The sequence below is a fragment of the Pteropus medius genome, unplaced genomic scaffold (genome assembly GCF_902729225.1).
Source record: "Pteropus medius unplaced genomic scaffold, Ma_sr-lr_union100, whole genome shotgun sequence".
In the NCBI taxonomy this organism is placed as follows: domain Eukaryota; kingdom Metazoa; phylum Chordata; class Mammalia; order Chiroptera; family Pteropodidae; genus Pteropus; species Pteropus medius.
In genome coordinates this window covers 1,054,360-1,115,307 of record NW_024344561.1, presented here as the reverse complement: position 1 = coordinate 1,115,307, position 60,948 = coordinate 1,054,360, and the positions used below count along the sequence as shown (strand labels likewise).

The window sequence follows — 60,948 nt, the reverse complement described above, 5'->3', positions numbered from 1 at the left end:
CCTTACTTAAGTAACTCCTATTCGTCCCTTGAGCAGATTCATGAAATCAGAAGAAAAAAAAAAAAGAAATGAACCTGCTTCATAGAGTTGCTATAAGGATCAAATGAGATACATAGTTTAAAACACTTGGCACAATTTTTAGAAAGTGTTAGGATTCAGCTCAAGAGGCACCTCCTCCATGAAGCCCTCCCTGACCACCCTACCCAGGTCAGGTTCCCTTTGTAATCCTTTCTCATGGACTTCTCCATTTCTTTTTTGGTATATACCATAAATATAATTACTTGCAATATCATCTGCTTCATGTTTCTCTTTCCCATTAAGACCATGACTCCAGAAGGGCAAAATGCCTGCCCCACAGGAGGCACCTGACACATGTCTGTCAAATTAATGAATAGATGAATCAAATGGACTCATCTTTGACTCAATTATACTAAAGTGTCAGAGACTACACATCTTATCACTGTTATCGGCATGTCCATTTTCTCCTTTTCCACACCATTTGATAAAGACAAAGGATGCAGTAATGCTCACACCACTGCATAAACAAGCCACATCTGTCCAGGCCCAGATGGCCGCAAATGTTGGTGGGTAGCCAGCACCCCCATGTGATTGCTGGGAATGTTCGTTTTTCTGTTCATGTACAATGATAACATTCAATAATACTTCAGTGAGATGTTCCATTTGTCCTTCCCAATGGACTCTCGCCCTTCTCCCCCACCTCTGTGTCCCAAGAGGCTGACAGTATGACTGGCTCCCTTGCCCTCCTTGCCTTCCGGTGCAGCCAGTGAGAGGCTCTAGTAGGTGATGGGAGGGTAGAAGAAGAGAAGAGGGCAGGGTCTTTATTCTCCTGTTGCTGATCATAGGCTGCATCTAGTGACTCCATTGCAAAGTACAGAAGGTGGCAGCAGGAGTGATGCAATGTGACTTCCAAGGCTAAGTCATAAAAAGATACAACTTCCACATGACTTTCCTTTTCTTGGCTCACTCTAGAGAGGCCAGCTGCCACGTTGGGAGTATACTCAAGCATCTCAAGTAGGGAAGATTGAGGAATTCCACCAACAACCAGCATCCACCTGCCAGCCATGTGAGTGAGCCACCCTGGAGGCAGATCCTCCAGCCCATCAGACCTTCAGATGACTACAGCCAGAGACCCCGACCAGAAAAGCCCAGTGAAGCTTCTCCTGGATTCCTGACCCACAGAAAGTATATGAAATAATAAGTCTAGGGATGATTTGTTACGCAGCAATAGAGAAATATTACAGCTGCTAATAACAGTCCTTTGCTCCCACCTCAGGACCTTTGCACTTGCTGTTCATTCTGCCTGGAACTCTCTTCCTCCACCTCCTTCAGGTCTCCCCTGAGATATTACTTCCCGCTGCCTTCCCTGATTCCTCGTCCCCCGTCCCCCCACCTCAGTTCACGTTTCGCCCTAGTGCTTATTTCCTGTCCAATTATATGTTTGTTTCTTGTCTATCTCCTCCACTAGAATGACACCTTATGAGGACAGGGTCTTTGCTTTGTTCGATGCTCCATCCGCACTGTCTGGCACAGTGCTTGGCACAGAGTAAGTACTCAATATGGTGTCATGAGAATCTAACAGTCTTGATTTTTGTCATAACTGGATTGGTCTCCCACATGTTTTCTGCCCACTTGGTGCCCACCCTGGCCAGGGGAGGACATAGCTGTGACCTCCCCCTCCATTGGGTAAGTAGTAATTGGCAACTATAATGGAAAAGACCCTCCCTGCCTCTCCACTTCCCTCAGGATAAAATCCTAGGTCCTCTGTGCAGCCTACAGACCCCATGCCTGCCTGAAATTCCACCATTCAGCCACAAAGACCATGAACTGTTTACATTTGCTAATAGAGTAGTCTCCAGACCTACAAACAAAGCTTTAGGATTCAAGCAGAAAACATTAGAACACATTTTTTTATCTCCAGTTTTTTGTTTGCTAAAGAATATCTTTATGTAATAAACGCATTATAAAATAATCTACAGAATCTATTTGGTATAACTATATTTGTGTATCATTTATAAATAAATATCCATCCAGGTGTGGAGCTGCAACATTTTTACTGATAGGGGTACACAGTTGGAAAAAAAATTTTAGAGTCACTTATCCTAATGCAATTCTTCCCCCCAGAGGACATCTTGCAATGTCTGGAGACATCTTCAGTTGTCAGGACTGGAGGAGGGGGTGCCACTGGCATCTAGTGGGTGGAGGCCAGGGATGCTGCTAAACATTCTACAACGCACAGAACAAGCCTCACGGCAAAAAAACTCTCCAGCCCAAAAGGTCAGCAATAAGGAGTCTGAGAAGCCCTGACCTAAAGCGCCACGGCCTTTCCTGATTCTGGGGTCTTTACACAAGCCGCTTCTTTTCCCCACTCTATTCTTCACCTAGCTAAAACCTCAAACTTCAAGGACTCTATACGAGCCATCCCCTCCTCCAAGAAGCCATCCCTGAAGCCTCCAAACTGGGCCAGAGCCCCTCCTAAGGGCTCCTCCAGACCCCTGTGCTAGGGAGGTTGGAATCGTCCTGGACCACGGGGTTCTCAGTCTTTGGATTTACAATGCAGATTCACCGGAACCGCGGACATTCAGATTCTGCTGGACTGCTGGGACCAGGAACCTGTTTTTTTAACAAGCACCTCCCCCATCTCCCCACTGCCTGTCCCTTTGGACCTGCACAGAGTAGCTGGCCCAGTGACTAGTTTGCCTACTAGTTTGCATGCCAAGTGCTACTAAGCGTTCTACCCAGGGTCTAGAATCCTGGCGTGCGCGGGCACGCACACACACAGAGATTCAGGATGTAGTCACTATTATCATCCCCATTTTACAGAGGGGTAAACTGAGGTTCAGAGAGGGGACCTGGCTGGGAAAGAGATTCAGAGAGAGAAAGGGGTCCAGGTCCCCCATTAACGCCTGATCCCCGGGTGAGGGGAGAGGGCGAGGAACTGGGGGAGCGCGAGCTGTGGGTCGAGGCCCGCACGAGTGGGTGGGAGATTCGCTGCGGCCTTCCGATGCGCCCCACCCCCACGAGAGACGTGAAGACGCGGACCCCGCGCAGCGTGGGGACATGTGACCGACTGCAGAGGCCGCGCCGCCTCCCCTGCCCGAGGTCTGCGCGTTCAGCCGCAGGGTGCAGACCCCGGGCGCCCTCCTGGGTTGGAGGCGCAAGAGCAGAGGCGGAGCCAGGGCGGAGCCAGCGCGCCCCCCCAACACCGAAAGCGAAAGAGAAGGCCAGGAAGGAAGGGCGGAGCCTGCCCGGAGCCCCGCCCCCTGCCCTGCGCGCTGCTGGACCTCGTGGCGCGCCCAGGTAGGGGGGCGCCGAGCGCGCAGTGCGGACCCTCGCGGGGAACTGCGTGGTCGTCACCATGTCGCAGGAAGGTGTGGAGGTAGGAGATGGCTGCAGCAGGGCTGGGGGCCAGCAAGAGATGCCAGGGAGGGGCCAGGGCCGCGGAGAGGGTTTCGCAGTTTCTGGGTACTCCATCCGAAGCCCACACCTTCCCCCAGGCTGGCTCTCGTCCCCACCTCAGAAAGGAGAGTGACCGCCATCTCCCCCAAGACGAGATGCGGCCTCCTCGACGAAAAGCGGGGGCGGCAGGGTCAAGGGTCAGAGGCCAGGGGTTACCTGGCCGACCTCCTCCCAAGCCTGGAACGCTTTCCCCAGTCCGCACCCTCCCCCAGTAACCGTGGGGACTTTGGCTTTTTCCGGGAAATGCCCTGGAGGGATGGGGTGGGGGTGCGAAGGCCAAAACCAAGGGTCAAGTTCAGGCCAGGAGAAGGATGCCTAGAAATGGGGGAGGGACAATTGTTCTTCCCCCATCGGAGTCCCCCTGTCCCCACCTCAGCTGGAGAAGAGCGTCAGGCGCCTCCGGGAGAAGTTTCATGGGAAGGTCTCCTCCAGGAAGGCGGGGACTCTGATGAGGAAATTCGGCAGCGACCACACCGGAGTGGGCCGCTCCATCGTGTACGGTGAGCGGCGAGGGATCCCCGGCCTGGTGGGGGTTCCGCGCATGGAAGTGCGATCTGTGCAGAGGGTAGGAAGAGGCGTTGAGATCATCTCTTGGGGAGGGTCTGTACTGGGGCTCCGGAGACCTTGAAATTCCCACAAGATCAAGGGCCTTCACTTACACTTAACTCTCCTGACCAGGGGTAAAGCAGAGAGATGGACAGGAACTGAGTAATGACCTGGATGCCCAGGTAAACTGCCCTCCTCCCCTCAAAGGGCGGGGTAACTGGGGAGGGGGATTAGAGGGAACCCAGCCCATCCATGGTGAGCCTCCTCAGTACACTGCCAGTCCACAGCTCATGGTCCACTCACATTTACTTAATCACTTCTTGGTCGTGTATCCTGCCAGGGAGCCTGCAAACAGTAGGTGCTTATTACATGTTGATGGTATTAAATGGGAGAGAGAGACACGAAACGAGGCAGTGACATGAGCCAAGATTAATGTCATCATAGAGGAGCCCTAGAGGTCAGGGAACCTTCCTGGAGGATGTGGTGCCAACTCTTCAAGGCTGGAAAAGAGCAATCCCTGGGAATGGAGGAGTCGGAAAAAGTCTTCCTGGAAGAGAGAATGGCATGAGCAAAGGAACCAACAGACAGGCTAGGATGAGCAGATGAGGGAGAAGAGAGGGGCAGGAGAGTTCATGAATTGAACATATGAATAAATGAATGAAAGAAAGGCTTTGAGGCACAGACACGTCATGGCTCTTTTGCCCTACAGATGGCTTTGGTGACTGATGAAATGTGGATTTAGCCTGCCCGAAGGCTTGGCATAGAGTTGTTAAAGAGTGTAATAAACTTATACCTATAGAGAGTATGATAAAATAATAGCAAAGAGTAGCATTGATTGAGCACTTCGCTTGCAGCAGGACTCCAAGAATTTTACTTGTTGACTCATTTCATTGCCACAGCGACCCTGTGAGACAGGTCCTATTATTTATCACCCCGTTTTATGGATGAGGAAACTGAGACAGAGTGATGAAGTCACTGGCCAGGATTATGCAATAGGAAGGTGGCAACTGAGATATGAACCCCAGCCACCCAGAGTCAGAGCCTGGGCCCTGAGATAGGACCCAGGGGGAGCGGCTTAGCCATGCTCCCACAGCTGGAAGTAATGGAAGGGGAGTGGGGTGGGACCTGCATCTATCGGAACCCAGAGCCATAACACTTAGCTTAAAGCAGCAAGGCCTCAAAGAGGCAACCCGTCCCAATGCCAACAAATGTGTGGCGTTTTCCGGCAGAAAGGGAGCATGGGGTCCAGGCCTGCTCCACCGCACTCAGTCAAGGTGATCTCGGGCAAGCCCTTTGCTGGCTCTGGACCTCAGTTTACCCATCTGAACAATCGGGATAACAGGTGTGCCCACCTCTCAGGACAGCTATAAAGATAACTGAGGTCACACACCTGGCTTTCAGTAAGGGCATTGCTCACTCAGCTCCTTGTTAGTTAGGGACACCCTACTCTTATGTGGATTGGAGAGGATCCCATCCAGGAGTCCCACCCCCAACAAATAAGGTAAAAAGAGGCCTGAGCTGAATCTCCAGCCTCTGCCCCTGGTGTCTCCATGCAGGACCCACCAGAGGACATGAAGCAGGACCGGGACATCCAGGTGAGTCCAGGGTGTGGGAATGGGGACAGTGGAGCAGGGCGAACACCCATGGGAGAGTGAGGTATGTCCTAGGGGCAGAAGGGAGATGCATCTATTGAGACAAGAGGGCTGATGTTGATGTTCGTGGAGGAGGAGTGACCATCCTCTAGTGCCCACACCCTGCCCATCCCATAGGCAGTGGCGACCTCCCTCCTGCCGCTGACGGAAGCCAACCTACGCATGTTCCAACGCGCCCAGGAAGACCTCATCCCTGCCGTGGACCGGCAGTTTGCCTGCTCCTCCTGTGACCATGTCTGGTGGCGCCGTGTGCCCCAGCGGAAGGAGGTGATAACCCAACCCCTGACCTTGACTCTCCTTGACTGTCTTGAACTCCACTCCCAGCCCCCATCCTCAGTGTCTGAACCTCTGCCCTAAGAACATCAAAGAGCTCATCCTTGATCTCAGCCCAGACCCCAACCCTGAGCTGGACTTCAGACCTTCAACTTGAGGAGCTCAATCCTTAACCCAGAGCCTGACCTCTGACTCCAGTTTGACCACTACCACAGAAATCATATCTGACCCCGAAACCACAACCCCAAATCTGGCTTCTGAACCCTCTAATGTTGTGCTTCTGGTAAATGCTTAACAACCAGCTCTTGCGAACAAGTGGCGGGAGACCCCAGATTGGTACTGTTTGCCAATTTCTGTGGTGTAAATATTCCCACTGTGACCAATATCAAGCTGCCAGAGTTCCCTCTGACAGCGAGGCTGCTCCCCACTCCGCACCTGCAGGTGTCCCGGTGCAGGAAATGTAGGAAGCGGTATGACCCGGTGCCCTGTGACAAGATGTGGGGTGTGGCTGAGTTCCACTGCCCGAAGTGCCGACACAACTTCCGGTGAGGACACTGATCCCCCGACCCTCGGCCCTGCCCCACCCCAGCCCTGCCCTCCCTGCCCTGGCCCCACCCTGGCCCAGTCTCACCCTCCAACCCTTATGGCCCTGCCCACCCCCAGGGGCTGGGCACAGATGGGGTCCCAGTCCCCTTGCTACGGGTGCGGCTTTCCCGTGTATCCCACACGGATCCTCCCTCCGCGCTGGGACCGGGACATGGATCACCGCAGCACCCACACCCACTCCTGCTCAGCTGCCGACTGCTACAACCGGCGAGGTGAGGCCCTGGGTCGTCCTTGGTGGCATTCCTCCACTCCGGGCAGTCTACTTAGCCTTAACTCCTGGGACGTCCACCTCTGGGGCCTTGTACAATGGTCTTCCACTTCTTCCACATGCCTCCCAAGGCCTCAGTCACTTCCCGTGACATCAGCCCCTCCTTCCACATCTTCCATGGCTCCCCAGGCTCCATGGCGTCCAACACTAGGTCACCCAGGACCCCTGGCCCTCCTAATACCCACCTCCCATGGCATCAGCCACTTTGCGCAGTCTTGCCGATGAGGGCCTGTAATTTCCCCCAGTGGCCCACACCTCAGTGGCCCATGATCTTATCTCCTGTTTTGTCTGCTGGACTCACAGGTGATGCCCATGTCCCTGGGTCTCCTGTGGCTGATACCTGTGACTTTCACTTCTGAACTTCCTATAGCTCTGAGCCTGTGACCTAAGCCCTTCCCCTCCCCAGGGCCTCCATGGCCTCAGCCCCCTTGTCCCCAGAGTCTCATGTGACCTCATGCCCCTGGACCTTAGAACCCTTCCCTCCTCAGAGCCCCACGTTCCTGGGACGTCCTGCGCACACCCCAAGAGCCGGAAGCAGAACCACCTGCCCAAAGTTATACACCCCAGCAACCCCCACATCAGCAGTGGCTCCACTGTGGCCACCTGCCTGAGCCAGGGGGGCCTCCTAGAAGACCTGGACAACCTCATCCTAGAGGACCTGAAGGAGGAGGAGGAGGAGGAGGAAGAGGGAGGGCACGGGGAGTGACCCCTGCCAGGTGCAGATGAAAACCAGACACGGTCTGTGGTTATTTTGTGTTGTTATAAAATATGAGGTCTAACCAAGATCTAAGTGCCCTTGGAGAGCCGCCTGGGTCGGAGATGTTGGCAGGGGGTTTCCTGAGTCCTGTTTGCAGGGCCCTGGGGAACAGATATACAATGGGAAGGTCTGTGGGACATGGCCTGCACGAAACCATGAAGGAGGTATGGCCAGGACAACTTGGGCTCCTGCTGACATCCTCTGGGACCTGGGGGACAGACGACGACTGGTCACAGCCTCAGGGGCCGGATCAGCATGGCAGCCTTCTTGAGAGAGTAAGCCCCGCCACGAAACTCGGCCCAGTAGACACCGTCCTGGTAGCGGCTGCGGTAGTGGCCACCATGGTGCCACACACCATTGAGGTTGGAGTGGGCACAGGCATGATACCACCAGCCTCCCCGCTGGTACAGGGCACAGTTACCTGTGGAGAGAGAGTCCATGTTCTCTTAACCAGAATAAAAGCCTCTACCAGTACCTTACTAGTGCCAGGCTTTTGCCAGACATCCCCTGGACCCCTACTTTCTTCTTCAGAGTAATGGCCTTAATTCCTTCCCTATCCTCTTACCAAAGCACAAGTCACACTTTCCCCACCCTTTCTGCGAACTAAGAGCTCTACCCTCATTCCTTTACCGGGAGGAAAAAAAAAAAAACCTCTACTTCCTTTCTGGAATAGTCTAAGCTCTGCATAGGCATACCCTACCATATTCCCCACATGCACACCCTGCCTTTTACCAGAACTGCACTCCTAACTTTTTTTTATTGTCTCATCAGAGAGGGAATCTGATTTCCCCATCCCCTCACCAGAACAAAAGTCCTGTCCTCTGTTCTCTTACATACCCTGATCCTTACCAGAGGGAAATCTTACCCCACCCACTTCATTCCCTCACTAGGAGTCCCACTTCCCTCACCTCCCACCACAACCAGAATAACAGCTCCCTACCAGAATAAGAGTCTCGATCCCTATCCACAGTGCTGAAAGGCTTGTCATTGTGCCAGGAAAGAGAGTCTCCAGCATTTCCATGGTACTGGCCAAGTCGTAGGCGGTAGTGGTCACTCTCAGGCTCCAGGGAGAAACCATCATAGTGGGCACGTGCACCACGGCCCCCCCAGTCCTCCAGGAGCACCAGCAGCTCATAGTCCCCACGGCTGGTCAGTTGATGTACAGGTTCAAGGCCCAGCCAGTATTCTCCATCAGGCTCTCCGAAGCCCACCTGGCAAGGCAGGAAAGTCAGGAAGTTAGGAGCAGGTCACCTGCCCGGCCCAGCCCTGCCCCTGCCTACCTGCGCTCACCTTGTAGTGCTGCCAGGTAGTGAAGAAGTTGACAGAGCCATCTTGCCGCCTCTGGATCACAGTCCAGCCTCCACCTTCCAGCTGTTGCTCACACCAGGCCAACACCACATGCCGGCCTGGTCGCAGCTCATACACTCCACTCCGCCTATGGCCTGCTGAGTGGGCCTCCGCACAATCCCGCCACGGGCCTGTGGGCACAGAGGTGTGGGGGAGGCACGTCCTGGATTTACTGAAGAGTCTTAATTCTCACTGGTTCCCTCACCAGAATAGCAGTCCTGCTGCTCCTATTCCTTCACAAGAATAAGAGCCCCAATACTCATTTTCTTTACCTGAATGACTCTTAAGTCACTCTTGGCTCACTATAGCACATGTGGAGCCTGGGGTTCTTAAATCTTGGTTCTATGATCTCACCAGAATAGAAGTCCCAAAAATGGCACTCTGAACCTGCTCAAATTCTCACCTAAGAAGCAGTCTTAAATTTTCTGTCCTCGTCAAAGTAAGAGTACCTCCTGTCCTATTTTCACACCATAGTAAGAATTTTGGTCTTTCATCAGAGTAAGAGCCATACCTCCTTGTCCCATCACCAGATTAAAAGTATTATTTCTTCCAGTCCTCTCACCATGAGAGGAATCTGCCATTAAAATCCTGACTCATTTCCTATTCACACTGCACTGGACACCCTCAACAGCTCTGCCCTCATCTTACCTGCCGGCTTGGTGGGGACAGCAGGGTGCCCTGCAGGCATGGGAGAAGCCATGAGCCCCTGCTGTCTCAAGGTTTGGTCTCCCTGGGGCTCTGGGGCTGGATCTAGCCTCCTGCTGGTGACATTGGTGCCACTCACCAGACTGACTGGAACCACAGGCACCAGGGGTGGTGGAAGGACCTGGAATGACCAAGAGAGTCAAATATGATTGCACTAACCCTCTACCCAGGCCACTCTCAGCTCCCAAATCTCCCAGCACCCAGAAAGGTGCAAGATCAGGCAGGGGTGTGGATTGATCTCCAAAAGTCTAACTCTGGCTGTCAAGAGCAGAGTTGAGTTTAAATTTCCACTCTGGTGTGTACAGTTTAACCAATCTGTTTCCAACTCCTTTTCTATAAAGTAGAGATAATGACCACCTCCAACAATGAGTATTACTGAATGCTCCCAACAACGCTGTAAAAGGTAGGGACTGTCACAGAGCAATAATCTCTTCAAAACCCAGGGCCAGACATGTTCCAGAATTCAGAATAATATGGCAGGAATTAGAAATGATAATACGGAATCTCTATTGTCCATTACATAACATCTCCATAACATGAGTCTTTGGTCTTTATCCACATAATATGTTTGATTATAGGACCCTAAGAATATTTATATGAAGTGGATATGATAGATAAGTAGCCACCAGTTGCGTTTTGACCCAAATGAGTTATGGGAGGAGAGGCAGGAATCCGGTTTTTGGAACTTCGGATTTTGGAAATGCGTATAAGAGATCGTGGGGTTGCAGGAGGCCCATCTTTCAACGATGCACACAGGAAGTGGCTGCGATTCTGGGGCGGGGGCGCGGCGCGGGGTTACCTGCTGCTGCCCATCTGCGCCCCCTGGACAAAGGCGCTCCAGGCGGGCGATAAGGCTACTTTGTTGGCTGACCAGCTGCGCCAGCTCGCGGAACTTGACGTCCAGCTGGTAGAAGCGGGCAGCTGCGCGCTGCGCCTCGGCAGACGCGTTGAGCACGCGTTCGCCAAGTAACGCCAGCGCGGCGGCCGGCTCTGCTCCAGGGCCCGGGCCCGCCTCGTGCTGTAGCTGCGCGCGCAGCTGGCCCAGGCGCGCGCTCAGGCCGCGGCTCTCCTTGCGCAGCGCGCGCACATCGCCGGCCACAGCGCTGTCAGCCGCCGCCAGCAGCTGGAGCTCGCGCAGCAGCTCCTCGTGGCGGCTCACGCGCACGCGCAACGCCGCCACCTCGCTGGCGTTCACCGCCTCTCGCGCCCGGCCGGCGGCCGCCTGCCCACTCCAGCACACAGCGCCAGTGAACTTCTGCTGGGGTAGCACGAAGGTGTAGGCACAGCGCGGAGCACCGGCCCGCGCACACGACGCGCCCAGCAGGAGCAGTAGCTGCAACGTACGCTGCCCAGGCGCCCACATGGCGGACCTGCAGGCAGAAGATGAACAGGAAGAAGGGAGGGACCCAGGAACCCAGACCCGACACCCAAATCTCAGCCTGAGCCAAACCCAGCTGCTCCCACGTAGGAATGCACGTGCCTACACCTCCGTGGCTCTGAGTCCACACACTCCCGCCTCCATTTCCCACCCACCCACCCAAAGCTGTAAACGATCCAATGGGATCCCGCCCTGGCCTCTCCACTGAGTGCTAGACGCCTCAGATGCAGTGCTGGACATCATGCCTCTTGCATTCATTCGGCAAGCATACACTGAGTGCTTACTGTGTGCCGGCCTCAGTTCTGGGAGCTGGGAATACAGACGGGAACAAAAAAAACAAAATCCTTGCTCACCAGGAAGAAAATAAAGTATAAGATTAATAAAGTATTAGACAGCACTAAGTACTAAAAATAGTTAAAGAGTGGAAAGACATGGGTATCTGTGCGGGGGTAATTTGAGAGGAGGGAAGACCTCCTGGAGGAGGTGACATTTGAAGAAAGACCTGAAGGAGGTGAGGAAGGAAGCCATGGTGATGTCTAGGGAAGAAGAGCAGCCCTGGCAGGGGGAACAGCAAGTGCAAAGGCCTTGAGGTTGGACCATACTTGATGTATTAAAAGCAACAGGAGGCAGGGGGGGGGAGGGGGCATGAGCCAAGTCTCACTAACTCAGCCTAGTAGTGGACACCCCATCTCCCACCCCTCAGATCAAAACTCTGGAGTCATGCATGTCTTCTCTTTCTTCACAGCAGATCCAACCCGTCAGGCAAGCCTGCCAGCTCTTCTGTTTAGACCCTGAATTCCTCCACATGCCCCCATCCTCACCCCCACATTATCCCAGCTCAAGACAACAGCTGGATTTCCTTACAGCAGCTGCATCCTAGGTCTCCAGTCTTATGTCCTCAGCTTCTGGTCTGTTTCTCCCCCAGTGGCCAAAAGATGCCTGTGAACACCCAAGTCAGGTTACGTCCCACCTCTGCTCAGGACCTCCACGGCTCCCACCTCCCTCTGGGTAAAAGCCCAAGTCCTCCCCGAAGGCCTCAAGGCCTCGCATGCTGTGCTGTCCCCTCTCTGCCCTCACTTCCTCCCACTTGTCCCTTGCTCTCTCTGCTCCAGGCACCCTGGCCTCAAGGCACCTTGCTGTTTCTCAAACATACCTGGCATCCTCCTGCCTCAGAGTCTTTGCATGTGCTCTTTTCTCAACCTGGAACATCCTTCCCCGAATTTTAACATGGCTCCCCTGCTCTCTTTACTCAGGTCTCGGCTCAGCTGTCCCCTCCTCAGAAGCCCTCCCTGTCTACCCCATTTAGAGTTTCCCCTGCTGGGCACTCCCTATACAGTCCATCTTTTTCATTTTGGCATTATCACTCTCTGAAATTGCCTCGTTTACTTGCCATTGTTTATTATCTGAACTCCTTTACCGAAATATCAACCCGGAGGCTGAGTCTGGGTTGTGTTCAGTGCCTGGTGCCACAGACCCCCAACGCCCACATGCCCCAGGTCTGCTGTGCCCCCCAGGTGTTCCCTAACTCACACAGATGACTTCCTACAAGTGTCCTCGCTCGAAAGTGTGTAGTTATAGCCACCTACCCCTGACCCTGTAGGGTCCATATATGGGCCCCCATTGCCTTCATTCTTGGGGTTCACAGCCTCTCACATGGGGACACATATGCCTCCCACATATACTTGCTGGCACGCAGAACGCATCTCACATGTCCCCACATCACCCCATCTGTACCAAGTTTCACTATGTCCTAACCTACACATCCTGGTGGCCACACAGGCACATGTCCTGTGGTCTTCATCATCACACACATTCCCTCATTCACATATTCAACAAACAATCCTTGAGCACCTATTGTATGCCAAGAGCTATTCCAGGTGATGGGGACACAGCCATGACCAACACAGACAAAATCTCTGCCCCTGCAGAGCTGACATCCTGGTTGGGAAAATGGACAGTGGATAGGTCAGGGCAACAAGTGCTTAAGAGAAAACTCAAGCAGGGAAGAGGGTGGGAGTCCTGGGCTGGGGGAACATTTTAAATAGAGGGGCTGGGCCTCTATTTAAAGAGAAGACCTGAAGGAAGAGAGAGGCAGCAGGAACAGCAAGTGCAAAGGCCCTGAGGTAGGACCTTGCTTAATGTACCCAAGGAATAGCAAAGAGACCTTTGAGGCTGGAACAGAGTGAGTGAGGAGGAAAGTGGGAGGAGGTGAGGGCAGGAAGGTGAGGGGACGAAGTGTGCAGGCTCTGAGGGCCTCAAGGAGGACTTGGGCTTTTCATCTGAGTCATGTGGGAAGTAAGGAGTGGATTATGAGCTGGAAAAAAGGACATACACAACTGAACCCACACATCAAGCAGGAGCTCCTAAGGGCAGAGTGGGGTCCTCTCCTTGACCCCCAAAGACACCAGGACCCCCACAATAGAAATGGACCACGTCCGCTGGAGGTAGAGTGTGTAACACCTCAAGATCTCAGCCTGGGATGAAGAGGAGGCCTGAGAAGCCTCCCAGACAAGCAGATGCCCAGGTCTCCAAACTGACAGAATCAGCCTTCGCCTGCCCTCCCACCCTCCTGCCCTCTCACCTCTCACGACTAAGACTCTGAATCCAGCCGGGCTCGCAGCAGGCACACAAGTCCAAGGAGGAGCCGAGGGTCCAGCAGGGGCCGCTGAACTGGAGAAAGGGAGGGGCCAGTGGGAGAGCAGGAGGAAGGAGGCTTGGTAACCACCCCCTGCCCGGCCCTCCAGAGCCTGGGACTGGAGCCGGGATGCTGAGCCCAGGAGCCCCAACTGTAAATATTTAGGATTTCCCACATGAGAACTGATGCTGAATTGCCAGAACCCCCTGACCAGGCCACTAGAGCCAGATAACACAGGTCAGTGCCCTGGACATTACCCCCACAACAGAGCACAGAGCATGGGAGGCTGCAGGCCCTGGGGGGTGGGGGTGGGGGTATCGGAGCCCTAGACACAGACACACCCACACACCACAGAGGACAATGGCCAAAATCAGCAGCACCTATTGTGTGTCAAGCATGATTTTAAACTCTTTAAACCTTGTATTTCATTTAATCCTTGCAATCTGATCTGGCTTCTGTGTGTAGCCTCATTTTAGAGCAGGGAAAACAGCCTCAGAGAGGGTGAGAGACTTGCCCACAGTCACACAGCCCGAAAGGGTTGACAATAGTATTTCACCCAGGTAGCCTGGCTCCAGAACTCACACACATATACCGTGACACCCGTGTGCACATAACAGTGCAGCACAAAGACACAGAGACACCCAACAAGACATACGAACAGCTGCACAAAGCAGCAAAGATAGATGAAATCTGTGTATGTGTGTGTGTGTCCACGGATTTGCCTGGCAGACACCTACATAGATCCATTTGCCAAAGACAACTGGAAACACAACAGATTCAGGAAGCAGTTGTGTGTTCAAAATATGGTCACACGCACACATCGCAACTTAAACATCCTGTGGGCTGAGTTTGTCTGTGCCTGTGTGTCAGACACACACGCACACTAGCAGGCACAGAGATGCAGACCAGGTACACAGTGAGACCCTGACACCCGCTCGCCCCTACTCCCAGCACACTTTCCATTTGCCTCCCACACACACTGTCACATCTTCACACAAGTCAAGTCATGCAGTGACAGAAACAGGCGGAAGTAGCCATACAGCCAGTTCTCAGGGGGTACAAAGAAACTCACACAGAACCCCCAAGGGCACAGGCCTGGGGTCTCCAACCTGTGCGAAGGCTTTGCTGACCAGCAGTCTCCTTCCCCAGTTCCGACTGTTCTGAACTGGTAACCCGAGTGGACTCCCGGGCTGAGAGAGGAAATGGTCGTCCCAGATCTGAGAGAGGCTGCCAGGCTGGGCTCCAGGCCTGGATTGAGCCCCCCACACTGGGCCCCTCGGCCCCCCACCCAGAGCCCCCTCCAGCTTCTCCCATTGGCAGCGGAGAGAGAAAAAAGCTCCTCAGTCACAGAGAAGGGCTGATAGAAGGGAGAGAGTCCGAGAGACAGAAGAAGGGGGAGAGACATGGGGAGTCTGGAGAGAGAGGATAAGAAAAATGGGGATAGGGTTGGAGAGAGAGGAGAAAGATGGAAACAGGGAAAAAAAAAACCAGACAACTGATGGAAGAAACAAAGTTGAAGAAGAAGGAGACAGACATAGGGAGAAGACAGAGATAGGGAGGGGGAGACAGATGGAGAAGGGAGGCAGACAGAGGAAGGGAAGCAAATGGGACAGGGAGAGAGGTGTTAGGGGCGTTCATCCCCCCACCCCCAAGGTTCTGGGGAAGAAGCCGGAGGCCTGAGGCCAAGATTGGGGCTTTGAGCTGAAACCGGGAGAGGATGAATTTGTCATCAAGAGCCCATATTGCCCTAAGTTTCCAGAAGGTGATGTGGAGTTTCCATCCTCAGCCCGGCCGCAGACGGCGCCCCCAGGGAGGACATTTGGCCTTTAGAAGCTGGGGGCCCGAATGACTAAAGGCCTCCCAGCTCTACTCCCTTCTCTGGTTGCTCCCCAAGTGCCTGATGCCATTGTGCCAAACATTGTATGTACATTCTCTCTCTTAAGTAGCGGGTTAGAAGGTAAATGTTTATCATGCTCACTTTAGGATCCTTTAAGAGCCTCGGGGTGGGGAAAGTGGCTCTCAAAAATTACACCCCTGGCGGAAGTGGCCGAGGCGGGATTCGAACCCTCAATTCATTTCTTCGCGCCTCGCGGGCTCCTTGAGCCGCGCGGCTCCGCCCCGGTTCCCGTAGAAACAGGCGCTGGGTGTCTCCACAGCAATACCTCCAATAATTCCCCCCGCCCCCGCCGCAATCTGGTGCATAAACCCGCCTGGTGACGTCACCGCGCAGTGGCGCCTCACGTGATCACGTCACCGGTGCCGGAAGTGAGCGGCACGGCGCCGGAAGCGGTCGGCAGAAGGTCCCTCGTGGAAGAGCGGCGGCATGCGTCCGTCGGGGCGGGTGAGATACGGCGGCTGGGGAGGCGGGCGGGGTCCCCGCGGAAGCCGCAGCGCTCACCGCTCGCCTGTCGCCCCCGCAGTCCCGGCACCAGAAGCGCGCGCGCGCCCAGGCGCAGCTCCGCAACCTCGAAGTCTATGCTGCGCAGCCGCACTCGTTCGTGTTCGCTCGGGGCCGCGCGGGTCGCAGCGTCCGGCAGCTCAGCCTGGACCTACGGCGGGTCATGGAGCCGCTCACCGCCACCCGTCTGCAGGTCTGCACCCCGCAGCCCGTCTCCATCTGCCCTGACTCCAGCCCCGCTGCGTTTCAGTCTCTTCGGCTGGATAAAGACCCTTATGGGTACCATCGTCCATGCCTCTCAGGGCTTTGCGGGGCAGCAGCGGTGGCACGTAGATGAACGCACTCAGCTTGGGGTTTGGCAGGATGTCTGAGATTGGTGGTTAAGAGGGAACTCTGGAATCAGCAGAACTGGATTGGAAACTTTGAAAGTCCTGGAACAAATTAATTAATCTCGCCGTACTTTAGTTAGCTCATTTGCAGAATGGGGCGATGCATAGTAAGCAAAGGACAGAGGAGGTACTCGAATTTAAGTCTGATTGGCTCTAGAGGCCAAGAGCATTCCACTCCCCCCACCCCACACACATTTCTGGGAAGGGTTAGATGCAAGAAAGGGCATAACAATTTAAGCTTATAGTCTGCTCGGAAAGGGGATGTCTGTGATCGTCCTTTTTTCTAATTTTTAGGTACGAAAGAAAAATTCTCTCAAGGATTGCGTAGCAGTGGCCGGGCCCCTTGGAGTCACACATTTCCTGATCTTGAGCAAAACGGAGACCAATATCTACTTTGTGAGTGGACACCCACATTCCTCATTTCCCCCACACCCTTATTCACCCCAAGTCTCATGATGAACCCATGTGCCTCTGAGCTGCCATGATTTTGGCTTCAAAGTAAACGCTCTGAAGAGATGGGGCGGAAGTTCTCACTCCCCCTGGTCCCTAGCTAGACACCTCAATCTCATCAATATTTTTCTCTGTAGAAGCTGATGCGCCTCCCAGGAGGCCCCACCTTAACCTTCCGGATCAACAAGGTAAAGATTGGAGTTGGTATGCGGGCCATATAGGGTAGGAGCTGGGTTTGGGGTTGGCACAAGCCACGTGTGATATAGATGGTCACCCACCCCTCACCCCTTGCCCTGCAGTACACATTGGTGCGTGACGTGGTCTCCTCACTGCGTCGGCACCGCATGCACGAGCAGCAGTTCACCCACCCACCCCTCCTGGTGCTCAACAGCTTTGGCCCCCACGGCATGCACATGAAGCTCATGGCCACTATGTTCCAGAACCTGTTCCCCTCCATCAACGTGCACAAGGTAGGCTGGATCTGACGTAGCAAATATGGGCGGGCGAGGCAAGTAGCAGGTACCACACAGGCCCTGGGGTTGAGAGCTCAGGCTCCCGAGGTCAAATTTCACTTAGATTTCTTGATCCTGGGCAAGAGGCTCCTTGTGAGCTGCCTTCTATTCTAGCAGGTGAAAAACACAGATAGTGCTTTATCAAGTACTGGTTTAAGCAGTGTAGTGTATGTTGTCCTGGCCTCATCTTACAGGGAAACTGAGGCTGACAGGTAGAGTTACTAATCTGAGGTTAGGTATGAGGCACTAGGGGGAGAACTGGATTTTTAAATCTGGCTCCAGAGTCTTAGCTCCTAATCCCTGGCACCAGTGAGTGGGTCTCAGATTTCGCTCGTTAGATGTGATCATCAGGGAGTCTGGTGCAAGTGGCCTCGATGGGCTCTAGAAATCTGAAGATTTCTAGCCAGCAGTCCATTGATACCAGTTGCAGCCCCCACAGGGCCTAGCGGGGGCTCCAGCATGCAATGAGTCATGAGAGCAGCTGACATGGTGCCATGCCCTCCTTTCCCTTCCAGGTGAACCTAAACACCATCAAGCGCTGCCTTCTCATCAACTACAACCCCGACTCCCAGGAGCTGGATTTCCGCCACTAGTAAGTATGGGGGTCACGAGGGCTGCTCTGCATGCAGCTGATTGCTCAGTCTCAGGAAATGCCCTGACACACCATGGAAAAGGGAGGGATTCGGGCTGGTCTCCGACTCTGTGAGCCCTAACCCCTGTCCTCACTCACTCCTGCCTCTATAGTAGCATCAAAGTTGTTCCTGTGGGTGCAAGTCGAGGGATGAAGAAGCTTCTCCAGGAGAAGTTCCCCAACATGAGCCGCCTGCAGGATATCAGCGAACTGCTGGCCACGTGAGGAGGGGCTAGGGTAGGAGGCTGCCACAGTCCAAGGGATCCCAGAGCTGTCCCAGGAGCCTGAGATCCCCTGGTGAGCCGTGTGTCCCTCACATAGGGGTGCAGGGCTGTCAGAGAGTGAGGCAGAGCCCGATGGTGAGCACAATATTACAGAGCTGCCCCAGGCCATCGCGGGGCGTGGCAACATGCGGGCCCAGCAGAGCGCCATTCGTCTTACTGAGGTAAGGCCCAGTGGCAGAGGTGGTTTTCTCTGGCACCCCCAAGGGAGGAATGACTCTTCCCTTTTGTTTCTCCAGATTGGGCCTCGGATGACACTGCAGCTTATCAAGATCCAGGAAGGTGTTGGGGAGGGAAACATGCTGTTCCACAGTTTTGGTGAGGACAGGGCTGGCAAGGATACGGCCTAGGGTTTGAGGCCCCCCAATGTGGGTTACAGGGTGCAGTGGGCACACCTGGGTCTTGGTGAACCATCTCTTCCTTAGTGCACAAGACGGAGGAGGAGCTGCAGGCCATCTTGGCAGCTAAGGAGGAGAAGCTGCGGCTCAAGGCTCAGAGGCAGGACCAGCAGGCACAGAATGTCCAACGCAAGCAGGAGCAGCGAGAGGCCCACAGGTGTGTGGCTGGTGGGTGGTGAAGTGCATCCCGAGTGCCAGCTGCCACACTGACCAACACCCCTCTCCAGAAAGAAGAGCCTGGCGGGCATGAAGCGGGCACGAGCAGAGGCCGATGGGGACAGCGATGCCGAGGACCCTGGGGCACCCCCAGAGGCGGAAGGGCCTGGCCAGGAGGAGGAGGATGAAGCCGAGTATTTCCGCCAGGCAGTGGGCGAGGAGCCCGATGAAGGTATGTGGCAGGGGCCAGAGCCAGGCACCACGAGCCTATCCTTGTGCCTTGGTGGCCCTGACACAGTCTCCTTGCAGATATGTTCCCGAACGCGCGGCGCAGACGGCCCATTGGGCTTTCAGGCAAGAAGCAGCGGGTAAAGGAACAGAAGCAGCCCAATGGAGGCGGTGACCGGAGGCCTCCAAAGGCCAAGGACAGGCCCTGGGGAGCCCAGGCGAAGCTGAGGCCTCGAGGGACTACTTGGGACAATGGGCGAGGCCGAGGCCGAACAAGGCTACCTAAGAGAGTGGCCTGAGGCCAGGCCTGAACAGCAGATGGAATGCCCCAGATTGGGGCCCGAGAGATGCTGCCCTGGGCTCCCACCTGGGCAGCCAGGTGCAGCCCTCAGTTTCCTTTTATAAAGGAGCTGGTTCCCCAACCTCTCACTTGAATAAACACTGATTTCCCATGAGTCAGAGTCTTCATTTGGAAAAGGGGAACCTGGGTCACAGGGCCTGGAGAGGCCAGCAGCCCCTGGGAATTGGGCCCAGTTTCTGCCCTCCCTCCCCAACTTGGGCAGTGGAAGTGTGAGACCTTGTTTTACTGGTGAAGGCGGCGAGCAGATTTGACTCGTCTTTGATGCCTCTGGGTCTTGGGCCCCTTCCCATCCTCTCTCAGACTGAGGCCAAATCCGAAGTGTGATGAGGCAGGAAATCAGGGGCAGAAGGGAGGCTGGCGTCTGAGCTGTTCCGCTCAGCCCACTAAAGGTGGAGCTGCTGGGAAGGGAGGGGCTAGTGTGCTGCTGGTTACTGGAGGATGAAAAGAGAACAGCATGAGCAGCAGACTCGGGGGCAAGACGCAGGCCATGGCCGTGATCAGCTCAGGTGAGGAGGGAGCACATTGAGGGCCCTGGTCCCTACAGCCCAGGACCAGGGATTGGAGGGGGCAGGGATTTGGTGTAAGAATCATATCTGGACAGTGGTTTCTTCCCAAGTTCTGAAACCAAGAACCAGGCTGGGAAGACAGGAGAGTGTGCATCTCACACGGTGGCCAGCCTGCTGGACCCACCTGGAACAGGCTATTTCTCAGAGAGCAGACTGAGGAGTGCGTGAGAGGGAGTCAACTTTACAGCTCTACTACCCTCACGCTGCAGTGTCCCAGGTGCTGGAGAGCCAGAAGCCAGCCCTCCTGCTTTCGTCAGGAGAGACACTCCTGGGAATTTTCTTTACAGTGATTGGATGGAGATACAGGCCATAGAGAAAAAAATAAGGGAAGCCCAGGGTTGCAGTGGCAATGTTAGAGGGGTCAAAATGTGCCGCTGAGGACCAGAGACCAGAGGTGAGGGAGATGGCCTTAAGGATGTCTGTTGCCTGTGACTCCGGGAAAGAACAGCTAGTGCAAAGGCCCAGGAGCAGGATGTGCCTAAGAGCAGCCAGGAAGCCAGCGTAGGAAGGACTGTAGGAGTCACGTGGAGCAAAAGACAAGCAAGTGGGTGGGAGCGAGAGCTCGTGCAGGGCCTTAGGTGAGATGAGCACTGGCTCTTCCTCCCAAGAGGAAGGAAGCTCTGGGTGACTGAACAGAGCCCTGATTGACGGGTGCTCGGAGGTGACCTCTGGAGGCTGTGGGGAGAACACGGTGAGGACGGGAGCTGGGAGACCAGGGCCTAGGCAACTGTTTGTCCAGATGGAAGACGACAGGACCTGGACTCCCGTGGCCTTAAAGGGGTGACAGATTCTGAAGTTGGGACTTGGTGAGTGATTGGACTTCGGGGATTGCAGTGCGGCCTGCAATCCCGGTCGTCACTGCCAGGTCCTGTGCATCCTGAGGGCAGCAGTCCCCTGGTTCTTGCCCCAGCTGATTCTTGAGGGTGCGGGATCCGGAGGTCCTAGTCAGCAAAATGACAAGAGTCTGGGCTTCTGGCTTTCTGGGCCTAATTCCCTCCATAAAAAGGCGCTGAGGCTGCACCCCTCCTGTGGGTGGACAGGACTCAGCGAGTCTACACAGAGGGGTCATGCAGGCCTGGTGCACAGCAGGTAGAGCTTGTGGAAACCGCATCAGGCACAGGGCTCATTTGTAACACTGTCTACCCACAGGAGCCCCGCCCTGCCCAGCCAACATCTCTGTGGCTGCCGACCACATCCTCAATAGGTTCCAGGAAGTCTTCCTGTGGCCCATACTGGTGGCTGAGTTTCTGGTGGCTGTGGCAGCCAACAGCCTGGCCCTCTACCGCTTCACCACACAGGAGCAGCGCCCATGGAACCCAGCCGTGGTCTTCTCTGCCCAGTTGGCTGTCAGTGACCTACTCTATGCCCTGACGCTGCCCCCGCTGGCTGCCTACTTGTACCCACCCAAACACTGGCGCTATGGGGAAGCCATGTGCCGCCTGGAGCACTTCCTCTTTGTCTGCAACATGCTGGGCAGTGTCATCTTTATCACCTGCATCAGCCTCAACCGTTACCTGGGTGTTGTCCACCCCTTCTTCACCCGCAGCTACCTGCAACCCAAGCATGCCTGGGCCATCAGTGCTGCTGGCTGGGCGCTGGCAGGCCTGATGGCTGCACCCACACTCAGCTTCTCCCGCCTGACGACACCACATCAGGAAGGCAACTGTACTAAGGCCAGAACTGAGGCGTGCATCAAATGCCTGGGGACAGCAGGTGACAACCAACTCGAGGCCTACAGAACCTACAGCTTAGCACAGGCAGTACTGGGTTGTGGCCTGCCACTGCTGCTCACCCTGGTGGCCTACGGTGCCCTTGGGCGGGCTCTGCTGCGCAGCCATGGCATGACACTGGCCGAGAAAATGAACGTAGCAGTGCTAGTGGCCAGTGGTGTAGCCCTTTATGTTGGCTCCTATGTGCCCTACTATGTCACACAAATGCTCAACTTGTCCGCCCGGCAGCGCTGGAGAGCCCGCTGCCCAGCATTTGTGGACGTGGCTCAGGCTATGGAAGCCCTGGACCTGAGGTCCTATGTGGGCCACCAGGTGATGCGGGGCCTCATGCCCCTAGCCATGTGCATCCACCCACTGCTCTACATGGCTGTAACACCCAGCCTAGGCTGCTGCCACCAACACTGCCTTGGCTGCAGGGAGGGCCAGACTCTAGAGAACACTGAGAGCTCTGGCCCAGCTCTGCCCCTCAACATCACAGCCACCAGAACCTCGAGGCCCTGGTCCCCTAAGCTGAGCCCATGACCTGCCCTATCTTGAGCCTCTTCCCTGCCAAAAGGCAATTATACCCAGCAGCAGAACAGGGGTGAGAGAACAACAGGCCCCAAACTGCCATTTCCTCCCCGAAGAAAGGCCTGTGGGGGGAGGAGTGAGAACCCAAGCCAGAGCGGCAAAAATTTCTGCCCACAGTGCTGACCCTAGGCAGGGCCTGGGAGCAAACCCACTCTGGGGGGATGGTCACCCCATCTGCCACAGGTGGATGACATCCATATATAAACAGGACACACATAGAGGGACTGGAGCCTTTTTATTGCCCTTGGAGCCCCCTGCTCTCGGAGGCCACCTTCTGTTGCCACAGGGTCCTGGACCAGGGGCCGGGCAGCAGCGGCGACAGCTGGCTTAGTTGGTAGATGGCCTAGAGAGGGAGACAGGAGTGATGAGGGCAAGTGTGGGGGCTTCAGACCCTGAAGGGAATCCCAAGACCCACCCCTCCTCCACACACAACTGGGGTAGTGGGGATGGGGCTCAGGACAGGGCACTTGGAGCCAGAGTGGTGGTAACCAGCATGGCCCGGCTGTGGAGGGCAGCAGCTCCTCCTCGAGATAAAAGGACAATAAATGACTTGTATCTCAGAAAAGGTTTGATGACTGTTCAACTGGTGTGGGGCTGCAGTCAGCCCAAGTGTCAGCTACGACACGATGATGGGGCAGGGGAGGGGTCTTACTTGGCCCACTCGACGTTAAGGATGAGGTGGTCATAGCCGAAGCCGGACACCCCAGCAATGGCACGTGCAGCGTCCTCGCGGCGGTGGAAGCTGATGAAGGCAAAGCCCTGGGGAGGGGAGAAAGGTGTTCAGGGCACAGCTAGACAGATAATGCCCCCGCCATGACCACCAACCCACCTTGGACTGGCCAGTGGTCTTGTCCTTCGCCAGGTAGATGCGAGAGATGGAGCCGAAGGGCCGGAAGAGTTCTTGCAGGTCGGTCTCGCGTGTGTCCTCTGACAGGTTGGTGACGCGGATGGTGGCGTTGTCATCGGCTGGGCAGGCAAACAGAGGCAGCTGTGAGGAGCCGGCCCACCTGGGTCCCATCCTGGGATCACTGGGTGCTGGGAAATGCTTTCTCGTCTACCAGCTAGGTGCCCTCACTGCCTCACCTCTGCGGTTGGGCTGCATGGATTCCCCGCGGCGGCTGGCCCCGTCCCGCAGACTTGGTGGCACGTACTTCCCTGTCTTGTTCTGGGTGGCCTGCACAGGCTCCAGCTCTGGAGACCAAAAGCACAGTCGAGTCAGGCCTCACTCTCGCAGAGCAGAGGGACAGAACCACCCACATTCTGGCCCAGACACCATCTTTCAAAGCCACAGGCATCTAATTGGTCCTGAAGAGGCCTGGTGGCCCCAATAACATAAAGGTCACAGCCTGCACCACAGGCAGAGTAAGAAGCCACAGGGGTTGATTCGGTCTGAGGTGCCCACAAGGCTAAGAGCTAGAACACTCAGCCTAGCCTTCCAACACAGAGTAACAAAGGCACACAGGGCAGAAACAGTCCCCAGGTCCCACACACACAGTCAGACACAAACTCACCATCAGCTAATCATGCTGAAGGACAAGGACTGTGGGCAGTCACATGTGTGTCTACTCATAGGTTTGCATGCACAGAAACACACACACAGGACAGCAGCCACGTCCATGGCAGACAAACACAGCACACTCAAGTCAGGACCATTGCAAAGTCAGTCAGAATCACAGCTGGCAAGTTTCACATACAGGGGTCAACTGTCTCCCAATCACTTGTATAGTTAAACATGCAGGCATGCACACAAGCAATTCTGACAGCCCCCGACAAGGAGAAACAGGTGACATCACGAGCAGTCACAGCACCCACCCAGCTGGTCTCACACACACCAACACAGACTACGACCACAGCCTTTGCAGTGTTGACGCTGTGGTGTGGGAGATAACTGCAATGGGGACAGCCTGTTCACAGACAGCAGGTGACAACCCAGGACTCTCCAGAGGTGCACAAGATACCCCCATTCCCCAAGGCCTGTCAGCTGCACCCCTAGACCCCAGCACCTCCAGGCAGCTTCTCCTTCTCGCCAGTGGACAGGCCCAGCTGCTCGGCCAGCTCCTTCTGCATGGGCCCCAGCGTGTCCTTGTAGGGGCAGCGAGTGGTCCAGTGGTCACCCTTGCAGATGCGACAGGACACGATCTTCTGGCCTTTGAGCTTGTTCATCGGGTCCTCCTCCTCCTGGCAGTTCAGATCCTGGCAGGGCAGATGAGGGCAGCTCAGAGGGAGTCTGCTGCACCCTGGCCACCACCGCCCTAGCCACCACCTCCCACCCTCATGCCTCACTTACCTCTTTGCTGGTGATGAAAGTCATTGACACATCATCACTGACTGTGGTGGTGGCCACATTGGGCCCTGGTGGGTCAAACTCTGAGTTCCCAAACTTCTTCCAGTTCTGGGCTCAAGGCAGGATTGGGGACAGGTCAGGGCAAGGGCAAGTAGGAGCCCCTGACACCCCAAACCTTCAACACAGCCCCCTTTGAGGTGTCTGGCCTTAAACCCCATTCTCCACCCTCTCCAAATGCCCCCCATAGCAGTGATAATGACAGTTCCAGTTTCCTAAGTGCCTGCCAAGCTTCATGCCAGCTTCAGGAGGCAGAGTTAGCTTCTGCCTCTACCATGTTCCAGACAGAACAGAGGCTTAGGGTCAAATAGCTGCAGAGCATACAATTCCTAGGGGGTGGCTGTACAAGTGGTGGACCAGCTTCCACCAGGGTGCAGGGCTCACCAGACTTCGAGGGACCTTGGGCTAAGCAACCTGAGCCTCAGCTTCCCCCTATAAAATGGGGACCACAAATACTCCCCACCTCCCTGGGTTGCTATAAGGATCAAAATAAGAAAACACTTCCTACAAAGCATTTGGCACAGGATGTGGCACAAGGTGAACAGATAACTGTGCCAAATGTATTTAATGCCACCTCTTCCTCTGCTACGACTTCCTCAGGGGAGTGACTGGTTCTGTTCCTCCTGGTAGACAAGCCAAAAGGAGTAGGAATCAACCCCACCCCATCTTGCACTTGGAATTCTGGAGGTCCCAACAGAGTGCAAACACCCTTAACCTCAGTTTTCCTCCCACAAAATAAGTAAAACTGTCAAACCCCACTTCTAAGATAAAAGTACTGGGAAAAAGAAGTCTTAATTCTTCTAAGTCAGCCTGGGGTAGCCCCCAAGGCAAGAGGAGCAGGGTCTCACCTTCCTCCTTGCAACAGCCTTTGAGGCCTTCCGGGTCTCAATTCTGAAGGTGCGGACAATCTGTGCATGGGAGAGAAGTTTGGGTTTCCTGTGCCTCAAGGTTCCTGGGCCCAAGGGATCCTCCTCACCAACCAACACAACACACACCATCCCCCTCCTAGTCCAAGTACCCCTACCTCCTCCCCTAGCCTCACCTTGAACTTTTTGCCATCCTCATCCATCTTGTACTCCGTCACTGTCTTGATGTTTCCATTGATGACCTCCTTAGGAGGCGGAAGTGGAGCTGGTAGTGGGGAAAAGGTGAGAGGAACTGAGCCATGTACCTGGTAATGGGGACCAGGTGGGAATGAAGCTAGGGAAAAACGCAGCCCAGGGATAGAATGGAAGTCATCACTCACCTCCTGGCACTAGCTCAGGCTCTGGGCTGGTGTCACCTGTGGCCAGAGGGATCCCCTTGAGGAGCTCGCTGGTGACACATTTGTCTGTAAGAGAGTGTTGGGAGGTGAGGTGGAGGGGCGGGAGCTCCCAAGCTGAAATGAAGGGACCTTTGGGATGATGCCCACACTAGGAGCTGAGGAAGGAAGGACCAAGAGCAGAGGACTGACCAGGAAGTACCCTGGGACAGCCATGCGAGGACATGGAGCTGGCTGAGTAACCTCTAGCAAAGGCAAGGATAGGGAACCCCTGGTATGAAGGCAGGAGCGGGCCATCAAAACATTCCGGCGCTGGTACAAAGACAAAAAGCAGGCCGTTACAACTTCCGCCCTGAAGGATAGCAGCTGTGAGGACTTGGGCGGTGGCATGGGAGAGAGTGGGACTAGCCAGTGAACATCTAGAACTGGCGACAGGCTAGCCCTGATGAGGATGGCGTGGGGCAGAGGCTGGCCGAGACGGGAGATGTGGGGTCGGCCGGCGGTGCTGAGGTGGGGGCCTGGGGGCTGGCCGCGGTGACCCAGGGCGACCAGGCGTACTCACCATCCTCTCCCTCCTCCTCCACCTGGTCCGCCCAGCTGGGCTTCGAACTGCGGGGACAAGTTTGTGGGAGAAAAGGGTTGTCAGCGAGGCGAGGCTCCCACGGCCTCGGCGCACTCAGGTCCCATAATACCCCGTATGACCCACAAGCCGCCTCCCAGGCCCCACTCTGCGACCCAGGACTCACTCAAAGTCTCCCGTAGGCATCGTAAAACCTCCACGCAGCCCTAGCCTGGGCCAGAGACAGGAAGTGACGGGAGAACGAGACTTCCGGTGCCGTGTCCTACATCAGCTTGGCTGCGGCGCCCACAGCGCCCCCTGCGGACGGAGGTTGACTGGCCGGTTGCGTTAAGCGGCTGCGCGCTGGTACCCAAGTAGGTAAGAACAGATGCCCATCTCAGGGCCTATCCTATTTACCTTAAAAAAAACTTTTTTAGATTGTCAATTATATATCAATAAAAAATGGTAAAATAAAAAAATAATAATAACAATAAAGCTCACTCATTAAGCGCTTCCTGTATGCCACGCGCTGTGAGGAGAAAATTATTTCCATTTTGCAACAAGAAACCAAGGCCAGCTGGTCTTCCTTGTCTGGAAAGAGCTTTTCTGATTCAGATGATTAAGATGTCAAGTGACGCCCTTAACCACTCTCCCTTCTTTCCTTTCCTTCTGATATAATCTTTTCAATTTACTTGTTTATTGCCCAGCTCTCCCTTTAAAGCACGAATTCTCGAAGAGCATGGCTCCCAAGGGGACCAAAACTAATTCTTCGGAGGGAAAAACCTTAAACATTACAATGGCTTGTGGCCTCTCAGACAAAATCTTATTACTATTTAATTTCTACCATTAGGAAGAATGTAATGAGATTGAAATTGATTGATTTAAATTAAACTTAAAGATAATTCTTTTTCCTCTAGAGGGGTGATAATGGTAAGAAGTTTGAGAAACACTATTGTAGAATGTCAGCTGCAGAAGGCTGATGTTTGCCTGCTTTGTTCACCTTTGGGTCCCCAGGACCCACAGGGTTACCTGCATGTAGTAAGTGCCAATTAATGAGCATTTGGGGCAAGGTGGGGACCAGATCATAAAGGACTTTTTAAACCAAACTAAAGAGCATAGGCTCTTTATCTTGTAGGCTGTGGGTGTGAATGAGGTCACTGATGTATTTTGAGTGGTGACCATGTAACCAGATTTTCTTATGAGAAAGATTATTCTGGAAGCCAGTAGAGGGTAGAGTGGAAAGGAATAAATTAGCAGGAGACCAGGAAAGAGGCTGGGAAAGTAAGTGAAAGAAAGAGGGTGGTCTGGAAATAAGAATGAAAAATATAGTTTGTACAGATGGCCAATAAACATTTGTGCACTTATGCAAATATACTTGAAGAAATGTAAAATCCAAACAACGTAGCAGATGGGCAAAACTTTAAAAATGTGATATTAACTAATACTAGCAATGATGTAAAGAAACAGATGCTCATACACGTTGTTAGTACATGAAATTACACAAACTTTTTGGATAAAAATTTGACATCTACTAAAACGTAAAATACACAGATGTATTTTCCTTTGAGCCAGCTAATAATTCAACCTGTGAGAAAAACTGGTAAATGTTTGCAAAGATATGGGGATAAGATATCCATGCCGAATTGTTCATGATAGCAAAAACCAGAAACGCCTGTCAGTTTGTAGGGGCTGGTTGACTAGATTAAGATATATTCTGCCATAATCTACAAAATGCTATGCAGTCTTTAAGAAAGTAGATCCATTTGTGCTCATGTTAAAAAAACAATCTCCAAGATAAGAGTCAGCAGCAAGATGTAAAATGGCATGTTATAGGAACTAATGTGTATAAATCTTTAATAGCACATGGGTATGTAAATACATGCTAACTATTTGCAGAAAAGAAATATCAAACTGTCCCTGAGGGATACTTTGAGAAGAAAGGATCAAGGAAGAAAAGCTTAGACCTTTCTGCAATATTAAATTTTTTTTTACCATGTGTCTATTATTTTGATTGAAAAATAAATATACACATAAATATAAAAATTACTTTATATACTAATATATAGTATGTATTTATGTAATATACAAATGTGTCATATAAATGTACTTTACTATGTTTTGTATATCCACTAACTTGTGTTCTCTCTCCCCATCCAAGTGCATTAAGTTGTTAGTATCCAGCACAGTGTGGCTTAAAGGACGGGAAAATTGAAAACTGCAATCATCATAAACAAGGAAATGTTGCCTCATCTGTACAAATACCACTCTGAGAAGAACTGCACTACCCAGTAAACATTAGCCACTAAACATGGATGCTTCTGGGGGCGTTGATTTGGCCTCCTTTTTGGTATTTTTCTGTGTAGAATACTTTATTTAAAAACATCAAGCATGTATCATTTTTATAAAAAGTCAGGTATTTCCCAAGGAAAAGTAAAAAGTAAAAAGTACAGGGCAGTAAGGAGAAGCCTGAATCCAAGGCTGGATGGGAAAAAGTCCCCGAGCTCCTCAGGTTCTTGTCGGTGATGCCAATGTGCTTCCCACATTCAGCATCTCCACAGGACAGTAGCCAGGATGAGAGTAAAACCAGCCCTGCAATGCACGCAAGGAGGGGAGCTGGGATGTGCACAGTACCATCCTCTGGATATTTTGCAGCAGCGTCAGGCAGACTCACTATAAGTCACAACATGGATTCCACGACTCAATATTCTCTAAGAAATGGAAACACATGTCCACAAAAAGCCATGTGTTAGAATACGTACATAAATGTTCATAGCGGCTTTTGTAAGGGCCAAAACTCAGTGATAACCTGAATTAGTTTGCTAGGGCTGCCATAACAAAGTATGACAGACTGAGTGGCTTAAACAACAGAAACTTATTTTCTCACAGTTCTGGAGGCTGAAAGTTCAAGAACAAGGTGTCAGCAGGGCTGGTTCCTTCTAAGGCTTCTTTCTTTGGCTTGTCAATGGCCATCTTCTCCCCGTGTCCTCACATGGTCCTTATAAGGACACCAGTCATATTGGATTAATGATCTCATTTTAACTCTATCACTTCTTTAAAGACCCTTTCTCCAAATACGATCACATTCTGAGGTTTTGGGGGTTAGGGCTTCAACATATGAATTTGGGGGGGACATAGTCATCCCATAACACAACTAAAAAATCCATCAACAGATGAATGAACGAACAAAAATAAACTGTGGTCCATCTCTATGATGAAGTACTATACAGCACTAAAAAGGTACAAATGACTAATATCACTTGATGACATGGAAGCATGTCACAGGCACAAAAGGCTAGATACTGTATGATTCCATTTGTGTGAGATCCTCAAACAAACGAAACTAATCTATAGTAACAGAAATCAGAACTATGATGATCTCCTAGTGGGGAGGACCCCAGTTCGGGCCAGGGAGGACATCAGGCATCCTTCCAGGGTGAAGGGAATTTGCTACATCTTGATCTGGGCGGTTGGTGGCACCAGCAAATATGAGTGTAAAAATGAATCCGATTGCATATCCAAGATCTGTGCATTTTAACCATAAAAGCTGGAGGGGAACAAAGCAAGGTTCGGAGTCACCCCACCCCGATTCTGTTTTATTTATAGCATTCCTCACTCTTTAAAATCATCTCATTTATTGTGAGGTTTGCCTGCCTGCCTTCTTCTGGAGGCAGGGTAGGAGGTATTGGTTTGTCTTATTGCTACGTGCCCAGTCCCTGTGCTGGATCAGTGGCTGACGCTGTTAGTCATCGCAAAATGTAGACAAAGCCCACAGGCAGCTTACATGTGCATGATAATGGTCACAGTGGTGATGGCAGGCTGTTCTAACAGGCTTCCTTATGACAGAAAGGCGAAACAAGTGCTGACCATTCGTTTTGGTTGTTGTGAAATTTGTTGTACTTTTTCTAAAGCTGGCCTTTCTCTAAACATTCCAAACAGGCTTGAGGGAGAAAAGCAGGTTGGAGATAGATATGTGCAATAGAATAGCATTTATCTAATATTTTTAAAGACAGAGTATCCTAAGTTTATGGACATGCAGATGTGGTAATTGCAGAAAACGATGGACAGGAAGGAGGCAGCCAAGCTCTCACAGTGACCGAGAAGCAGCGGGAAGGGCTCTGGGGAGGCATGCGAAGGGGATGCCTTGAAAGTTATTTCATTAAAAACTATCTATTGCTATGGAAAACAGTACGACAGTTCCTCAAAAAATTAAACACAGAAATTCCATATGATCCAGCAATCTCGCTTCTGAGTCTATACCCAAGGAATTGAAAGCAGGGACATAAACAGGTAATTGTACCCACATTTGTAGCAGCAGGATTCACAGTAGCCAAAAGGTGAAGCAACCCGTGTTTATTGATGTATGTGTGGATAAACGAAATGTGGTCCATCTATATAATGGATTTTTCCAGCAGTCCCCAACCCTTTTTGCTCCAGGGGCTGGTGCTCCTATGAGAATCTAATGCCTGATGATCTGAGGTGGAGCCGAGCGAGGCGGTGATGCTAGTGCTGGGGAGCGGCTGCAATTATAGATGAAGCTTTACTAGCTCGCCCACCGCTCACCTAATGCTGTGCGGCCCGGTTCCTAACAGGCTACAGATTGGTACCAATCCATGGCCTGGGAGTTAGGGACCCCTGGATTATTCAGTCGTAAAAAGGGAGGAAATTCTGCCACATGCTACAGCATGCCTGAAACTTGAGGACATTATGCTCATGAAATAAGCCAGTCACAAAAGTATAAATATTGTATGACTCCAATTATATGAGGTCCCTAGAGGAGTCAGATTCATAAAGACAGAAAGTAGATGGTGGGGGCCCAAAGTGAGCAAAAGGGAATGGAGAGTTAGTGTTTAATGGGGACAGGGTGTCAGTTTTGCAAAATGGAAAGACTTCTGGAGATGGATGGTGGAGATAGTTGAGAAACAATGTGAACATACTTTATGCCACTGAAACGTATACTTACAAATGGTTAAAATGGTACATTTTAGGTTATATGTATTTTACTATGATTTTCATATTTTACAATTGTCAAAAATAAAAAAATTAACACATAAACATACATCAAAATCACAATGAGATACTAATTCACATCCATTTGGATGGTTATTATTTAAAAAAAAAACACACATGTTGATGAATATGTGGAGAAATTGGAACCCTCATACACTGCTGGTACGAATGTAAAATGGTGCAGCCATTGTGGAAAACAGTTTGGCAGTTCTTCAAAAAGTTAAATATAGAATTACCATATGATCCAGGCATATCCGCTCCTAAGTATATACTCGAGATAATTGGAATAGAGTTTACCAGGGCTGTGGGGCAGGGAGAATGAGGAGTTATTGTTTAATGGCTAGAGTTTCTGTTTGGGAAGATAAAAATGTTCTGGAAATACTAGTAATGGTTGTACAATAACATGAACACACTGAATGCCACTTAAATGTACATTTAAAAATGGTTTATATGGTTAAAAAAAAAATCCCAGCCATGATTCTTGACTGAATAAAATTAGGGGTTGCAGAATGAGTATCTAAATCTATTCTTTTGCCTACATTTACGAACTGCCATTCTATTGCAGATAGATTGTTCTCATCAGCAGGTACCATCTGGTTATTAAATACAGTTCCTGCTGGAAAGAGAATAAAGTCTTGCTTCTCCCCGCCCAATGATATCAAAGTGTGGCATTTAATAGTCACCTCCAGTCTTCAGCATCAGTGGATTTCGTTAATTAAATGTATGTCAATCTACTATAATCACTATTCTTGTCAAATACTCCAGTTCCACCAGGTTTTTCTTCTCAGCAAAAGGCTGAACTTGAACCCCGATGGAAGGAAGAACTTTCCTGCCAGCCAGCCAGGGAGCAGAAGCTGTGTCCTCTCTCTTTGCGCCACCTCAGCACAGCAGCGGCCCCCGTCTGTCCACAAGCCTGGTCCAGGCCAGTGCTCTCAGGGCACATAGAGGCAGTGTACCTCATAGGCAGTCAGTCATTTGGGCCACCCCTGGAACTTCACCCTGAGGGAGAGCCCACGGCCCAACTGAGACCCAACAGCTGAGCCACAGTAGGAAACAGACACGGTTTCTACCCCTTACACTAAACTGAATCCTCGAATTGCTGTTGGTAGCGTATTATGTCTGAAATGAAGACCTCAACTATGAAAGTCCCACAAAAATAAGGGAATTCAGTAAGTTGGCAAGGTTAAAAAAAAACATAATTAACATACAAAGTCAATAATCCATACAAGTCAATAATCTTTCTGTGGGTAAAGGACCACTGTTTGGAAAATAACAGGCCATTTATATTTATAATGAAAGGATTAAATACCTGTGAATCGAGTTAAGAAATTTACAGTGTCTATAGAAAAACTTGACAATGCTTTGAGGGACGTAAAAGAACAGAAGGAACAGCCCTGCTCTTAGAAAGGAAAGCTGCTCATAAAGATGTCAGTTCTCCCCTGAAGCCTAGAAAGTGAATGCAATCCCTATAAAAATACCTACTAGATTTTTAGAGGATGTACCAATTCCAATGTTTCAACCCGGCCATTCAACTACTACAAGTGTCTCGGAGATGTGGATTCACACGCGTGTACAAACGTGTGCACAATTTGACCAGCTGCCCATTGACAGTAGCTGTTTCCAAACAGAATGATAAATGGTTTAAAACAAAGGCATTCCTTCTACTTAATAAAAAAGGACAGACTACTAATACACATCAGCCATGTGGATGAATCTCAAAAACATGCTGAGAGAAAGGAGCCAGACACAAGAGCCCATAAGAAACCCAACGGGCTGCCTGCAGCTGGCGAGAGCGGGTGACTGGCTGGGGCGAAGAAAATATTCTATGGCTTGATAAGGATCTGGGTTATGGAGTTGGATTCATTGATCAAAATTCAAGCTGTACATTCAGGACTTGTGCATTTTAGATTAGGCTCAATAAAAAAAAAAAAAAATAGGGGAACCAGTGAGGCAGTCCAACCTTCAAGGTGCAAAGCAGTTTTAATCAATGCCACCATTTGTAGCAGAGAAGAGACACATGCGTTTGTACCCAGGCAAAGAATGACTTTGGAAGATGAGGATTCAAGGTGGAAAAAACAGCATACTCTTCACTATACTTTTAATGAGGTTTTAGCTTTAAAAAGAGCAGAGGGTATAGCTAAAAAGTAAAATCTCTGATGGGAGAACTTTACCAGATACCATTTCGAGGTATTGTGTTTATCATGTGCATTTGTTACCGGTTCAAAAACTAAGCCGAGATATCGGTTTTCGTCCTTACAAAAGTGATTCACATGTTAAAATGAGATGTCATAGAAATATAAAAGAGAACACAAGCTTATGATCTGGGAGCAGGGAAAGCCTTTCTAAACAGGCTCTGAAAAAAAAAGGGATAAATATAAATCTAACCCCTAAAATGTCAATATGGCAAAGATACAATGACTCAAGATGAAAGCAACACAGCAGAGGTAAAAATCTAATAACTGAACAGCTCCCAGCAAGGACTGTCATGTGTCACCTCAAAGAGAAGGAATGAATTCTACTGGCTACCAGACACATGAAAGTACTGAATTGTTCCTAAAAAATGCTCGCAAGACTTTCACTATTCCATTGACAAGGACTAAAGAGGCAAAAAGCCAAGGCAAGCTAAAAAAGTCCACATGTTAGAGGGGGCAGCGCTAAAGCCTCTCCAGGGAGGTGGGCCAGCCACATGTTCTGGAATGGAAATAGGAAAACTTTTATACCCAATGATCCCAGAACCTCTCGATATTTCCCTAAAGGAGATAGAACATATAGGACAGGATGTTCAGTGCAGAGCTGCTTATAACAGCAAGAAGAGGCAAACACCTGACTACTTATGAAAAAACTTAAATTTTGCATTTGAATTATATTTAGTCCTTTAGTCTTATGACTAAAACATCTGGGACTCATTGAATAGAAAGTTACAGGTGAAGTGCCACTGAGTGCACTTTTTGTGAAAGTAAGGATACAGGTGGTGGAGCAGGTGTTACTTAACATCCTAATAGTGGCCCGCTGGGTTGTGGGTGCTGGTGACTGACACTTCTTTGCTTCTGCTTTGTTGGCATTTTACAGCAAGTCCTTTCCCAAAAATAAACCAAACAAGTTTTGTTCATCTTAGAATCCAGTAGGATTGAATTAGACTTAAGATGCAGAAAGCCCACCTAACATTCTTAAGCAAGTAAGGGGTGTGTCTGGGGTGCAGGACCAAGTCCTCTCTCCTTGCTCCGCTATCCACTGTAAGGAGCTTCTGTCGTCAGTCACAAGATGGCTGCTGTACCACCAGGCATCACAGAACACTCCAAAGAAGGGGTATGAGACCGTGGGGAAGGCCAACTAAGACTACTTCTTTAGAAAACTTTCCTGGAAGCCACACTAGCAAGTTCTACTTGTATCTCATTGGCCAGAGCTGTGTCACACAGTTTAATCCTCACCCCGAAACATGCACGGGACACATGGAATGATCTAACTCCAGACAAATGCCCCTGTGGGGTCCCCTTTAGCACTGAGGAGCCCATTCTCATCCAGCCTCACCCAGAAGCCCCTTTTCAGTCATGAGTCACCACCCAAGGTGATTTATAGGAGAGATTTATTTGAAGAAATATTACAACATATAAAAACTACATAAAGTCTTAATTTCCACTCATACAGTGGTAGATTTGATATAATGCATAATAAAAAACTTTTAAAATCCAGAATGCACAAAGTACTGCACAATTTGATCACTAAGTCATTAGTTGATAAGCAAACCTCACAAAACAGCTTCATGTCAGCCAAGGCCACAAACACCGTGTACAACACATCTGAACTGACAGATTTTGACATGTTAAAAATACAACATCAGTGCACGTTGGGGATCCCTGGTGCCAGAAACAAGGGCGACGAGAGGGCGAAACTAGTCCTTGGTAGCTTTATCCTCCTTGATTTTAACTGAAGAGAAAGAAAAGGGAAAGTCATTGCAGGGCACATACACAGCATCACACAGCAGGCAGCAAAACAAACATGCCAAGTCCAGAACTAACTACCTTAACGCCCCCACGTCGGTGTTAATGGCCGACCGTAAGAGAACCTGTGGCAGCTCTGAATGGACACTCGGGGAACAGGAGTGCTGCCCAAAGGTGGCCCCTAGAAGTTTCCAGACTGCCTGGATTAGAGGCTGAGCAAGCCCAGCTGAGCCAGGCTCAGCCGGCAGGACAGAGAAGTGAGTGCTGGGTGCCCATTCTAAGCACTTGACGTGCAACGCCTCTCATGGCAGCCCACAGAGAAGTGAAGCCACCCGGGAGCGTGCGTGGCCCCCGAGCCCCCAGCCCGGCCACCCCCGCCATACCTGAGGCACTCTCTCGGGCTTTGGCCAGCATACAGCGCTTGATCTCCAAGCCAATGGCTTTGGCCAGCGGGGGTGGCACAGCATTGCCCACCTGCAGAAGGGGAGGAGGGGAAAGCCTGGTTTGGCACAGCTAGGGTTAGCACCGGCCTCCACTCAGCACAACGATCAGGACACTGGGCCCCTGGTCTCATGCTCACACGGGTCCCTGAAGCCCCTCCATCAGGATAGCCCTCAGACCTGCCAATCAGCCCATCGTCCGATCCACTTGTGGAGAACCACCCACAGAGAAGGGGGCCTTTAAAGGTTTTTGAAAAAGTCTAATATCCAGATACGGAAGACACCATGCTTCACTTCCAGCTAGTGGCTGCTTCCAGAGAACAGGGCCAGAGGCGAGGGGTAAAACGAAGTTTCTGCTATGACCCCCAGGCACTGGTGGCTTTTTAAGCCATATGCATGCATTACTTAGATGAAATAATCATTTAAGAAGCTAATCTGAAATGAGTTAAACAAAGAAAGACAAACACCATATGATTTCACTTATATGTGGAATCTATAAAGAACAAATGAACAAAATGAAAACGGACTCAGAGAGAACAAACTAGTGGTTGATAGATGGGAGGGGGTTTGGGGGGCTGGGTGAAAAAGGTGAAGGGATTAACTACAATTTGGTAGTTACAAAATAGTCACAGCGATGTGAGATCCAGCACAGGGAATATAGTCCATGATACTGTAAATAACTATGTACAGCACTAGGTGGGTGCTAATCGAAGGGATCACTCTGTAAGTTATATGAATGTCTAAGCACTATGCTGTACACTGGAAACTAACAAAACTCTGAACGTCAACTCTAACTTTAAAAAAAGTACACTAACAGAAAAAGAGCCACTCCAATACCCCGAGAAGTAGTGAGGAATGCTGGCTCACTTCACCTCTACTACCGCATTTAGTCTGCTCCCTCCCTGAAGTTCTATGCTAGAAGTTTCCTTTGGGAGAAATATGCCTCACAGCTGAAATTGGCAACCAACGTGCTTAGTGATGGGCTGACTCGTGAGTACTCTAGGCCCAGGGACAAAGACCCCTGTCCTGGCCATCCCTCTGATGGGAGAGCTGAAGCCAGTCAGACACCCTTAGAAGTGACCGTGGGAGCCACGCTCGCCGTTGAACTCTCTGCCCTAGCCAGGCACAGGGGGGCCTCCCTCCAGTCGGCCCCAGCTCAAGGCCAGAGAAGTGGTTGGCTCCATTCCACCGACCTGCCGGTGCTTGTCCAGGATGTTGCCGAATAGCCTGTAGGTGTCTGGGAAGCCCTGGGAGCGGGCGCACTCACGAACGCTCACGACGCGGTGCTGCTCGGGGTGGAGCACGCGACCCTGGGGGCGAGAGGCATGGTGGGGCTGGGACGGACTCGCCACCCGAGGGAAACCGCAAGGAGCTCAGCCTCAGGCCTCAGCGAGGGAGCCCGTCTCTGCCAGCCTGAGACCAGAGGTGAGGGGAGCAGCTTCTGACGCACTAGCCGCAGCCTACGAAGTCCGCGCCTTTGTCCTCTCCCAGGCCTGATCCTGGTCCCCTGACCTACCTGCTTGCCCATGGGCTCAGGGTTGGTGACAGTCGTGCTGAAGAAGCCGTCCCACTCGAGTCGCCCGTAGAGGCCAGCCCAATGGTTGTGCCTGTTCCCCGTGTGGGGCAAGCACCAGGGGATGAGGGTGTTGAACTGCCTGGCCGTGGAATCACAGGCTTTACTTGCTGGAAGAGAGGGTGAGGCTGTGGTTACAGAACAGGAGGGCGGCCGGGAGGGAACCCAGAGCGTGCGGAGCCATCCAGGGACAGAGCGGATGACAGCCAGTCCCCTTTCCCCGGGCACGGCATGTGTGCCCTGCCCAGGGCCTCTGGGTGAGTGGCAGCAGCCAGTATGTCCCGGTGGGAAGCCCCAGCAAATAGTGCTCCTTCCCCACTGGACTGCTGTGGGTAATCGAAGCCTGTTGGGGCTGGGCTTCCCGATGACCAGGGAAGCCGTGCCAAGGGCACAAACAGGGGCCCTACCTTCCACACAGGAGCAGACCCCACGGAGGGCCCCTGTGCTACTGCAGCCGTTCTTCTTGTCGTGGTAGGTGTACCGCAGCTTCCGGGCCATGGTGCCATCGGAGAGTCGCACCTCGATGTTGGGCAGGTCACGCCAGTCTGAGCCCGGTGCCAGGGGGATGTGTCGCATGCGGGCGGCCACCAGCGCGCTCATGTCCTAGAAGAGTGCAACAAGGCCAGCTGTCACCCAGCTCAGAGCACCTGAGCAACCGCAGTGGGCTGGGCAACACCGTTCTAGGCACTAGGAACACCACGGTGACCAGGAACTCCCAAGAGGCTTATATCATTGGGACAGTTACCCAAATGGACAACTTGGGGTCATACAAGTGCAATGAAGACACATCAGGGACGTGGAATAATGGGGGGGAACAGGTGAAGGGATGGCTTAGGGCAAGCATGCAGTATGAAAAGGAGCTGGGGCTGGGGGCACCAAGAGCCAAGTTTGGCATACTAAGGACAACACAGAAAGCAGGAGTGGTGACAGAGGTCAGTCAGAAACAGGCAGTGACCAGACACACCATTCCAGGCCTATTCCAGGCCTATTCCAGGAGGAGCAAAAGGTCTGACTGATGCGTTCTGTGACTGTGTCCTACTGTGGGGGGCACAGGCGGTGGGGGCAAGAACAGAAGCGGGAGGTAGTGAGGAGGCGAGGCTGGGAGCCACTCAGATGACGATGGTTTGGGTTAGGCGCCCAGAGCAGAGCAAAGGCTGGATGGGGGCCGTTGTTCTCATGAAGTAGCTGGAAAAGAGGTCCCTCTGTCAGGCGATGTTACCTTACAGATGTGGTCCCTGAGGATGGGCTGGTACTGCGAGCCCCGGAGCTGCCTCTGGAACCAGGACTGAGGCTCCCCGTTGTACGAGATCTCCAGCGCCGAAGCCCCGTTCCGGATCTCAGGGAGGTCAGACATCGTGTCACGCACAGTGATGGTTCGGAATGGACCTGAGCTCAGCCTGTAACAGAGCATGGAGACAGTTGACATCTCTGAGGATGCACACTGTTGCTGTCCCTTGTGTCACAGTGCCATCCCGACTGCTGGCACTCTTATCCAGAGAGGACAACCCAACTGAGCGGTCAAAGGTCCACCTGAGTCACATGGGCCTCATTCTTCTTAGACTCCCTCCAGGAAGGAGACAGGCTACGGTGTGAGCTTTGCTCATGACAGCAGCCAGGCGCCTGGCCACTGCTCTGTATGCAGTGCTTACTCAGGGGTCAGGACTCAAGACCGGAGGTGGCAGAATGCCAGTGCCAAACCTCCCAGGATAACGCTCACAGGTGCTGACACAGCAAGTCATACTGGGGGTCCTACCTGGTTATGTTGCTGACAAACTTCTTGTCATCCACCACGACGCTCAACTGGCAGGCCCGGGGCGCGAACACGTGCAGTGGCTCTGGGAACAGAGGGAGCTTCTCCCCAGGGGCTGCGGCCAGGATGATGGCCCGCCTCCGTGTCTGGGCCACACCGTACTGACCAGCCTGTGCATGAGACAGCCACATACATAAGGTAAACGGGTACCTCCAACTGCTAGACTAAGGTTCAGGGTCAGGGTGCCCCCTTCATTGAGAGGCTGGCTGGTGCAGAGCTCACCTGGGAACCCCTAATCAACCCAGGTTTCCTCCCAACATGACAAAGTAGAACCAGATACCAAAGGCTGAACTGGGGGGCCATGCCACCCCGGCACTCGCTTACCCGCACAGACTCAGCTTTGCAGCCAACCTTCCCTCCCGCTTTAACAGTTATTTCAGTGTAGTTACACCAACAATTACTGGGTGGTTATACAGAGTGGCTATTTCCAGATAAGGCCTACTCTCTCTGGGTCACTCCGAATCGCTGTCACTGCAGAAAGAGCCTCTGGTAGCCACTACCTAGAATGCAACCCTCTGCACTCTCTAGGTATTCGCGTGCACGAGCATTCACCCCGAGGAAACACCTGTTTCACTGCTCTGTAACGGTTTGGTCTGAGTCGTTCTGCCAACCTGGCCTCACCCGCCCCTCTGTGGAGATCTAGATACTGCTTAGAGCACAGTACTCGGCCACCACCATTATCCATTGAGGGAAGTGAGCTGGAAACACGGTCAAGAACCCCCTTGCACGCAGCCTTTCCTCAGGCACCCGAGAGGATGCAGCTCGAGAAGACCCTGAGAGGTGGACTTGCTGGAAAGTGGCTCTGAGCTTTCGGATCTAAACGCTATGAGCTTCACAGCTGTGAGTGTGGGCTCCGGGGGCCACTGCTTCACCCTGGCCAGCATCGCAAGTTACCACGCTAAGGCCTGTCCCCTTGAAGCTTACTTTTGGTTGGAGACAAGTTTGCTACAGTCCAGGGTCCGCTGCCCCCTCCCATCCATAGCCATCTGCCCACTTTGGCCCGTTCTCTGGGAGCCCCACCTGCAACACGCCAAAGGTGCACTGATAGCCCATGCGGACCAGGCAGCGGAGAGTGAGCTTCAGGACCATGGAGCGCTTGAAGGAGACAAAGTTCCTGACATTCTCCAGGAGGAAGTACCGCGGCCGGTAGTAGTCACAGTAACTGTGGAGGCGGGAGAGACAAGAGTCGTTGCTTGAACCCAGGGAAGAGATCTGCTCCCAGAAGCCATTCCCAAAGGCTTGACACTGGGCTGTTGAGAATTTGCACCTCCCAACTTTTGATGCCTGTCCTCAGAGGAGAGTGAGCTGTGAATTTCCTGAAGGCAAAGGCTGGGTGTCTCACCTAGACACATGGCCTTCAGCAGCTGTGAAAGCTAGAGCAGTTACTGCTCACCCTGGCACAGCCAGTGTCGCAGCCCTATGGGCTGTCCAGTCACCCAAAGGCAGCACTGAACACAGGAGGGCCTCTGCTCTGCTTACCTGAGGAAGGAGACCACCAAAGAGTTCTTGAACTTGGAGTAGGTACGCGAATTGAAGCGGTTCATGCCGCTGAAACCTTGGCAGGGCGGCCCGCCGCACAGCATCTCCACATCTCCCTTCTGGGGCAGCTTCTGGCCACGGGAGTTGGTCACCTCCCCGGCCATGACCAGCTTCAGCAGGATGTTGCAGTCCTCCGTGAACACCGTGGAGCCAGGGTTGTTCAGCCGGAAGGCCTGCGCTGCAGGGTCCCACATCTCGATGGCCCACAGCGTTTCTGAGATGCCTGGCAGACACGAGGACAAAGATAGGCTTTGAACTCCCTGGAATGACTCTTGGGTCAGAAGAGTGACCAGAGCCAGAAAGCTCTTCCCAGGTGGGATGTGCCCAGTCCAGTTTTACTGGCTGTGCAGACAAAACCTGCTGGCTTTTACCTGCTTGGTGGAATCCTTCTGACAATCCCCCACAGCCAGAAAACACATCCAGGGTCCGCAGTTTTGGCAGCTGAATTTCTGTCTCAGGTTCGCTTGGCTCACATGTCTGAGACTTTGCCTTGCCTTTCCCTGGAAGAGACAGGCCACAAATTAAATCAGGGCTGTGACTTACTCTCTTCAGATATCTTATTGATTCAGGGATAGCCTCGTTATAAGTTGTTAACACACAAAATGCGGTAACACCAGAGGCTGTTCTTTTACACTGATCATATGTATCCTGAGTTATAGAAGATGGACTTGAAAAGAACCCTATGGAATAACATACCTTTTCCCTTCCCTTTCCCTTTATTTCCAGGGCTACGAGCATGGTTAGGAGGATCTTCAAAGCTTTTGCTCTTGGCATTATAGGCCTGAGAAGGGAAGAACCACAATAGTCTGGCAGAGAAATGCACTGGTTCCCTAACAAGTTAATTTGATAAAGATCCACTTAATTTCTCCTTGAATATGGCCATAAGCAATTAGCCATCAAGAAGAGTACTTTAATTTTACTATACCAGAAATAAAAAAATTATATTAGTACAAATACTTTATGTGGCTGACATTGAGATTCTAGCTATTATAAGTGCCTGGACTACTCATTCCTAAAAATAGGCCAAAGCGTTATACCAAGAGACTGCTGTCTGATGAAGCTGCCCGCTCCGGCACCTGGGGAAACGCGGGCACGTGCCCTTATAAGATGAACCAATACGGAAAGCCCACGCTCAACTTAAAAGTGATTAGCTTAGTCAACAGACTCCTAGATCTTTTCTCGATAACCAGGGCCAGCTGCATGGTATGTGTGACCCCGGCCTGGACACTGAGGCCTGGCTGAAGGTACTGAGGAAGGGCCCCTGGGGAAGGGGCCCCTCTCCCTAACTTACCCTAAGGTACTGGGCAGGCTAGCAGGGGCCACCCAACAGTCTTTAAGTAAATTTTAGTTACATTAGGACACTCAAATATACTTATTGTACTTTTTAAAAAGCCAAAAATATAAAGTTACAGACTTGAACCTTGCAGATTTGCACTCTGGGTAACTAAACTGCTTTCTCGGGGGGCCATGAGTGTGGCATGAAGTCCCTCCCTCCAGTAAGCCCAGAGTGCCACCTCAAGGAAGTAGAAGCGGTCTGGGCCCCCAGCGGAGAAATCCTGCAGGCACTCGGGCAGGTCCTCCCCGTACTCCACGGTGCAGCGGCCCTGCACAGCCTTGAAATCCACCACGGCCTCCTCGTCACTCCAGTAAAGCAGGTTGATGTCTGCGTGGTAACTCGCCGGGGTGGACTTATGCGTGTTCTCTGGCCTGTGAGCGCAAGGGTCTTTGTCAGCAATTCTTTTGCTGTGAACTGACGATGAATTAAATGGCACCGCATTCTTGGGGGTGCTCTGAGAATTTATGAGTAAAGACCGCAAGCCCCGCAATCAGGTCAGCTTGATTACTATCTTCCTTACTTGGCACTAAACACTAAAAACCGAGTAGATTCTTTGTAACAAATGCTCCTTTCATGGGCCTTTCATGGGACTGGACAGCTTGATGCCGCAAAGAAGCAACCGTTATGCATAACTGAACATTAAACCTAAAAGTAGTTCAGTTTGTTAAATGGTCTGCTTGCTCTTCATGCCCTCAACTGCAGCCCAAACAGACCAGCCCTGTGTCAGGACAGCGGCTGCCTGTCTCCCGCTAAGAAGCACGTCTACAGCTTCTTTCTCTCACCTATACCAGCCAAACTTCCCCTTCCTTTCTCACTTTTAAGACTGATTATTACAAAGACTTCAAGAAAGTCTTTGATATACGTTGGCCAAGAGGTGAAGCAACGTTATAATTATCTATATGGCTTAGTTTCAGGTCGGCTCCTAACAATTACCAGTTACTAGGATCCCAGAAAAGACTAGGTGCAGCCAAGACCTTGGGAAAAGTACAGAGAGAGAAACCCCTAAAACAGGAAGAAAGGCCTAGAAAGAAAACAGGAAGAGGAGCGCAGGGAGGGACAAAGGGAGCGGTCAAACAGTCATAAATAGGACTGGAGGTTCTCTGCGGGTGCCTCAGGCAGAACGCAGGACATTCCACACCTGCCTTTGTCACACCCTGGACTTTAGCTTAAGGATTTCTTTTGGAGCAAACTCAGCAGCTTTAAAACAAAGATCTAAAAGCAAGTCTATGAAATATAATTCAAGTCACTGTCAGCACCCACCAGGTCATCCAAAACATTTTGAAAAACAGCTACCTCTACTAACTCTTAAAACACTGCTGTGTATATTATGTTACAACTCCGTTTCAGGCAGAGCCTTCTGGAAGCGCAGAGGCCGTCACTGACCTGTAGAACTTGTTCAGTCTGATCTTGACATCTGTCTCATTAGGCTTTCCGTTGCTCTTCTTGACACAGAAGATCTCTTTGATGCGGCCAATTCGGTATGGCTCAGGGGCGTCCAGGTTGCTGCCTTTGATGTAGTCAGAGTACTTCCTGTAGTGTTCCGGATACAGGTCTTCATCCACGGGCTCCTTCCGTGGGCGTTTCACAGGACTGGACAGTTTGATGCTGCAGAGAAGCAAATGTTATGTGTAGACATTAAACCTTAAAAAGTAGGTAATTCAGCGTGACTGACCAGTGACAATAGCCACTGAAATTCAAGCACCTTATAAACTAGTGCAGCTAAGTGCCCTTAGAAAAGATTTAGAGAAAGACTAAATTTCATCCACTGTTCAAAATAAGCATCTTCCATCTGTTGGCCATGGCACTCGCCAACGCTGTTAGAATATTCTCAGCTCTCCGCGCTACATGGTAGGACTGCAATTCTTGCTATGTGACTTGTTCTCCTGAACAAGTATGGGCAGGAGTGACACACAAGCACTTCTAGGGGAGAGCATGTAACCTCCAGAAGAGCCTCCAGTGTGCCTTCCCTGGCCTCTGAGATTGGCAGCTTTTGAGAAGGCAGAAACTCTGGCAGCTCAGATCCCTGAGTGACACAACAAGCCCAGAGCCCTACTGAACCATGACAGACACACAATGCAGGCAAGAAGTAAACCGCAGTTTGGGGTTATTACCATGGCATAACCCACACGCTCCAGACTGAGGTGCTGACCTAGGGTGATGCTGGAGAAGGCATGGGGAAGAGACTGGCAGTCTGAGCAAGCCGACTTTGGCACAACTACTGTGGTAAAACCAATCATCTGATATGGCTGCCAGGATGGCCGGGCTGTGCTCTCTCAAGACTGCCATTTGGGAAGGCGGCAGCCACAGTTCTTATCCACTAGGCCCCCTTAAGAGTCTAACAGGCTCAAAAGGCTACTATGCACACCTGTGTTGATGCTTCTGCTGCACCAGGAAAAGCTGATAAACAGCACTGCCCCTCCCCCTCACGTCAAGGACAACCTGTGCTGGAGCGGGTGACGGGTGACGCACAGACTCCTGGGCTAAAAGGGCCCTGCCCTCCCTGTTTTGTAATTCACAGTAACTGAACTGAGGCTAAGGAATGAGGTCCAACTGGAACTCCGGGAAAATGGAATTGCAAGCCGGGAAACTGAACTGCATTGGGAGATGTTGGTTGTAAACCCAACCACGTACTAGTTCTTACAACGAACAAAGAATGGATCAAGTGTGGAAAATATGGATCAAGTGTGGAAAATATCTGTGGCTTTGATCTTTCCCGGAAGAGCCTCAGCCCTCTGATATGCAAAGTAGTCTTTGATGCATTTCCCATTTACCAAGAGGTAAGTCATATTCATTCAGTCTTCACCCTAAGCCAGGCACTGTGCTAAGCACGTCTCTTTAACTCACTTAATCCTTATAGGCCCGGCAGGTGAGATACTCCTCTCCCCATCTAACAGAGGGGGACTGAGAAGAGGAGGTCTCTGGCCCAGCGCCTCACAAGCTGGTCAGAGGCAGAGCTGGGCAGGGCTCACCACTGACGCTGGAGCTGTCTCTGAGCCAGCAGAGTTCTTTCACAGACTCACAGCTTCACTCTGCCACAGAATCGTAGTCACTGTGCACTGGACAGCTGGACACTGTCTGATCGCCACAGATGCCAATGTGATGGCTCGGGCAGAAGCTGGTACTAGGGGTGCAGAGTCAGGGGACATTCCAAAGCCAACCCTCTACTGGCCCAGAGATCTTGGCCCTGACCTGGGCAAAGGGGGCGCTCACTTGAATGTGAAGGCCTCCGGGAGGAGGTACACGCCGTCTCCCACTCGATACTGGACACCATCCTTGGTGGCTGAGCTGTAGAGAACCCGGCCATCCAAGTCCTCCAGCTGCTCCATGACCCTGGGAAATTCCTTCTGCCTCACTTCAGCCAGACGGGCACAACTTACGCAGAACCTGAAGGAGTGAAGGACAGAAACCAAAAGGCCCTGAGGCAGCAGGTAGTGACCGCAGTATCAGCTGCTGGCTCAACGCAGAGACCCTAGCGACCAAGAGAAAACACCTGCAAATGTTTGAAGGAAGTGGCTTTTCTGTACTTTATGTTCACACTCTGAAAATAGTTATTTGGGACCACAGCCCAAAGATATATACAATGCAAGAAAATGCCAAGCCAATCCCACTTTTGAGTATTTACTATAAAAACCCTAAGACATCAACGAACAATGTAGAATATGGTGAGGAATACGCCAGAAGCAAGAATACAAAGAGTGATTCAGTTAGGAACTCAAAAAATCAGGAGGCTCATACTAAAAATCTCTATAAAGGCAGAAGAGGTATTTGGAAGAGTTTAACACTATTCCTTAAAGGAGAGTTGGAGACAGCCTTAAATATGGAGATCAAGTCAAAAGGCAACACCAGGCCAACTGATAAAGCATAGAAGCATTTAAGTTAGCCCTTCCAGACTTCACCCCCTCAGCCTCACTGCTGCTCTGGAGACAATGGCACCACTTCCGGTCAAAACAAATGAAGTACAGCGGTTAAAGAAAAAGTCATGGGGCACTAAACATTAAAACAGAACAAAGCAAAACCAAGACTCCCTAAGAGCAGTCACCCACCAGTTGGCATAAAATGTAATCAAAGATCTCACGTATGAGAAGATACCTAAGAAACTAAAGAAAACACGTGAAATCTGTGGGACAGATGCTGAGGAACATGCAAAAAGGCTGAAAATGGAATAAATCCCGCTCCTGGACATGGGAGCTTCTCATAAAGGGAACTCCAAGCCCAGGCTGTCCACACATTTACAGCCACTGCAACGAATCCAGGCTGGCCTTCAGTTAGCAAAGAGAACAATCAGATGGTGTCAGGGAAACAAATCCAGCAGATGGAAACATGTGAAAAGCTAGTGATTCAGAGAGAAGTACGAGGTCCTCCCCGAGAAAGGGACAGCACCAGGGCCCAGACCAGGAACTCACTTGTACTTGTTGTCCTCCGTTGGCTGAGTGTTAGGAGGGGACTCAAATCGTGCATAGTCTTGATCGTACCACAGCTGGTAGAAATAGGTCTTCCCATCGTCCTCTGCCATCAGGGCCTCAGGATCCATGCCCCCCTTTGGGGACAAGAATGCTGTGTCAGGCGTGACCCCACATAGTGAGAGAGGGGCACGTGACAGGCGCTGGGCAACAGGCACTCACCTCCAAGGCCCAGTTTTCCGATGGAGCTTTATAGACGACTGTCACCTTGCTATGAATGTATGACAGCTGCATGTCCTCACACTCATCTACCAGGAACAGCTCCAGGGGGTCCGACGTGGCCCCAAGGACCGTGTCTGTGCCAGCACAGAACCAGTGGGCATGAAACATCTGCCCTTGGATGCTGTCCTCCCACAATGCGGTGACCCTGGAGTCAGACGAGCAGGAAGGAAGAAAGTTCTAATGATCAGCAGATCTGCTCTAAGTCTACTTAGGGGAATTTGTGTTTTGTGTTTGTTTCAGTCTAGGGCACAGAGCTGCTGCTGCTATATTCTTGCAAAACAGGCATCTCCTACCTGTGCAAGAGGAAGTGTGTGCTGAAGTCGAGCACAGGGAAAGATACAAACCTTGCTAAGTACAGTGGTTTTGACGAGTCATCTGGGATAACAGAGACACAATCCCCCACTTCCAGCGTTTCCGAGTCAATGCACACCTTCTTATAGTAACTCTTCTTGCCATCGGTCTGAAAACGAAGAGCTTATTTCAGATGGGGATGGGTTTGAAGGTCCATACTAGGTTTGACCTGCGTGCTGGTGTTATTTTACATAAAGGTGTAACCTATAATGATTTCATTAAGAAGTCACCAGCTCTACCAGCCTACAGGAAATCCACCTCCCTAGGCGGGAAGCCTGCGGCAGAGGGCACTCATGACCCTCTGTCAGCAGCAAATCAGATCCAGAACCCTATGTTAACAGCCCAGTCCCCACTCCTCGCCGTGGTCCTGCAGCTGCGTCCCACCCGACTCCTCCCTCAGCCACAGGCCTCTTTCCTTTCCTCCCACAAGGAAAGCTGGTTCCCCACTCAGGGCCTCCACCCCCATCCTTCCCTAGATCTTCGTGGGGCGGTTCCTCTCCCACTTCTGGGTCTCAGCCCAGATGTCACCTCCTCTAGAAAGGCTTCGCAGCTCGAGCCTCCCACCCCCTCCAGCTCTCCACCTGCCCAGACGTGCATGTCCGTCCCTTGCCTCAGTGTCACCGCCACAGGGCAAGGCTAAGCCCCGTCCCGGCCTGGGGCAGCCAACGGCAGGGCAAGGCCTCACGCTTGCTGAGGACACTCACTCTCCAGCTTTGGTACAGGAAATGAGCCTTAGATGGGGAGGTGGCCACAGAACAACCGGGAGGCGATCTGCTAGTGCCCTGAAGACCCATTCCCAGGCCAGAGGGGGTGTTGACAACTCTCTTCGAAACAAGCTCTGAAGTGGAAGGACCCTGACACCCTTAGAACTGTGTCAAATTCCTAGCTGGGAACCCTAAGAAAACCGAGTCTTTGAGCACCCAAGTAAAAGCACGTTTCTGGTGCATGGCCATGGGCCTCAGTCTCGCGGCCAGCCCTGCTCGTCTCCCAAGGCAAACAAGCAGGACCCAGGCTGCTTAAGAGGCCTGGTGGTGAGACATCAAGAGGCAACTCGCTCCTCACAAGGGTGGCAGTAGGGAGACTGACAGTAAGGTGATCCAGGATTACCTTAACGGCCTCTCCAATCCAAGAGATCCGGTTCTTGTTCTGTTTCTTTTTCTTGCCCTGATGCATTTTTTTGGGTGACGGCACCTCTGGGATATTGTCATCTACTTCTTCATCATCATCTGCCTCCTTCATGGCCATATTGGGACACCTACAAAGTCACTTGTATAAGAAAGCCTCCTTTTATAAGTAAAACCAAATGGGGCTGTTTTAGATAACAGGGACAGGCCTGTTGACAATGCTGGATAAAGCAATCCAGCCTGCTCTGAACATCTCCACCCAGCTGTCCCATACAAAGCATACCAGCCATCGGCTGGCATTGTCCTCTGCTACGAAAACAAGTGTCAGCCAAGCCTACCTCCTCTCTTGGCAAGCCTGTTTGCTCCGTCCGCTGCCACCAAATTTAACCATATCCTTACAGGCTTTACACTTTCCACACTCGGGCTGCTGACAAACCTGAAAGGTATTTAAAAAGTAAATTAAATGGCCACCAGTAACAGTTGGTAAGTGGTTTTTTGGCAAATTACCCTCTAGAAATTGTATATTTAGCCTCGTTAGAAGTACAGGAAATGAGGGTCAGGAACAAGATACCATTCACATCCTCCAGAATGGCAAAGGTTAAAAAGCCATACAGGTGGTATTGGGACAGGTGTGGGGAAACACACTGCTCAAAGGGTTTACGTCAGTAACACTGCTTTGGAGAGGAGTTTTCTAGATTAAAGTTAGGCATCTAACCCACACCCCAGCTATTCTACTTCTAGGTAGAAGCAGCCCCAGAAGTCCCGGTGTATAAGAGCAACAAGTTGCCCACCATCGAGGGCTAATGAAGTATGAGCGGTCAAAATGAATTAACTAGATCTACCTATTTCAACACATAATGATTACAAAAGATACCAGTTATGTATATTTTAAAAAGTTATTTTTTAAAGCTTGGATACAGACATGCTAGATAAAACAAGTAAAACCAAAACAAGAATGGTGAGGACATACAAATCCCTGCAGAGGGCTACCACTAAAGACAAAAGGAAACACTAGTGGACAGAGTGAACACAGGGTGCTTCTGAAAGCAAAAACTTGGTTTTTGCATCCAAGTTTTATTCCAAAATAAATCAAATAGATAAAAAAATATATCTGATTTCTGGGTCATAGCATTAGAGAAATCAGTTCCTCCAGAGTGAAGTAAAAATGCATTAAAAATTCACAGAAGAGGTCTTTTAAGGCCTCCAATCTAAGTTGGACAGAGTCCCTGTTTTCCCAGGAAAGTTAAAGCATCAGACGAAGCGGGCTCCTGGAGGATGTCCTCCCCTTGGAGGAAGCAGCTGCTGGGGTGGTCACTGCCTCCATCCGCACTCCAGGGCCTTCAGACACATGAGGTGCAGGCAGAGCAAATGCTACCCAAGAGGCCAGACTCTTTAATAAGACAGAGGCATTCACAGTAAAGTGTCCAAGCACACCTTTTTCAACAGCTGTCTTATCAATCTGTCCCGTGAGGCATGCAGGTACCCCCAGATCACCAAGTTTATCCAAGCTTGTTTTACGGGTCACATCCGAGCAGTGAGCATCTCAAACGAGATGAGAAAGAACTGAATTGCTCAGACTGTGAGGGGAGCCTGGCCCAGGTGAGGTTACCTCGCAGACACCACACCGCCGGCGTTTGAAGGCATTCTCCTTGTCTTCTCTGTCATCCTTCTCGATTTGCTCTGCGAAGAAAGTGTCGAAGATCTGGTAGACCAGCTTGGTGGTGGTGGCTTTCGTGGGACCTTTGTCCTTCTCCTTGGCGGAATGGCTGATTGTCTGACGTCTTTCAGCTCGCCTGGGAGAGAGGGTCCCACTCTGAGCAGCTGGGAGAGAGGGCACGGGACACTGCCTTCTCTGCTCTCAGGTCTTCAGTTTATTCCTGCCGTGTCCTTACCTTTTTCCCAGGGTGACCCCCGCCAACTTGATCAGGTCTCTCATGCAGGGGGTCAGGAAGATGGGCTGCTCATCACTGTCCCCAGCCTCATCATAACTCTCTACTTGTTCCACCACGAACTGAGCATGCCGCAGGAGAGAATCCTCAGTGAATCGATTCAGGTTGAGCACCGAAGGAGGAACAGTGGTCTTTAAGAAAAAAAAATAGAAATTCCTTAGGCGTAAGCAAAAACTGTTCTAATAAAAGTGAAGAACAGGTTATGCTGATTCTCGATATGAGTTTTCCAGCAATATCTATACTGCATGTAAATAGGTGTGAATCTCAGATTACGAAGAACCTAAACCTTGTACCTCGATCTTATTGATCAGGTCTTCGTAGGTCGAGTCGGGGTTGCTCTGCAGGAACTCGACGACTATCTTACTGATGTAGATCTTCTCCTGCATCACGCTGAACATTGGTGCGTACTCTGGGTTGGGATCCATCAGGATGTATTCGGCAAAGGCTGGAGTAAATGAGATATTTTTAAAAAGCAGTTGGAACCTGATAGCAGCTAACAGGCAGAGATGAGTCTATAAAGCTTATGGGGAGTCTAAAAGTCATTCCATACCCAAATGTCAAAAACTTAAAGTACAGTCAGAGCCAGCTCATTCAGAAGTGGCCTCTCGGAGCCAACTAGAGAATGGAGACCGGCTGAGGGTCTTACATTGAGCTCATCTAGGTTTTTGAAATTCCGAGTTTGAGTTGCAAAAATATGAGCTACTCGTAAAACTGGAAGGCCAGTTCCAAGGCCAGTTGTAACTATATGAGAGTCCATCCCAGTCTGACCGTACATGTCCCCACACGGGCAGCGGTGTTCATGTGAGCCCACTGAGACTCCCAGAGCCCAACCGAGCCCCTGGGAGGATGGGAGCAAAGGTTCTTCTCAGATCCCAGGAGAGTCCACAGATGGCCACATTACTTACAGGTGCTGAAGCCAATGAGAGCCTTTTCCCCTCCATCAAAACCAGTGATCCACCATTCATTTATGGGGCCAAGATTTTTGCCATTAACACCACCTAAGAGAGAGAAAAGAAAAAGTTTCTTGAAAGGAAATGGGATTCAGAACTATGACTCACATCAAAAACCCAGCAGGGCCCGTGGCACTAAAGTGCCCACCTGAGCTGACATCTCTTATCAGCCAAGCCAGCCAGTCCTCATCAGAGCCATCAGAGTGTGTTAGCTCATAGCTGTTCACAGCACGAAGTCTCAAGCCCTAACTCTGAGGCGATAGTTCTGAATATTGCTCTGTAGGCAAGCTATTTGTTTTTAAAATATCTTTCCCAAATATAACCTGGAATGTTCCACTTACCTTCAAGAGATGGATCATCATCATATATTGGTTTTGCTGAACCAGAGAAGAAGAGTTCAACATTCTTCTCAATGAGGCCAGTGTCGATCGGGCACAAGTGACCACGTTTACAGTACACGCTAGACGGGCAACAAAGAGTATGTTAACCAGTTGCAGTATGGAGCCAAGTTCAGACACAAGGTGACGAGATGATGTGCAAGTCCTAGACTGTTCTTTCTGGTCGCCAGAACACCAGCTCAGTAGTGTTTTCTCACCCAAACAGCTTCTACCTGATCCTCCTGCCCATATATCTAGAGTACAAGTATCTGTGAGATCGGTGAGACTGACAGTGGGATGATGGGAAATCTAACAAGAGAACAACTCGCTACATCCTCCCTCGGTACATTGCTAACGGAGAAATACCGGCTCTTAAACACATTCTACTCACAGCTGAGCAACCACAGCCTCTATCTAGCTTCAAAACATCTCCATCACTCCAAATAAAACCTCATACCCATTAAGCACTCACTCCCTATTCCCTCCCCATCCCTGGCAACCACGGATCTGCTTTGTTTCTTTGGACTTACCTCTTCATAATTCTTATATGGTTAGTTTTGTGTCGAGTTTAACCTCAATTAAAATTTTAATACAACAAAATACTGTATAATAGCATAAAAAGTGAGGTCCATCAGGGACACGGGAAAGATGGACCTCTGCTTCCCTCTGGCAGAGCCCAGGTTTAAGAACATCCACGGTCCCCCTGCCCAGACACACTCCCCGATATCCGCTAGGCTGTTCCTCATTAAGTAGGATGCCACTAAACTTAACAGCATGAATTAGAGGTCCTGCTTATGGACCTGCTTGTGCTGGCCTCGAGGACTACACCGCTGCACTGGATGCCACGCCACGCCTCAGTCCCCAGGTAGGCCACGCAGGATCTGTGCAGGTCTCCCAACAGCACCTCCCACCACACTCCCATGGCCTGGGGCCTTGGGAGCCAGAAATCCTCATCCTGGAATCTTGAGAAACTTTTTAAAAAATGAAAACAAACACTTTGAGTTGAGCTCCTCTACTACGTGCCAGGCATGGTAGACAACTGGGTCACAGACCTGCCTCAGGACTTGAAGTCCAATGAGAAAGGTGGGCCCATACCAAGGGAGGGGAGGACAGTGCAAACCCACAGAAGATGAGGATCCAGGGTCAAGCTACTGAGCTGTCTCTCGGCTCTCAGTAGAGGTGACATCAAGAAGTTCTAAGTCCCAGGCAGGGGGCAGGACCCACTGCTTTGCAGGATGGACCGCTCCTGAGACTTGCTTCCAGCCTCCACATGCAGCCCATGTATTAGAGTTGAGCAGAGTCCCTAAGCAACCCAGGCGGTCTTGCTTCAATGGCCTGATGCTAAAAGGCACATTATTCCCGGGAAGTGTGTCCTTGCTGCTACCTTCCCACCCTATAGGAGTGAGTCTACAACAGACTCCATCCCTGGGGGGAAGCCGAGAGATTCCAACTCCAACATTCTGGCTACAGTAGCCCAGGCTCCAGCTCCTGGCTCTCCCCCAAGCCTCTGTCCCAAGGAATGCCACAGGGAGGCACAAGGGTGTGAAAGCCAGTGACCCCAACACAACATGTTTTGCTTATGTCATCGGGAAGAGGTTTGGGTCAGGCTCCAGGGATCATTGGTAGATGAAGAGCATCCCAATATGGATCAGAATCCTGATCGTGTTGGACAGGAGGCTACAACCAACCCAACCACAAGGAGTGTGAAGAATGCTGCAGAGGAAACACACTGGGGTCTTAGCCCAGGAAATAAGAACCCCCCCAACCTGCTATGGGGCCCAGGTATGCAAAGCTGCTCAAAAGTGCAGTCTACCTGAGGCTTACAACGGGTGTTCCTGAGGTTATCCACCTGCCCCCACAACGTTCTTCTCCAGGGAGAACTGCACGTGCCGAGGCCTGAGAGAGGACATGGGCTGCTGCCCCTAGAGCCAAGCTGTTTCCCCAAGGAAACAAATTGAAGCCTCAGAGTAACTGCATCCCCAGTGTAAGGGAGTGGACTACACAGTGGAGGCCGAAGAGCATGGGGACTCTGCTCACTCAAGGGTCTGTTTGAGCCTTGCTGAAGGTATAGTCCGCACATCACAGGCTTTCGACCAGAGAAAATTCTAGAGTCATTGCCACAGCATACAAAGCCTTGCAGGATCTGGCCGCCTCCCCGGCCCCTGCTCCCTGACTATATCTACTACCACTTGTCCCCCCTAGTCCCTCTACTCCGGCCCAGCAGCCTCAACCCCAAGTCTTCCACAGCCAACAAGGGTCCACCGCTGAGCCTCTGTGCCGCTCACACTCCTCCCGGGATGTCTTTCCCTGGCTATCTTATGCCCCTAAGGTCTTTGCTCAAGTCACTTTCCCGTCATTTTAAAGTTTCTTTCTCCCGCCCACTCTCTGCTTTCCATTTATCATAGTTGTTACTACCTGACGAGCATAACTTTCGTTCTGCCTCCGTGAAAGCAGTGACCTGAGGCGCTATATCCGTAACGCCCAGTGCAGTTCCTAGGACAGAGCTGGTCCGCATGTGAATGAACGACCTCCCAGATGTGCACAGACTGAAGATTTAACATGCATAGTTTTAACAGCCAAAGAACCCCCCTCCCCCAAAAAAAACCCCCAGCAAAGATCTACTACACTTCACAAGCTGTGTGGCTTTTATCCATCACGTGTTAGCAGCATAAGACACGGTGCAGGTTAGGTACTAAAGACACTAAGGCCCTGGGCGTCTTTAGGGAGATGCCCTGTCACAATGAAGAGGCATATCAGTACCTGAAGCACGTCAGTTTGTGTTGGGGAAGAGCCTCGTAACTCTCAAAGCCGGATTCATTGGCGTCAAAGATGGACAGTCTCTCGTTTGTCAACAGCTGTGGCTCGTCCACCTGAGAGACATCAGACTGATAAGCAGAGGCACGCGAGGCAGAACGAAAGGCTGAAGGCGGTGCTGAAACTTACTGCGTCGGTGGGGTGATGCTCATACTTCAGTTCGGGGTCATCCAGGTACTGTCCACACTGAACACACCGCGGAGGATGGGTCTGTGGGGGCGTGACACAATGGTGCTCAGAGGGCCAGCTCTGAGCAATCGCATTAGTGCTGCGCCACCAGCTTTCTCCCTGGATGCAAGCTTACCTTGGAGGACACTACTGTTTTGGCTCGAGCCACTTTTTTCTCAGTTCTGGGAACAAAGCACAAGATGGTTTGTTTTTTTAGTCATTTCAGAATGTATCGGAATCCACCGCCAAAGTTATACTTAGACCACCCAACACACATGACACCAGGTGCTGCGTAAGGGGCAAGGTGCTAGGTCACAAGTGTCTCTACCACATAGAGAGGACCGGCCTCACATGGCAGAATTGGAGCATCTTGGTCCTGTGCTCACAGACCCGATCAGATTCAAAACTAAGCCTGGTCTGGCAAGTCATTAAAAGCCCCTTTTTCTTTCTAGAACTATTATCTTACTATCTGCTGTGTATAAAGACAAAAATAAAGTTCTTACGGTTCTTTGGATGTAGTTTTGCGTCTCTTCTCCTCCTAAATGGAGAAAACAAAAGAGAAAGGTAAAAAATACTTTACATCTGGATAATGCTTCGGAGTTAAGAATTTAACCTATGTATTTATCACAAAACCTAGTCAGAGGTAAAGAAGCCAGTGAGACCTGAGCCACCTCCAGTATATAGTCTTATAATCAAAATTCTTATAACCAAAAACTTCCTTAAAAGACTCATTAAGAGACCAAAAAGCAAGAAAACTTTAGCTTTCCTATACAAGCGGTACCTCAAGTAATTAACTGAGAAGGGATCCTATGGACTGAACTGTGTGCCCCTAATTTGTATGTTAGAGCCCTAACCCCGAGTATGACTTCAGGAATGGGGCTCTTAAGGAGGTGGCTAAGGTTAAATAAATGAGGTCATAAGATAGAGCTTTAATCCAATTGCACTAGTGTCCTTATTAGAAGGGACACCCGAGCTCATTCTCCCTCCGTGCTCACACAGGGAAAGGCCACGTGAGGACCCATCTAGGTGGCCGTTGGCAAGTCAGGAAGAAAGGCTTCACCAGAAACTAACCCTGCCGGCACTTTGACCTTGGACTTTCAGTCTCCCGAACTGTGAAGAAAATAAATATCTGTTGTTTAAACCAGACTATGGTATTTTCTTATAGCAGCCTGAGCAGACTAAAATTAAGGGGAAATTGTTTCTAGAACTATTTTGGATAATTAAAGAAACGACAGAACTAGACCATCCTACTTTGCAACTCCTAGTGTAATAGAATTAAGCAGTAACTGTTAAAAACATTAGACGAAAACTGAGGGGGACTTTATAACGGATGGATCTGGCGCCTGAGCCCAGCCATCAATCTTAACCCCATAAAGAGACAACTGTGACTTCTGGTGTGATACAACGGAAAGCATATGGTACCACCTCACAAGTCCTCTGGAAAACAGAAGACCTGGATCTGGTCAAGGCTCTGGACCCGACAGTCTGTGGGAGACGGGGCTGAAGGGGGATGTTAAATGCAAGACAAATGCAAATGGCAAAATCCAGAATACGGATCTCTCCAGATAACCGGTTCCTTGCACATACTGCAAAGGAGAGGAGAGGGGTGAAACTTTAGGACAAATATCACACAAATATATTGTATAGACTTTGTTTGGGTTCTGATCCAAACAAACCAACAAACCATAAGAACATAATGGAGACAATCAGAAGTCTGAACGCAAAACTAGAATTCAATATTATTGTGTTATGATGGGACTGCAGTATTTTAAGAGTCTTTCCTTTTATAAGTAGTTATTCTGTAAATATTTTAGTAATATATCTGGGATTTGCTCATCATCAGGGGTGAAGGGAGGATAAGGAGGATGAGCAGGGCTTGGTTAAAACACTTGATCACAAGTCGGTAATTATTGAAGGCTAATGAGAAAGTGAGAATTTACTACCCTATTCTGCTCAATTTTGGGTATGCTTGAATATTTCCAAAACAAAGTTAATTTTTAAAAAGTCACTTTAACATCCCAGCAGATGGAATGTATGAAATATGGTAAAGTTAAAAAAAGCAATGCCTTACTTTCTCATCTTCATCTCTTTCATCAGAAACTTGTGGTTTTACTCTTTCAGGTTCTTTTTCTTCAGGTCTCCGTTTGGCAGCTCTGTTGGTTAAACAAATATACACCAAATGTTAGTGCAGAAAAACTAACCATATTGCCAACATGCATCAAAAGACAAACTAATGACTTCCTATCAAAAAGCAAAATATTCAGAATACATCTAGGGCACAGATTCTTTATTCCCATCCAAAAAAGAGAGCCCCCTTGTCATGGTGGCTCTAAAGGCACGCTGCTAACTCGTAATCCTGAAACGAAGCTTTCAGAAGCCCCATGTGACCCCTCAGATGTCGGGGGCATGATGAGAAGTGCTGGAAGCTAATGGACACAAGTGACTGCAGTGACGGGAGTTCCGCTGAAGTGGCAGAGTGTAAGAGGAAAGTACAGGGCCCAGAGTTTGGCTTCTTATCCAACCCTGCCCCAACTAATCCAATCTTCCGATAGCATCAGCAACTCCGTGTAAACCTCTACATCGTCACAGGTCTCTAGAACAGTTATTTCAGTAATTAAAATTACACAAAGCACAGCACAAAAGCGCAAGCATTTTAACCACTTACAGATCTTTGGGTTGACTTCTGTGCCTCTTTTCATCCTGAGAGGGGAAAGCAGGGGTGGAGATATAAAGGGGGAAAAATTAGCCTCTGAGAAAAGAGCTAGACCAAACCCGAAGTATCAGTTAGTGATCGCAGCACTGTGGAACTAGAGAATAGGAAAATCTAGGCAGATCTTCAGGGTAGAGATGAGGCTTCAAATTTTTAACTCAGCTCCCTATCCCTTAAAAACAAGAGTTGACCAGGAGTTGGCAAACTTTCTATAAAGGGTCAGTAAAAAAACATCTTCAGATTTGCAAACCACGTGGTCTGTGTCACTACTACTCAACTCTACCACTGTAGCGCAAAAGCAACCAGAAATAATACACAAATGAAAAGGCATGGCTGTGTTCCAATAAAATTTAATTTAGAAAAACAGGCAGAGGGCTGGATTTGGCCTGCGGGCCATATTTTACCAAGCCCTGTCCCAGAAAAGCTCAGAGTAAAAGGGAATATTATAGCAATTTTGCTTATGTTGGCCAAAATGCCTACAGCTCCATCTGTCATCTAGTCACAGGTGAAGACTTTACCCAGACAGGCACTGGGATAGTGGCGGGTGGAGGGGGCAGAGGGGACACGACTTTGAATCTACTGTGGAAAATTAAGAATTCCCAATTATGTTACCAACTCCTTGTTCTATATGGACAATCTAATAATTTCTGAGCCTTCAGGCAAAAAATACTGTTCTGATAACATAGCTCTTCTTCGTAAAGCAACAAATCTACGAATGGATCTATCAAAAAAAAGTCAAAAATATCAAAAAGGCAAAAGTGCTGGCTATCTGATCTAAAGCTCCTGCCAGTCTGAGAATGGGTGGCTGACGACACCACTAAGATCTCTCTAGATCTGAAGGGCAAGTGCTGACAGGAAGGTAACCAATATCTGAACAGGAAAGGTGAGAGATAAGATGTTAGAGCAAGCTGGAGAGGACACCAAGAGTCATCTGCCACAGGACGAGAACAGACGCCCATCACCAACCAGGCTGGAAGTGAGAATGCTCACGACCCAGGAATTCTGTGACCTCGGGCTCCACTCTCCAGATCGCAACAGACAGAAGCCCACAGACAATCGTGGGATCACCCTAGTTCAGCCTCTTAGATGGGACAAAACTGCCCTAAGGAGCTCAAGGTTCCTATGGTGCGGCCCGGGCAGATCTATCCTCCACCCAGAGTTCAGATGGCAGGACAGCCCTGCGGATAATAACCCTGCCATCCTGACTTTTACACAGGCCCAGCCCTCTCAATGTGGAATGCTTAAACCCTCAAATGTGTTTACTTAGCTGAACTGGAGGTGAGGAGGCTGGTGGAAGTGAAGGGAGCTAGACTCAACTTAGGAAAATGATTGATAAAACAGCACAGGCATGGAGGACACACGTATCTGGGTTGACACGTTGGGCCTTCAGAAAAAAATCGAGCTAGTTCCAAACACATCTTAGTCAAGGCACACACAGGCTTCACTGTTGTGGATAGACAGACAACTGAACACTCACTACGTACCAGGCACTGACATGCAGTGACAACCACCAGACCCCAGGAGGGTGACTAGGTAATTTGCCCAGAGTTGCCCCACGGGTAGGTAGGACTGGATTTAAACCCAGAGCCCTGCCCCAGGCCATTTCTCCCAACCAAATGGGAACATAAGAATAAAGTAAAGTAACAAAGATTCAGTCATTACTTTTCCATCTCCTTCCTCCATTTCATCATGAACTCCTGGTCTTGCTTCTCTGTCAAGCTCCTCCTTAGATTTCTGTTTAGGTGTCCTGTCACAAAAGAAAAGACACATCCCCACAAGTCAGCTCAGGGAGTCTAATGCCATTGCAAGCAGCCCAATGAAGACCTATACATGGTCTCCTCCTCGAGTTAGAGTACAGGTCGCCTTCCTCGTCTGAAAGGCAAGGCTTCTTTGCAGGAAACCTGAAAGGCATTTATCACCTCAGAACTTATTATCTCAGAAATGTCACCAACACTTCGTACAAACGTTGATGAGATGCCAGTAGTTTAAAATGAAAAACAGATAACAGGATTCCACTGAGTTCTTGTGACATGACAGAAATCCTACCTGCAGAGCAGGCGTCCAGCCCCCACGACGCCAACCCTGTGCAGGTAAGCAAGAGCTGGTCTGACGTGCAGTCTGCAGACATGGGATCTTCACTGCTCCCCCGACCACTAAGATCCGGGTTCTGCCCACCCCCAGACTTATTAGGCTCAGTCTCAAAATCTGCTTCACCCAATTGGATGTAAGAAAGCCTTGAAAAAATGCTGCTTTTCACTTCTGCCCTCACTCTCTGCCACTGCCATGAGATTGCACCCAGGCTGGCCAAATCATGTGGCAGAAGCAGGTCAGCCCCGTCATCCCTGGCAAGCCTGGCAAAGATAGCTGACAGTCACCCAGCTGTAGACGCCTGAGCTCAATAAATGCTTACTGTCTTAGGCCACTGAGCTTTGGGGCTATTTGTTACACGGTGTCTCCATAGCTATGAGTGATGAACATAGCTGTTCATTCAGTGCCCCTTAACCATCCCTGAAACTGTCTGCTGTTATGACCACCACTAAAGAAGGACCTGGGGTCAAGGTCAGCTGACCTCAGCTTTGACTGTGGTGGTCTGACCTTTCTACGAATGGAATTCACGTACATACTACATAAATACTTAATGCACCTACCTAATGGTCTGTCCAATCCATTATTTCTACCAGAACACTTATTTTAACAATTAAATTTCACAATATGAAGTACAAAGGCATGTTAACTATACTTACGGTTCTTTGGTTTGACTTCGGAGTCTCTTGTCCTAAGTGAGGGGAAAAAAAGACTAGTTAATTTTTCCCCATTTGGTCCTGATCTTTCTGTTAAAGTGTTCTATGGAAATAAAATATCTAAACTGATCCTACGGTTTAGTTAATAGTAATAAAAATTGTCTGCCTTCAAGATAGACTTTTTTTAGTGGGGCAAGTAGGCAGGAAATTAAAGAAACTCTTAGAGAACAGATCCTGCAGTTCAAGTATTTACCCGCAAATCCCCATATCACCTATAGTGGATAAGTGTTGATAACCTCATAGATAATAATTTTATACCAAAACTAGGGATCTGTAATAAAGGAATGAAGTAGAATGACACAATCTGCACAAGAGCTCCATCTCCAACATGGACAACACACCATTTTGAGCCCAAGCTTAAAGAGCTAAATACACCTCTCTAGAGAACTGCTCAAGGCAAACTCAGCCTCAGAAATGCCACACATTGTGTAAAGAGGCCACAAAGGTCAGTGGTGTTAAGAGAAGAAACACATTGCAAGAAGGGATCCTGGGAGTCTTGCCCAAAGCTCCTTCTTTAGAGGGTGGTCAAGCTAGATCACTAGAACTGTCTGTTCTAAAAGGAACTTGACATGTGTCCCAAATGTAACCTCTACCTAATTTTAACTAGTATCAGGGTAGGGAAGGTAAAAGATTAGCTTCAAGCACCAAACGGTTCAAGAATTAGCATGCAGCTTAGTTGATCCCCCATCAGAGCAAAATAACAGACACCCATCCTTTAACAGGCTCCCGATAAAGGTACCCACCACCAATCCCAAGAATCATAAGAAACTCTAATCCATGTCTTCACGTGAAAACCAAAATGGGACCCTATATTGGTCCATTACCCATGACCACCCGACGTCAGCCTTTTGTCATATGGGACAGTGCTATCTAATGGTAAAGCTTCCGGTATTAGACCCTCATT

The 60,948-nt window shown here is 50.6% G+C and overlaps 6 protein-coding genes and 1 non-coding gene across 11 annotated transcripts in view; 4 read left to right on the top strand and 3 right to left on the bottom strand.

Moving 5' to 3' along the window:
• The first annotated feature begins 3,242 nt into the window (after positions 1-3,242).
• Positions 3,243-7,607, top strand: SHFL (shiftless antiviral inhibitor of ribosomal frameshifting). Of its 2 annotated transcripts, XM_039873257.1 has the most exons (8): positions 3,377-3,397; positions 3,854-3,977; positions 4,156-4,205; positions 5,580-5,618; positions 5,793-5,942; positions 6,390-6,493; positions 6,612-6,766; positions 7,311-7,607. In XM_039873257.1, the coding sequence occupies exons 1-8, from the start codon at positions 3,377-3,379 to the stop codon at positions 7,526-7,528; spliced, it is 861 nt and encodes a 286-aa protein (XP_039729191.1). In that variant the 3' UTR covers positions 7,529-7,607. The 2 variants fall into 2 exon arrangements, with proteins under 2 accessions (XP_039729192.1, XP_039729191.1); XM_039873258.1 differs by lacking the exon at positions 6,612-6,766 and having other exon boundaries at positions 3,243-3,397.
• ANGPTL6 (angiopoietin like 6) lies at positions 7,564-15,816 on the bottom strand. Of its 3 annotated transcripts, XM_039873254.1 has the most exons (9): positions 15,623-15,815; positions 13,591-13,679; positions 11,874-11,948; positions 11,294-11,318; positions 10,431-11,001; positions 9,575-9,752; positions 8,870-9,057; positions 8,520-8,790; positions 7,564-8,000 (listed from the first exon to the last, which is right to left on the bottom strand). In XM_039873254.1, the coding sequence occupies exons 5-9, from the start codon at positions 10,992-10,994 to the stop codon at positions 7,810-7,812; spliced, it is 1,392 nt and encodes a 463-aa protein (XP_039729188.1). In that variant the 5' UTR covers positions 10,995-11,001; positions 11,294-11,318; positions 11,874-11,948; positions 13,591-13,679; positions 15,623-15,815; the 3' UTR covers positions 7,564-7,809. The 3 variants fall into 3 exon arrangements, with proteins under 3 accessions (XP_039729188.1, XP_039729186.1, XP_039729187.1); XM_039873252.1 differs by lacking the exon at positions 11,294-11,318 and having other exon boundaries at positions 15,623-15,816; XM_039873253.1 differs by lacking the exon at positions 11,294-11,318 and having other exon boundaries at positions 15,675-15,805.
• Positions 15,817-15,864: 48 nt separating this feature from the next.
• PPAN (peter pan homolog) lies at positions 15,865-19,542 on the top strand. Its single transcript, XM_039873251.1, has 12 exons — positions 15,865-15,985; positions 16,065-16,235; positions 16,726-16,827; positions 17,019-17,069; positions 17,181-17,351; positions 17,909-17,985; positions 18,138-18,245; positions 18,346-18,469; positions 18,545-18,623; positions 18,731-18,860; positions 18,931-19,091; positions 19,169-19,542. The coding sequence occupies exons 1-12, from the start codon at positions 15,968-15,970 to the stop codon at positions 19,384-19,386; spliced, it is 1,410 nt and encodes a 469-aa protein (XP_039729185.1). The 5' UTR covers positions 15,865-15,967; the 3' UTR covers positions 19,387-19,542.
• LOC120610941 (small nucleolar RNA SNORD105) lies at positions 16,872-16,952 on the top strand. Its single transcript, XR_005655030.1, has one exon. It is a non-coding gene; the product is annotated as a small nucleolar RNA SNORD105 (small nucleolar RNA).
• Positions 19,543-19,691: 149 nt separating the features above from the next.
• On the top strand, positions 19,692-22,391 carry P2RY11 (purinergic receptor P2Y11). The gene is made up of 2 exons (XM_039873255.1): positions 19,692-19,954; positions 21,164-22,391. Exons 1-2 carry the CDS (start codon positions 19,903-19,905, stop codon positions 22,264-22,266), a joined length of 1,155 nt encoding a protein of 384 aa, XP_039729189.1. The 5' UTR covers positions 19,692-19,902; the 3' UTR covers positions 22,267-22,391.
• A 139-nt stretch (positions 22,392-22,530) lies between these two features.
• Positions 22,531-26,745, bottom strand: EIF3G (eukaryotic translation initiation factor 3 subunit G). The gene is made up of 11 exons (XM_039873256.1): positions 26,663-26,745; positions 26,479-26,525; positions 25,902-25,985; positions 25,698-25,786; positions 25,504-25,563; positions 24,602-24,706; positions 24,318-24,507; positions 23,398-23,505; positions 23,144-23,280; positions 22,967-23,073; positions 22,531-22,657 (listed from the first exon to the last, which is right to left on the bottom strand). Exons 1-11 carry the CDS (start codon positions 26,680-26,682, stop codon positions 22,642-22,644), a joined length of 963 nt encoding a protein of 320 aa, XP_039729190.1. The 5' UTR covers positions 26,683-26,745; the 3' UTR covers positions 22,531-22,641.
• Positions 26,746-35,048: 8,303 nt separating this feature from the next.
• Positions 35,049-60,948, bottom strand: part of DNMT1 (DNA methyltransferase 1) — a 38,899-nt gene continuing 12,999 nt past the window's right edge. Inside the window, exons 9-40 of one of the 2 annotated variants that reach the window (XM_039873249.1) lie at positions 59,988-60,019; positions 58,906-58,990; positions 57,199-57,233; positions 56,605-56,686; positions 55,037-55,071; positions 54,670-54,715; positions 54,495-54,575; positions 54,312-54,421; positions 51,516-51,634; positions 51,130-51,222; positions 50,518-50,669; positions 50,168-50,355; positions 49,885-50,068; positions 48,614-48,711; positions 48,259-48,406; positions 47,145-47,260; positions 46,741-46,945; positions 46,522-46,655; positions 45,329-45,502; positions 43,502-43,723; positions 42,297-42,489; positions 41,479-41,563; positions 41,154-41,282; positions 40,723-41,005; positions 40,264-40,405; positions 39,187-39,353; positions 38,653-38,830; positions 37,841-38,036; positions 37,377-37,543; positions 37,054-37,170; positions 35,804-35,894; positions 35,049-35,406 (exon numbers count right to left, since the gene is read on the bottom strand). In XM_039873249.1, coding sequence (XP_039729183.1) covers positions 35,372-35,406; positions 35,804-35,894; positions 37,054-37,170; positions 37,377-37,543; positions 37,841-38,036; positions 38,653-38,830; positions 39,187-39,353; positions 40,264-40,405; positions 40,723-41,005; positions 41,154-41,282; positions 41,479-41,563; positions 42,297-42,489; positions 43,502-43,723; positions 45,329-45,502; positions 46,522-46,655; positions 46,741-46,945; positions 47,145-47,260; positions 48,259-48,406; positions 48,614-48,711; positions 49,885-50,068; positions 50,168-50,355; positions 50,518-50,669; positions 51,130-51,222; positions 51,516-51,634; positions 54,312-54,421; positions 54,495-54,575; positions 54,670-54,715; positions 55,037-55,071; positions 56,605-56,686; positions 57,199-57,233; positions 58,906-58,990; positions 59,988-60,019 — 4,122 coding nt within the window. In that variant the 3' untranslated portion in view covers positions 35,049-35,371. The remainder of the gene's footprint in view (positions 35,407-35,803; positions 35,895-37,053; positions 37,171-37,376; positions 37,544-37,840; positions 38,037-38,652; positions 38,831-39,186; positions 39,354-40,263; positions 40,406-40,722; positions 41,006-41,153; positions 41,283-41,478; positions 41,564-42,296; positions 42,490-43,501; positions 43,724-45,328; positions 45,503-46,521; positions 46,656-46,740; positions 46,946-47,144; positions 47,261-48,258; positions 48,407-48,613; positions 48,712-49,884; positions 50,069-50,167; positions 50,356-50,517; positions 50,670-51,129; positions 51,223-51,515; positions 51,635-54,311; positions 54,422-54,494; positions 54,576-54,669; positions 54,716-55,036; positions 55,072-56,604; positions 56,687-57,198; positions 57,234-58,905; positions 58,991-59,987; positions 60,020-60,948) is intronic. The other variant, XM_039873250.1, reaches the window with a different exon arrangement.

Coding starts and splice junctions, on each gene's coding strand:
- ANGPTL6 (XM_039873252.1), bottom strand. Junction 9,058..9,574: donor TGTCCCCACCAAGCCGGCAG/GTAAGATGAGGG, acceptor CTGTGCCCACAG/GCCCGTGGCGGGATTGTGCG. Junction 8,001..8,519: donor GGATCGAGACTCTTATTCTG/GTAGGGAGCTGT, acceptor CTCTCTCCACAG/GTAACTGTGCCCTGTACCAG.
- P2RY11 (XM_039873255.1), top strand. CDS start 19,903: ATGAGCAGCAGACTCGGGGGCAAGACGCAGGCCATGGCCGTGATCAGC. Junction 19,955..21,163: donor CATGGCCGTGATCAGCTCAG/GTGAGGAGGGAG, acceptor GTCTACCCACAG/GAGCCCCGCCCTGCCCAGCC.
- EIF3G (XM_039873256.1), bottom strand. CDS start 26,682: ATGCCTACGGGAGACTTTGA. Junction 25,787..25,901: donor GCCTGAGCTAGTGCCAGGAG/GTGAGTGATGAC, acceptor CCCCACTACCAG/CTCCACTTCCGCCTCCTAAG. Junction 24,707..25,503: donor AGGCTGTTGCAAGGAGGAAG/GTGAGACCCTGC, acceptor CCTTGAGCCCAG/AACTGGAAGAAGTTTGGGAA.
- SHFL (XM_039873257.1), top strand. CDS start 3,377: ATGTCGCAGGAAGGTGTGGAG. Junction 4,206..5,579: donor GTAATGACCTGGATGCCCAG/GTAAACTGCCCT, acceptor GTCTCCATGCAG/GACCCACCAGAGGACATGAA. Junction 5,619..5,792: donor AGCAGGACCGGGACATCCAG/GTGAGTCCAGGG, acceptor CCCATCCCATAG/GCAGTGGCGACCTCCCTCCT.
- PPAN (XM_039873251.1), top strand. Junction 16,236..16,725: donor TCACCGCCACCCGTCTGCAG/GTCTGCACCCCG, acceptor TCTAATTTTTAG/GTACGAAAGAAAAATTCTCT. Junction 19,092..19,168: donor GGGCGAGGAGCCCGATGAAG/GTATGTGGCAGG, acceptor GTCTCCTTGCAG/ATATGTTCCCGAACGCGCGG.